The 72,089-nt window shown below is 45.3% G+C and overlaps 1 long non-coding RNA gene across 1 annotated transcript; it reads right to left on the minus strand.

Moving 5' to 3' along the window:
• Positions 1-18,783: 18,783 nt before the first annotated feature.
• LOC132521299 (uncharacterized) lies at positions 18,784-40,855 on the minus strand. The gene is made up of 3 exons (XR_009540805.1): positions 40,747-40,855; positions 21,467-21,519; positions 18,784-19,096 (listed from the first exon to the last, which is right to left on the minus strand). It is a non-coding gene; the product is annotated as an uncharacterized LOC132521299 (long non-coding RNA).
• Positions 40,856-72,089: the final 31,234 nt, after the last annotated feature.

A 72,089-nucleotide genomic window follows, 5' to 3' on the forward strand; every position in this document is an offset into this window, starting at 1 on the left:
TCTAAGGCCACAGAATGCCTTGTGGAGCAATGTAAACAAAATTGTAATTAACTCATGGAAAATGATCCGTCTAACTGTTGTATAAAAAAGGACCAGTGGGAAAAAAGCCCTGAGTCACACACTTCTGCCACCGGCAGCATTATAATGACTTTATTAAAAAGCATAATAATAACTTTCATTCACACAGCAATTTACAGATTATGGGACGGAACTGACCAGCAACTCCCATTCACAGTTCAGGAAGCAATTTTATGGTCTAAATGAATTTATGTACAAAACAGAAATGCAGTCACAGATGTAGAAAACAAACTTATGGTTTACCAGGGGGGAAGAGGGGGCAGTGAGAGATAAATTGTGAGTTTGGGATTAACATATACACACTACTATACATTAAAATAGATAACTAATAAGGACCTACTCTATAGCACAAGGAACTCTACTCAGTACTCTGTAATGACCTATATGGAAAAAGAATCTAAAAAAAGAGTGGATAGATGTATAACTGATTCACTTTGCTGTAGAGCAGGAACTAATACATTATAAATCAACTATACTCCAATAAAAAATTTTTAAAAAGGAAGCAATTTTAAAACTAGTCTGGTGTTTCTCAGCCCTTCTTTACCTCATAAACTCCTATGCTGCCATCAAGATCCTTCTTACATGCCACCTCTTCAGTGAAGCCTTCCTTCATATCTATTCTGACAGCTGTTGTGCCACAGAACTCTATTCCCACCCCTACATCAGAACTTATACTCCACCACGGTGGAAGGTAACAATTTACTGGCCTCTGATGTGTCTAGCACCATCTCTGGCAGATAGCTGCCACTTGATAAATGACCTTTGTCTCAAATGATGAATTCATTTCTTTTATTTTTTAAAAAATATTTATTTATTTGGTTGTGCCAGGTCTTAGTTGTGGCTCACCGGCTCCTTAGTTGCGGCACACAGGCTCCTTAGTTGTGGCATGCAAACTCTTAGTTGCGGCATGCATGTGGGATCCAGTTCCTTAACCAGGGATCAAACCCAGGCCCCCTGCACTGGGAGCACGGAGTCTTATCCACTGTGCCACCAGGGAAGTCCCCTTCATTTCTTTTAAACATAGAAACTTCATCACTCGTAGCTAACTCTAAAATATTTACATTTTTCTCATCTCAATAGAAATCTGTCTTCACTAAAGAAAATTTGGAAAATACATCAAAGTATAAAGAAAACATTCCTTCACTGTTGAAACTCTAAGCCTTCTAGTCAATTTTTAGTGTAAATATAGCCAAGTTAAGATCATACCATATATACAGTTATTTATCTAATTTATTTTACGTAACATGTCCTAAAAATGTCCTCATGTCATTTAAAAAATATTCAAATTATGTTACATGGATATGCCATCATTTAACCATGTCTTTGGTTTTAGCCAGGTAGATTGCTTCCAATAGCTTAGAATAGACATTATGTGGATAGATCTCTGTCCAAATCTCTGGTTGCTTTGTTAATAAAAATCAACCTTTTGAAAGTGAAGATGCAGACACTTATGAACAGATCAGCTACCCTCATCAGCTATTCTTTACTAACCCCCTTAAGCACCAGACAACAAAAGGGTCCAAGGAGTAACCATGTCACCAAACCACACATACATATTTTGTGTTCTTCTCCAGGAGTTGACATTCTTATGTTGTGTTTCTCAAACAGGGCACTGAAGGGAACTAATAGATCTTTGCACAGACCTACCTTAAGCTTATGTGTTAAGCTATAAATGCTTTCTCTCCTTTTCTTCCAGATATCCTATTCTCTCTCCCAAGTCCTCGTCTATGTGCTACTTCTTACTCCTGATTCACTGTTCAGAGACCCTCCAAAGATCCTTGGCACTATTGGCATTGAAGCTGGGTCATTCTTTGTCATGAGAGGTGGAGGGGTTTAGCAATTGTAAGATGTTTAGCAGTATCCCTTGCCTCCATCCACTAGATGCCAGCAGCAAACCCCAGAGTTGTGACAACTAAAAATAACACCAAAAATGCCAGGTGTCTTCTGGAAGACAACTTCATCTCCCGCTGAGAACTACTAACCTAAATTGATCATTTAGTTATTTCATAATAAAGGCAGGTTTATGGTCAACCAGAGTTGAGAATTAAGTTTCAACTAATATGCTAGCTATCATCAATTGGACGTCAATTCACCTGATGTCATATCCACAGAACAATACTACGGCAGTGAGTGATGTCTGCCATGGACTGGGAAAGGGCAGTTTGCCATTTCCATTAACTCAACAGAGGCAGCTGGACCGGAGGAAGGAGTTGGCACAGTGTTTAAGACTGGACTTGACTGCAAAGAGACCTAATACCATCTTCCCTTGACTCCATAAGAAGCGTAACAGAAACCTTAAGAGCATTCTATTCTTTCAAATGCATCTGACTGGTAACATTCTATGAAATGATCCCTAAAAGAATTTATAGTTGGCCAGTCATTAATATTTTTAAGCTTCCTATACTATCTGAGCACACTGTACACCATCAAAGGCTGGTAAGAAATAGAGCTAACATAAAGCTGGCAGTACTGAATGCTAACCCAGAAACCATAATTTTCATGAAAGGAAATGGAACCATTTGCTTCTATACCATGTAATCTATGTGTAAAAAGAAAGAGAGAGAGGGCTCTCTCCAAAATCCACTGGTTGCCCAAGAATATAATGGCTAATGCAGAACAAACCAGACTGAGAAGGAACAAAACCATGGATTACTTCTGCTTCTGATTATCAGCAAGGTCTTGATTACCCACAATGTAATCTCACACGCTTGCTGAAGCTCTGTGTACCTCAGCCTCAGTTTCCCGCATCTGGTAAAACAACCTCCTCATGTTAGGATGAGGAAACAAGATGATAACAAAGGCCATATACAGTAAGTATTCTACCCTGATATTGTTTGGTGTCAGTATTATATTCAATCTAGAAAGTATCCACTAGCCTCTGTCATATCTGCCCGTAGCTTAGCAACTGATGGTGTTGAGAAATTAGAAACCCAAAAAAAGCCTCATTCAAAGCCTCTGTATTCACAATCTAGTTTCTCTTTACAACTGCAATTTGCTCAAACCGTATCTCATGCAGATCTAAATGTTTCTTTTCACTCCACTAACTTGGTGGAGTTAAGGAAAATTGATCATTACGCTACCCCCGTGTCTGCTTTTAGCATAATTCCTGACATAAAATAAACCCAAATCTTTGGTCTTTGTAAAAATCACAGCACAAATGACCAAGTCAGTAGCAGAGGATGTCAGTTTTCGGGGTCCCAGATCAGTGATTCTAATCGGAAGAGGTTAGCAAAACCCTTATGCCTTCAGTGGGTTTAAAGAGACAAACCACCCAAGGTAGTTAATTGCTAAGGGAAACAAGCATATCCCCCGTGCTCTCCATTCTGGTCCTCAGCACCCCATTATGTAATGAGGCACCAGAAGGTAATATCCTGGTGTGTTCCTAAAGCAGAAGAGTTGCAGCAAGACGATCGTGGGGCCACTGGGAAGAAGAGATGGTAACACTGACCCTTTAATCAGCTGGTCTGAACAGACCAACATGTATTTCCAAACCTAGAATATGGGCAGAAAAATCTACTATGATTGTTCAACTTTCCTTTTCACTTTGGAAGGACTTGCTTGCATTTTTTCCACATAAAAAGTCCCAGCACAATAGAATCATGGAATATCAGGACTGGAAAATATTTGGCAATAATTATGTACAGCATTTCTTAAAGCATGGTCCAAGTATCCCCCTACATCAGAATTACATGTGATACTTGTTTAAAATGCAGATACATGGGTTGGTGTTCCATAAATTCATTCCCTTTTCCTCTGGCCTACATTGCCCAGCCTCCTTTGAAGAGAAATGTGACCATATGACTTGATTCTAGCCAATGGAATGTGAGTGGAAGAGATGTGCCCTCCCTCATACAAGCCTTCAGGCTCTTTCCCCTTCTATGACTTGACTCACAGGAATATGGTGACCGTGGAAGGCACATGCTGGAGAAGGCAGAGCCACGATATGGAAGGAGCCTGGGTCCTAGCTAATACACAGGATCTCACCTTAGACATAACAAGTAACAGTCTAGAATCTTGTTAAAGAAAAAAATGATTCTAACACCTGCTACAACAGTAAGGAAGACTTTCTTCAAGACTATTGTAATAAGAGTACTGCAATAGAGGAGAGAGATCGGTTCACTTCTGGTACAACAAGTTCAAGTGGGGATTTATAGCCAAGGAATAGGGTGAGAGGGTCACAGTGGATGTAAAAATCAGTAAAAGGAAATGTCAAGAGTAGTGGGATTCTTGCTAAACTTGCCTAACAGGATTCTTGCTAAAGACAGGCCAAGGATTTAGACACCAAAGGTAGGGGACGAGGAACTTGATCAGATATCAAGAGCGGTCAGATATCAAGGGTAGGGGATAATTGAGCCGGGTTCTTTGCTAAGACTGGGCTGGGCAGGCCAAAGACAGAACCAGAGGCCAAGGATGAGGCCTAGTTGAAAAGAGGGCCCAGAGAAGCCTGTCTAAACTTCGGTCAAGGAGAGAGACTTTTTCAAGGTAGGGCCTTGGAATTCTCCACTTTAACAACCTCATTAAGATTTAGGAAGGGAAATAAGCCAGAGAAGAGGTACCCTACACCAGACCATACAGCCAAATACTGAAAAGAGCCAGGACTAGAAGTCTCCAGGGACTGGTCAGGTTTGATCCAGTGTTTCAATGAACTAATAACTAAATACCAAGTTCAAACGTCTCTCCATACATATACGGTATCCAGGATTGAAAGCAACTTTTAAAGACCTTGGAGCAATTTAAGCAGAAAGCACCCCTGCCTTAAAAATAGAAAACATGGACTCTCATCTTTCATTTCACAGCTCTAGCTCTGAAAAACAAAGGAAAGGAAGGATGGGAAGGAATGGGTGACCAAAAAGCCCAATGTGGGGCATGGCCAAGCCTGTCAGATTCCCCAACTGCCTGCAGTCATTGGGAATAATTAGACCCTCTAGTTAGTAATGAGCAAGAAATAATGAACAGACATTTCAGGGCCAGCTCCCCAGACATTATAAAACTATGGGGAGAGAGGGAGGCAACTTTCTCCCACAAGACAATTACCTTAGAGATGCAAAGATGCCCCTACGGCCCAAAACACTTTTTAGAATTGGGTTCAGAGTCTATTGATCCTTAAACAAAGGACCTGGTTATTTGGGAAATGGTTTTAAAAAAATAATCATGCAAGGTGTGAGTGAAATTGCAGCTTGCCCTCCCGTCTCCTATAACTGACGATCCTTCAGCTCGACCATCTCCCACCTCCTCTCCCTCCTCCAGTCAGTAACCCCTCTTGCCTGTGCACTCGATGCCAGCCCCTGGATGCCAGCTGTTGGACTGGACTACTGCACTCTTCAAGGTACTGTACAGTAAGAGTACAGATGTTTTCTTTAAAAAATAATAATAATAATCATGCAGAGTTGACTTAATATTCCTTCAGTGCTCTCTCCTGCTTTTAGCCTTTCTTGCCTGGACTTACAAATCTACTTGTTGAAGCCCTACTTGATCATCAAGCCCTATTTAAATGCCCTCTTGTAAGCAAACTCACTCATCCCACCACCACCGGTGGAATAAAATTCCCAGATCTGGGACTTCCCTGGTGGTCCAGTGGCTAAGACTCCACACTCCCAATGCAGGGGGCCCAGGTTCGATCCCTGGTCAGGGCTATATCCCACATGCCGCAACGGCAACAAAGATCCCGCATGGTGCAACTAAAGATCCCACATGCCACAACTAAAGATCCCACATGCCACAACTAAAGATCCCACATGCCACAACGGCAACACAGATCCTGCATGCTGCAACTAAGACCCGGCACAGCCAAATGAATAAATAAACAATTTTTTTTTTTAAATCCCCAGACCTGAGACACCTGTGGTCCAAGTTGTGACTCTCTTTCAGCTTTTTAAGTACCATTTCTGACATGCTAATTTGGGACAAAAAGAATCATCTTTTATAGACATGGTTTCTATGACCCTTGAATTATTATGGCCTTCCAAGTCTTCAATCTCAAGCAGACTAACAGTATCCCTACCCCTCTTGCAAATCCCTAAAAACTGGGATTTGGAATTCACTGTAGGCAACACAAATCTGACCAGTTACGTAACATAGAACATCAGACAGAGGTGGCTCCCATGCAAGTCATGTAGAGCATATTTCATAAGAGCAGGATTTCAGAGTGCAGCCTCCCTACAGCCAAAGAGAAGCCACAGTCTGTAAACTGTTCATCCCTGGACCCTCCTCGGTCTCAAATTAAAATCACTGGGAGGATAGAAATTGATGAGATTTAATTAAGTGAAAAACTTCATGAAAATCAATTCTAACCTCTTTAGCTCCCAGCAGTAAGACCTGTGTTTATAAGGACAGCACTGAAGATAAGTTCTCCCAGGGAAATGACAACAGCAGTTATCAAACAACTTTCATACACTCTCGAAGTAGAGGCTACAATTTAGAATTTGCACTGGCTTTCCTGTCGCCGAAAAGCATGGCGCTGAGTCAGCCAGCTCAGAAAAACAGCGACTGAGGAATACAGCTTCCTGACTTACAAATAATAAATTAATAAAGGCAGGTTTCTGCTAAATTCCTTACTGCATTAAATTTCAAAGGAGGAGTAGAAGTATCTACAATGCCACGATGGTTTTAAAGCATAAGGGACTGGACTAATGAATTTCATGCTTATGCTCTGGGAATTTGCAAGGAAAAAATTCAGAATAGATGACTAATTGCTGCAATATTAATTTCATATTTACATTCCCCAAAAGCACTGAAGTGAAATTTATGAGCTTGAGGAAAAAGAGGCTGGACTATTTATCTATTTATCAGGACCTCGGATAAATAATGATCTAATATCTGAATTAACTGGAGTCTGCCATTAAATATGTAACAATAAAAAAAAATTATGTCAGCAACACTTTCTAAGAATAAGAGGATGCAAACGCAACTACTGCTTCTGCTATAGACAATTTTATCGTCAGTAAGTAGATAACGTTTCCGTGGGAAATGTCACCTGGCATATGGGACGCAACACCAAATGTCACAGGCTCATGTGAGAAATGGTCTATAGTGATGAGTGAATATTAACTTTGAGCAAAACACTTAATCTAGGGCCTCAGTTTCTTAATCTGTAACATGAAAGATTTAAATCAATCTTATCACTATGCCCCTGATGGCTTTAACATTCTGTAATGCCATGACAAGCTTTACTCTGCTTTAGTGCAAGTGTCTTCTAGAATGTTCTTTAACCATAGTTCTTTTATATTACATTTTGGTTTTGCTGAAGGAGGGGCAGTGCTCGCTTCAAAATACTCCACGTAAGATCAAATTTTGTGGAAAATAATCTGACAAGTCAAGGAGATGTTAAGCTTCCCCTTGCCATTCTGGAAGTTGTCTATATTTGCAATTAAAAGAAACTCAGACCCTTAGCAACTGCCTAGAATTCTGGCTATTGTCACAAACACTTCCCCACCACAGCCTACCTGGCAAAGATCTCAGACACTCAAACTCCTGGCAACATCCAAAAGCCTGTTCTCTTCATAGGAGACCTAGGATAGCCCAAATGCTTGTAAAATCCAAGAATTAACTTAAGACTACCATTCATTGCCTCCTTAGTTGGATTATATCCAATGAGTTTATCAGTTAGCCCTCCCTGACACAGGGAAATGAATACAGTCACAGGGAAGAGGGAAACGAAGGGGAGACTGGGGTTTTGGTAGCTGCCTTTCTGGTTTGGGTTTTGGGGAGGGTGGTTTGGGGGCATGGGTTGTTGTTTAAACTAACTCTGCCTTTAGCCGAAATTTCTGCAGCTGAAAATTATAAGCAACCTCTTATGCTGTTATCTACTGAAGATCAGTATGTGAATTCTGGCTATACCACGCCTCGTGACCCAGACCCCCATTTCAAGGGCAGAGGCAAGATGCACCATTCCTTCTGTCCTGTGCTACGATTCACTGATGCTCACTTTTGGAGAGCTCACTGGGCCTCCAATGGAAGCTTACACACTGGCTTTCAAGGTGCACAAGGACTGCACGATCAAGGGCAAGTTTCTGGGTATCACTGAGCGAAGACCAGGGAACGATGAGGTATGAATGAGAAAGATGCAGAGAAGGTAAAGGAAACAGAAAAGAAATACAGAGCATCCTCGACATACCAATGGGAGGTAGTCATTCACCACAATCAGGCCATGAGACACAGAAGACTTCCCATTACAATGATAGGCCCCAAGGCGGCAGCCCGGGCACCCTCAGCTAGTCCACAAGGCCTTTTCAATCCAAATGTAATCAGTGTGCTGCACATCTTCAATGAGAACAAATGCTAAAAACAGAAAACTTGCAAACCTTGCTGTAAAATTAAAGCAAAACAGTAAAGTTCAAAAGGAAGCAATTTATTCAGCATAAAAGCTCATGCTTAAAGAAAAGTAGATTTAGGGACTTCCCTGGTGGCGCAGTGGATAAGACTCCGCACTCCCAATGCAGGGAGCCCGGGTTCAATCCCTGGTCAGGGAACTAGATCCCACATGCATGCCATAACTAAGAGTTTACATGCCACAACTAAGGAGCCCACCTGCCGCAACTAAGGTGCCTGTGAGCCGCAACTAAGGGACCCGCCTGCCACAACTAAGACCCAGCACAACCAACCAAACAAATAAATAAATAAATCTTAAAAAAAAGAAAAAGAAAAGTAGATTTAATCAGAAGAAAATAGGGTGGCTGGAGACATTCTTGGAGTGGGCTTGAGACCAGTGGTCTTGCTTATTATTAAGAATTTCATGTTAAAACTAAAGATACCAATACTACCTTGAACCTTCCGAACCACAATTATTCGGGCTATTTTGGATTCTAAATAGGATAAGAGTAAGAAAGAAAAGCAAGGGGAGTAGAGGAAAGAAGAGAAAATGATTGAAAAAAGGCAGAGAAAATGGAAAAAGTAGTGAAAGGGGGAAGAATTTTTCCTTACTAAAGTCATTGAAAAATAATTGGAAAAGGAGGAAGAATGTAAGAAGGAGCTCTCTGCGTTCAAAACTGAGCTGTGAGTTCAGAGATAAAGATGAAGGAAACCAAATGGAAGTAAAAAGACTATGGCTCAGATGCTTCCCTGAAGCACCTATAGGAACAGTAGCTGGATGACTGCTGACCTGAGAAATATGGAGATGGGCGGTGACCCAGGATGCGTGCTTGTGCTAGTCAGGGTTTTCTAGAGACACAGGAAGGAAAAAAAAAAAAAAAATATATATATATATATATATATATATAGAGAGAGAGAGAGAGAGAGAGAGAGAGAGAGAGAGAGAGATTCTTTATGAGGAATTGGTTCACACAATTACAAAAGCTGACAAATGCAAGATCTGCAGTTGGCAAGCGGAAGACCCAAGAGAGCTGAGGGTATAGCTCCCGTCCAAGGCCAAAGGCAGGAGAAAAGACTAATGTCCCAGCTTGACGGTGAAGTCAGGCAGGAGGAATTCCTCCTTTGTGGGGAGAGGGTCAGATTTTTGGTCTATTTAGGTCTTTAACTGATTGGACCCATGTTACGTGGAGCAATCTGCTTTACTCAGTCGATTTAAAAACATCCTCAGAGAAACACTCAGAAAAATATTTGAACCAAATATCTGGGCACCAGGTAGCCCAGTCAAGTTGACATGTAAGATTAAGCAACACAACACTCAGGCATAACTGGCCCCAACACATAACCGGCCAACTATGGAGGTGTTTTGCAAACATTCACTCTCAACTCCACCTGTGACCTCAGGCTACAACTTCCCTATGGCTCAGGAACCCACATTCAGAACTGTGACGGCTATCAGACGGCACAGACAACCTCTACAAGACAGGCTGGCAGATACCCAAATTTTGGCATGAGTTTTTTGGGTCAGAGTCCAGCTGTACCCAGTTAAGTCTCCTGACTTTCACTCCTGAAGATCCCTGTGACCAAGGGACTTGATGTCTCCCAGCCTCAGTTTCCCCATCTACAAGAGCATATGCGTCAACAGCATCCACCTATTCAGACTGTTCCGAGTCAATGAAGCAATGGATGTTAAGGACTTAGTCCAATGCCAGACACAGTAGGTGCTTGAAAAAAATAGTAGCTGTTGTTTTGTTTTCCTTTTTAATAACTGCTAGTTCCCTCCACAAAGTTTCCACAGAAAAATACCAGCTACTTCCACAGAGAAAACTGCTTGGCAGGTGTCACAACAAAAGTCCCTTTTCTTTCTTGGGGAGGACTGGGTTTGGCATCAGGGCAATGTACTATATAAAGTACCAGGAGAGTTCCCTGCCAACTGACCAAGACTAAGCAAAAAATGCCCACACCTTGGCGTAATTGGATTAGGCAGAAAAGCAAATACCTGGCGGGCTGTAAAAAAAGAAGGAAAGTGCACGGGGCCTGGGGACTCTCGTTGGGCAACCAGTCTGGTATCAGGCAGCAACCACACACCCGGCCTCTTCCCTCCCTGAAGAATCTACGGGATGGTGGAAGGAGCTACCCGTGGAGGATACAGCTATAGAAGGCAGGACGCCCTGGCCCGTGGGGAGTATGGCTGCCCTTTCGCCCACTGGCTGTTATTAGACAGAGGCAGGACTCAACTCCCTCCCTCCCAGAATATAAAGCCAACTCTATATCCCACCAAAAGAACTGGAATCCTCCCAAACCAGCTCCTTTCAAAAGGGGCCCCTCCCACCTTCCCCATCACAAGCAACAGAGCCTCTCTCCTATTCCAGAGAAGCAAGTCCAAGATACTTCTCCAACATGCTTCCTTGGTCCTATATAACCACAGCTTCTTCCTCTAGTTCTGCTGTTAAGAAGGGCTGCTTTTTCTCATGGGTGCCCTGCTTCCCACCCATCTTGCTTCCCAGGATTTAGGAAAGTGCAGAGCACACGGCATGCAACCAACAGACCCAGCAAAGAACAGTGTTGACCCCCAGAGGGGCCAAGAGGGAGACGATCAGCTTTTCCCTCTTGAAGAGTCCATCAAAACAGTCCTTGTGGACCTCAGACATCGCTAAACAGCGCCTAATCCATCCAGAAGCCAATTAAGCTAAGAAGCCAAACTGAGAATTTAAGAGGGAAAAAAGTTCACACAAGATGGATAGGGCTGAGGCCCCACAAGCTAAGACAGGCCTTGTCATCTGTGTTATGCCATGGGGTGATCTGCAGCTCCGAGGTGAACATAAATCAGGCCTCCAGCAGCCGGCGCAGCCCGTCAGCTGGGCCACAGGCACGCTGGCGCTGCCCATCCGTCACGCCTGCTGATATCTGGGGTTCCCAACCCCAGGCAGAGCCGGCCAAAGGGCCAGGTGGGCTGGGTGGTTCAGGCTGCCAGACAGACCGCATGCTTGATTTAATAGATCATATTTTTCTCATGCATTTTTAAATTCAGATAATTCACCCGACATTACTTTAATAAAAAATATATATGTTCTGTGAAGAGGGAACTTGGCCAAGTCTATACATGGTTGAGTAATCCAACTGAAGTGACCTTGATGATTCCAACACGAAGCCAGGGTGGAAAGAACCAGGCGTTAAGTGGGGCTCAGAGAAAGGAGTGGTCAAGGGGGCTCGGGGCTGGGGGGGCAGGGAGTGAGGTGGAATCTGCTGGAAAAGAATGGAAGAGGGGTGCTGAGGACATTCCTGGAGGAACAGACATGCTCTGAACCAACAGGATGACAACAAAATAGCGAAGCAACCTGCTAACTGGGAAAAGGTTGGACAATTAGGCTAACATCAGACTCTAGGGGAGATGCAATACCAGTGTGTGTGTGTGTGTGTGTGTGTGTGTGTGTGTGTGTGTGTGTGTGTGAGAGAGAGAGAGAGAGAGAGAGAGAGACAGAGACAGAGAGAGATAGAGATGCAAGTCAGTGTTTAGGAAGACAGATTTCAAGGACACTTCAAAGAAAATTGGAGAGGACTTAAAAAGTGAAAGGTGAAACATGAAACAAGTGAAATGAAAATAACAAAGAAAAAGAGGTGTCAATGCTAACACTCACACTGAAAATCTGGTGGCTGGAAGACTAGTGATAACACTAACAGACACCAGGAAGTTGGAAGAGGGAAAATAGTGAATTCTGGTTTCAAGGTGTATTTCCCAGATCAGTAAGCCATGCTATGGAGGGCACATCCTCAGATGACTCAAGCATCCTCACCTTTGGACAAGCCCCTCTCCTTGATTGTGGGTGGGACCTGTGACTTGGCTTTGACCAATGGAATACAGCAAAGGTGATGGGATGTCACTCCGCTGATGACATTTCACTATGTAAGAGTCCACCTTAGCATGCTGGGCCTTTGAAAAGCAAACTGCCAGGTTGTGAACTGCCTGTGGACGGGGCCGTGTGGCAGGAACTACGGGTGGCCCCTGGGAGCTGAGTGACCTCCAGCTGACAGTCAGTAGAAATCCAGGCCTCTCCATCCCACAGCTGAAGGGAAATGAACTCTGGTACCACGTGAATGAGCTTGGAGGCAGTCCCCAGACCAGCCTCCAGATGAGAATGCAGCCTGGCCAACACCTTGATTATAGCCTTGTGAGACCCACTCAGGTGCACCCAGACTCCTGACTCACAGGACTGTGAGATCATAAGCATGTGGGGTTTTTTTGTTTTTAATAAATTTATTTTATTTATTTCTTTTTGGCTGCTTCGGGCCTTTGTTGCCGCACGCGGGCTTTTCTCTAGTTGCGGAGAGTGGGGGCTACTCTTTGTTGCGGTGTGTGGGCTTCTCACTGCGGTGGTGTCTCTTGTTGTGGAGCATGGGCTCTAGGCACGCGGGCACCAGTAGTTGTGCCTCGCGGGCTCTAGAGCGCAGGCTCAGTAGTTGCGGCACGTGGGCTTAGTTGCTCCGTGGCATGTGGAGCCGTCCTGGACCAGGGCTCGAACCTGTGTCCCCTGCATTGGGCAGGTGGATTCCTAACCACTGCGCCACCAGGGAAGTCCACGTGCGTTGTTGTAAGACCCTAAGTTTGTGGTTATTTGTTGTGAATCCCCCAGAAACTGGAGTGACCGGGCTGAAGCTCAGTAGAGAGGACACATGTGGACGTGTGTCCATCACACAGTGGATGAGAGCCCATGTGCTTGAAGTAAATGGCCTGGGACTGAGCCCCAGCACTTCCCAGCTGTGTTACCATAGCCAAATTACATATTCTCTCTGTACTTCAATTTCCTCATTCATAAAATTAAAAGAATAAAAAAATAGTACCTATCACCCAAGGTTGCTACTGATGATTAAATTAATTAACAACTGTTAAGCGCTTAGAACAACACCTGCTCCAGAGTAAGCACTATTGGGGGAGGGAGGGTGGGTTAAGTTCTCAAAGGCAAAAAGTGCTAAGAAAGGCGAAGAAAAAGGCAAAGCAACAGGCAACGGGGGAAAGAAGATGGGCCAGGGGCAACTTAAAGCAGAGTCAGACAGGAAGTGGCAAAGAGGATCAACAAAATCATAGTCCAAAATCTCACTCATGAGGACAAGAGAGAACTTCAATGGGGAATGTCAAGAAATATAAGAAAAGGTGGAACCTAGAAAAAGTCATCAGATGAAAGAGCAGGAGTAGAATGAAGACATTTCCATGAGTTAAAAAGGAATCAGGGGGCTTCCCTGGTGGCGCAGTGGTTGAGAGTCCGCCTGCCAATGCAGGGGACACGGGTTCGTGCCCCGGTCCGGGAAGATCCCACATGCTGCGGAGCAGCTGGGCCCGTGAGCCATGGCCGCTGGGCCTGCGCTTCCGAAGCCTGTGCTCCGCTACGGGAGAGGCCACAGCGGTGAGAGGCCTGTGTACCGCAAAAAAAAAAAAAAAAGGAATCAGCCCAAAGTGGGGGGTGGTGGAGAATTAACTGGCCTACAGAGACTGAAAGACCTGGCCCACTGGCCTCCTTGCTCACACACACCGGGATGCTCCCTCCTCAAAGCCTTGACACTGGCTTATTATCTCTTCCCGAGCATTCTTCCTTGATATCCACACTTCCTTTCAGTGTTCGTCCAAAAGCCCTTTCTCATCAGGCTGGTCCTGAGCAATGTATTTAAAATGGCACCCCAATGGCCCTGTGCCCTGCTATGCTTTTATCTACAGCAGCGGTCCCCAACCTTTTTGGCACCAGGGACCAGTTTTGTGGAAGACAATTTTTCCACAGACCAGGGAGGCTGGGGGGAGGATATGATTCAGGCGGTGATGCGAGCGATGGGGAGCGATGGGGAGCGGCAGATGAAGTTTCGCTCGCTGGCCCGCCGCTCACCCCCTGCCGTGTGGCCCGGTTCCTAACAGGCCCCAGTACCGGTCCATGGCCCGAGTGTCGGGGAGCCCTGATCTATAGCATTTATCTCATACCATGCTACAAGATTTAGTATTTGTTACATTTATTGTTTTTGTCTCCCCTACTAGAATGCAAGCTCCACAAAGACAGATTATCGTGTGTATTTTTTGCTGATACATTCCTAGGGTTTAGAACAAGGCATAGTTCATAACAGGTACTCAGAGACATGACAACTAAATGGAACATCTCATTCGAACCAGATCCTTTCACTTATAAGGACATGATGAGAAGAACAGGCAAAAGCTGATTGGGGGTTGGGGTGGAGGAAAGAAAATTCTTCGGGGCTATACTCCCAATTTTCTGTGACTGCTTAAAAAATATTTTTGCATCATTAAAAATTAAAGAAAGAAAATAAAACTCTGACATGCTGGTAATAACCAAAAAAGACCTAAAAACTTTATTATAAATATTTATGCATTTCTGGAAAAGGCAATGAAATCAATGGGAGGGGAAAGAGAGAAGGACAGGAAGTTTCATTTTTATTGTGCATAGTTTTTACAAAGAGCATATATTACTTACATAATATTTAAATAATAAAATATATGTGGAAAAAATAAGTTGGTCCCACAGACCATTTCTGGGAGGGGGCAGAAAAGCACAGGGACAGTCAGGGAGGAAGACCCTCATGTTTCTTTCCCAGGAGCACCACAACTGACCAGGGACACTGCAGGCTCTCTGCTGGCATGGGGATCAGGGGAGCGGGGGCAGGGGCCACTGGAAAGGCAGCCGCCCTGCCCACCTGGTGAGGACAAGCTTCCTCCAGCTCGAGTTCCACATGTGCCTGTACCCAGGGCAAAGGGACCTTGCCAGGAAAACTGGAGAGCATTGGCTAGGCTCGGAAGAGCCTCTTTAAGGTAAGACTTACAAATTAACAAATGTCTCACACTATTTATATTTTGTGTCATTGCAAAGAAGTTGATAATGTACTGAAATTGATCAGCTTTCCATTTCTTTTTAACTTTTTACTATGGCAAGTTGTATGAGGACATAATCCCCATGGACCCATAATCCAATTCAACTATTCAATCCTGTTTCAACACACACACACACACACACACACACACACACACACAGAGTTGGTCTGTTCAAATCAACATCTAAACAAGATCCACACACTGCATTTGGTTGATTGAATTCCTTGGTTCCTTTATCAGAGGTTCCCCTTTCCTCCTCTTCTTATTTCCTTTGCATTGTTTTTCTCACACAGTTTCCCCATTTTCATTAAATGTCTCCTCAGAGCACTCCTCTGTCCCTCCCTTTCTCCAACTCCCCTAATTTCTTCCCTGAGCATCTTTTTTGAAAACTTTTTGTTAGCAAGGCCTGTGGCAAGCCTAGGACAGGGACACTTAATGTTCAGGCTCCAGCAAGGAGCTCAAGGGACAGGTAAGAGCCCCCCGAGAACTCTGCCAATCACGGCATTAACCGCACAGAAAACAAAAGTGTAAGAAAATTCCCCAGAAACACCCATACAGACATGGCTCTGCCGGTAACCACAACTTAGGTGAATCCCCGTCCCTCCTTGGGCCTTAGTTTCTTCAGTGGGAATGGACAAGATGATAATGATGACGTTGACGTCATTGGACATTTATTGCCTAAAGATCCTTCAAGATTTCTTCCAGCCAAGACTGTGATCTTTGGTGTCAAACTCACACAATGCATTAGCAAAGGACGACATCCTCCTTGGTTGGGTGAGGGAAAACAGATCGGCAGTGGAGGAGAATATTTCATAAATGACAAAGGGAAAAACTGGGGACAATGGTGACAAAGAAACTGTAACCACAAATGTAGGTTACGAAACAAAACTTCAGTCATCAACATAATCCAAATTTGAACAACATGCTATTGTTTCAAAGTACTTTCTTACACATTAGCAAATTTGATCCACACTAACGGATAAATGATAAAGGGCGGTGTAAAAGGTTAACGGTAGAGTCTTGGGTATGACAGTGTATCACTAGACCAGTGGTTCTCAACCAGGGCAACTTTACTCCACTTCCCAAGGGCCATCTGGCAATGTCTGGAGACACTTCGGTTGTCACGGGTGGGGCAGGGTACTGGCATCTAGCGGGCATCCCACAAAGCTCAGGACAGCCTGCACCGCAGGGAAGTATCCAGCCCAAAGTGTCAGCAGCTCTGAGGGAGAGAGTCTCTCTGATCGGGGTGAATCTCCTGGTTACCCAAGTGAAACTGTGCTGGGGGCGCGGTGGAGAGAGGAGGGGCTGCTAAGGTCTGAAACCACAGTTAGATAGACACCCTGCACCCTGCCTGAGCCCCCACATTGCAGACCATGCCAACACATGAGATTTGATGAGGAGACTGTCTTGGTTTGGTTTGCTTTGGTCCCCAAGATAGATCAGAACACATATTTCCGAATCTCAGTTATTCCCTCAATGTAGTCACCTTGGAAAACTATTTTTAAGACACTATCCAACTGAAGAACTTACGCTGTGTGGCAGACTTGTCTCTGAGAGCCGTGGCAGCCCCTGATTGAGGTCACGGGCCATCGGTGACCTTGGGAAGGAAGGGCGACGAACACAGCGGGTGATGGGGGGGTGGGGAGTGTGTGTGTGGAGGGGCTGCTACTTCATATTCAGTTCTCAGGGAGGCTTGTCTGGGAAGGTGACATTTGAATTTTACCGAAAAAAAATTAAAACAAGAAAAGCAGGTTTTTCTAAAAGAATTTTACTGAAAGATCAAAGCCATCCAAAAAGAGAAAAATTGGCCATTGATGAAGATATTCCAAAGAATACGCCCCAGACTCTAGAAGCGATTTCCAGAAAAGAGGCCCCAAATTTCTGAACAGAAATGGTCTTCTTCAAATAAGTATACCGGGCAGTGCTGCCTCCCCAGCCTGCCACCCCCAGCACAACTCTTTCAAAAGATAAGCTCTGGTGTGACTGTCTTGACCTCAACCCCTTTACAGAGCTAACTTCCCCCAGCAGGCTGGGGCTCAGGAATCAGCACCAGCTGTGGTGAACGGCACTCCCCCCATCACCAGCACCACCAGCACCCGCATCACCATCACCACCACCACCAGCACCACCAGCACCCCCATCACCACCAGCACCCCCATCACCACCACCAGCACCACCAGCACCCCCATCACCACCCCCATCACCACCAGCACCCCCATCACCACCACCAGCACCACCAGCACCCCCATCACCACCACCACCAGCACCACCAGCACCCCCATCACCACCACCACCAGCACCACCACCACCATCACCCCCATCACCACCACCAGCACCACCACCACCATCACCCCCATCACCCCCATCACCACCACCAGCACCACCAGCACCACCACCACCAGCACCACCAGCACCACCACCACCAGCACCACCACCAGCACCCGCATCACCACCACCACCAGCACCATCAGCACCCCCATCACCACCAGCACCCCCAACACCCCCACCAGCACCACCAGCACCACCAGCACCACCACCACCAGCACCACCACTGCTCTGAGAAGGAGCCTGGATATGGTGGGTCCTGGGCAAGGAACGCTTGATCCAAAGGAGTAGCGATTAAAAGCTCAGGTCTGCCTGGAATGTTCTCTCCTTATTTGATTCCTTGTGTGTTCTTGTCTCCCAATGCTCGGGGAGACAAATGCCCGGGCCATAGGCAAACTGAGGCTCAGACTCCAAGCCTGGGAGTCCAATCCCTTTCCCTCTTTTTCCTGATGGTGCTTCTTCTTGGATTCATCAACTCTGGCCATCTCAGCAATAAGATCCTCAGGGCCAGATGAGGGGATGGGTCTAGGAAATAAGCCAAGGAGGCTTCTCAGCCTGTTTGAAGCATAAGCCCCAGGCTTACCTGACACCTGGGCAAAAAGGTCCTCTGCTTGGTCTATATCAACTGCCCAGGGAACTACCCTGTGGCCTGAGCTAACGCCACAGCCTATATTAAGCAGTTTCTCTTCTCCTCCCTTCCCTAATCAACAGGGCAGTAGGAGGTGTCTGGTAAAGCATTAGAGGACCCTCTGTCCTAGCCCTTCCTCTAGGAAGTACCTCTCTCTACCACAAAAAAACAAACAAACAAAAACACACAACAAGGCAGGTAGCAAGATGCTACAATCTGTGTACAGATTCAGAAGTGCTACTGAAGGAACTAATTCAGACATCACCACGTCCTAAGAGGTCCCCTGCCCACCCAAGCTTAAGCTTCATACTTCAAAGAAAGATTGTGAATTACACATTATGATACCAATTATTTCCGAATGCATTATGGAACAGGAGCTTTTCTAAGCAATTTTATTGTTTTAATTCTTTCCTTCTATCATTTTTAATAATTACACTCTAGTTTTTAGTACATTAAGATGCAATTAAGAAAAAAAAGTCATGTATATTTTAACTGTATTTCAATTTTTTTTTTACATGAAGAATTCCAAAGCCATCCATAATAATGTAGCATACAATATAGACAAAAGACAAAAGGAATAGTTTCGATAAAATTAGCTGAGTTCCATTTAGGAGAAAAAAATGCAAGTCTACTTATTTTGAAAACCCTTAGCATGAGACATTCATTGAAAGGATGGAGAATTCTTCATCATACAAAGGTGAAAACAAACCACACAGGAGCACACTGGTGGAAGAGAAAGCTTTATACTATCTAAGGAAGAGGGTATAGCAAGTCAGGACTCAAATGCTGAATCTGGAGATTACTAAGTCAGTTATCTGCCCAGTAAAATGTCACCATTATTAAATGTGAACCCACCCGTGTTGAATTGTATTTCCAGGCAAGTAGAAGGATGATGTCATCTAATGGGTAGAAAAATGAACAAAGAAAAACAAAATTATCTTAATGGTTTAAGGCACAATTTGTGAGCCACAGAATTTCACATTCACAGGTACTAAGGTTGAGTGGCATTTCAGTGATGAGAAAATATTTTTGTTTGCTCCATATGCTAAAGCCTTATTCATCCTCTGCTTACCTTCCAGCCCAGAGGTCAGCAAACTTTCTTTCTGTAAAGAGCTAAATAGTAAATATTTCAGGCTTTGTTCAGGCCATTACTCAACTCTGCTACTGTAGCATTAAAGCAACCATCGACAATACGTAAAAAAACAGGCGTGGCTGTGTTCCAATAAAAATTTATTTATAAAAACAGAACCGTGGGCTGTAATTCGCCTACCCCGGTTCTAGTCCACAGCGTCCTAGTTAGGAGGGGTGAGGCAGAGCACACTTAGGACACTCTTGTAAGAAATGGCAGGAATAAGCAAAGAGAGCTCGTAGATCTGAAACTACCCACCAAGACACGGAGCATAGCCCTTCATACCCAAGAGTATTCTTCCAAGACGAAAATCAAGTCCAGATATGTGAGGTAGGAATTAGCTCGCAGCAACCTTTGTTCTCAAGCTACAAGTGTTTCTCCCTCACAGAAACAGCTTCTACTTTACCATGTGGCTGGTCTTCTGAACTGGGTGACACTCAGAATATGTCACCTGACGGAAGTTACACTATCATGTATGAAATATTCTTGTCCCCAAATTTGAACCTAAATCTGATCAAGACTTTAGTTTATAGGACATTTTGGGGACAAAGAAACACATTAGGACTTCCCTGGTGGTGCAGTGGTTAAGAATCCCCCTGCCAATGCAAAGGACACGGGTTCGATCCCTGGTCCAGGAAGATCCCACATGCCGCAGAGCAGCTAAGCCCGTGCGCCACAACTACTGAGCCTGCGCACCACAACTACTAAGGTCACGCCCTGCAACTACTGAAGCCCGCATGCTCTAGGGCCCGCGTGCCACAACTACTGAGCCTGCGCACCTAGAGCCCGTGCTCCACAACAAGAGGAGCCACTGCAATGAGAAGCCCGCGCACAGCAACGAAGACCCAACGCAGCCAAAAATAAAAAAAATTTTTTTAAACCTTTATTATAAAAAAAAACCCCACATTAAATGACAACACCAGAATGTTGGCAACAAAATCTACATTGTGGGGAAACACACAGATCCCGATCCAAGAGATTCAAAATATCCAAAAGATCCAGCTTCTTGACCAAATATATCACAAGACAGAACAAGAGGACTTCCCTGGTGGTCTAGCAGTTAAGACTCCGTGCTCCCAATGCAGGGGGCACGGGTTCAATCCCTGGTCAGGGAAGATCCCGCATGCCCTGTGGCACAGCCAAAACTAAATTTAAGATTTTTTTAAGTAAATAAGTTTAAAAGTATGCCATTTTAAAAGATTTTTAGAATGTTTTTTAATTAAAAAAAAAAGACAGAACAAGAGAGGGACAGGAAACCTGCATATTAAAAGAGACTTAGGGGCTTCCCCGGTGGCTCAGTGGTTAAGAATCCACCTGCCAATGCAGGAGACATGGGTTCAAACCCTGGTCCGGGAAGATCCCACATGCCACGGAGCAACTAAGCCCGTGAGCCACAACTACTAAGCCTGAGCTCTAGAGCCTGTGAGCCACAACTACTGAGCCCACATGCCACAACTACTGAAGCCTGTGCGCCTAGAGCCCGTGCTCTGCAACAAGAGAAGCCACCACAATGAGAAGCCCGTGCACCACAACAAAGAGTAGCCCCTGCTCGCTGCAACTAGAGAAAGCCCACGTGCAGCAAAGAAGACTCAATGCAGCCAAAAATAGAGATAAAATAAAATAAAGTTATTAAATAAATAAATAAAGAGAATTAAGAGACATATTAACCAAATGCAATGTGTGGACTTTGTTTAAATCCTTTGATTACTCTGAGGTATTTTTAACTAACTGTGAAAAAATATTTCTTAGACAATCAAAGAAATCTGAACATGAATATTCAGTGATATTAAGAAATGAATTATTGTTCATTTCTTACGTGTGATAATAGTATTCTGTTGATGTTTTAACAAAATGAATCCCTATCTTTTCAGAGCCATATTGAAATATTTATAAGTAAATCTGATTTTCTTTTTAAATCCTCATCCTAAAATTCTTTCTTCAAGAAAATAACTTTGGTTGTTTTGATCCTGTAGAAGTCACTGCTTTTCAAATATACCCATGAATGAGGTGAAAGAATAGGGGGTGAAACTCAACAAACACCAAGGACAGATTTAGGGCTAAATGATAAACAAGTAAATTAAAAAGTTAATGTATTTATATACCCTTGATGGACCTAAAAGGTCCTTCAGAGCATACATACCATGTGAAGGTCAGGCTTCTGATAATGTTAACATCTGGAAAATAGCCATCAATCTGAAAATTAAAAAAAAAAAAAGACTTCTAAGTGGCAAACAGCTTTCACAAATCCCATGCACTTTACTTCATGAAAGGAAAAGAAGCACATCATTTATAAACTTGTATCAAACAAGGCATCAGCAAGAGCTAAAAGAGGAAAGAAACAAAGGACTTAGAATTAGAAGCAGAGGAACAGGGCAACCCAAGAGTTCAGGAAATAAAGACACGGTCCACAGAGAGAAGACCTCCGAGGCATCACCCTTATGCATCTTCCCAGAGTGGGAAACATAGGTTCAACCAGGCTCAGAGTCCTGTTGAAAGCAAGAAAGGCAATAAAGACACAGCTTAGGGGCTTCCCTGGTGGTGCAGTAGTTAAGAATCCGCCTGCCAATGCAGGGGACACGGGTTCGAGCCCTGGTCCGGGAAGATTCCACATGCCGTGGAACAACTAAGCCCATGTGCCACACAATTACTGAGCCCACATGCCACAACTACTGAAGCCCATGTGCCACAACCACTGAAGCCCGCGTGCCTAGAGCCTGTGCTCCACAACGAGAAGCCACTGCAATGAGAAGCCCACTCACCGCAACTAGAGAAAGCCTGCGTGCAGCAACGAAGACCCAACACAGCCAAAAATAAATATAAAATAAGTGAATAAATTTAAGAAAAAGAAAAGACACAGCTTAAAATTATCTTCATTAAGATGGCTACAATTTAAGAAGCTAAATTATTCACTTAAATAAAGGAAGAACAGGTTTTGAGGAAAGGCAGAATTGAGATCAGTGAGTATAAGTGGAGGCAGATTTTGAGCTTGAAACAGAGACAGAGCTTCTCTACAATGAGAACCAGCCCCCAAGGGAGTGAATGGGGTCCTCATTTGCTGCCCTGAGGTACTAGACACCTCACAGTGAGCTCCACATCACTCTCGACATTGGGCGGGGTTGGATCAGTGGTCCTTGAGGATCCTGAACAATTCCAAGGTTTTCTGGAGGGTAAAGTTAAAGAAAAAATTATTCTGATGCTTATTAAAACGGTAAGAAAGACTTTTTTTAGGGCTATTGCAAAATAGGAGAGAGATGGGGCTCAACTCTGAATACAGCAAAGACACCTGAGGATTTACAGCAATCAAGCGAAGTGAGGCAGTCAGTGGACAGAAAATTACTCAGAGGAGACAGCAGGGTAGGGGGCTTCTTATTAACAAACAAGCAACGGGATTTTTGCTGAAGGTAGCCTAGGGTGATCAGATATCGAGGGTGATCACATATCAAGAGCGGGTGATTCTCTCTGAACTGACTTAGCAGGATTCTTGCTAAAATTGGGCTAGGCAGGCCAAAGACAGGACAGGAGCCAAGGTCCAGATCTAGACAAAAACAGGACTCAGAGGAACCCGACTAAAGTCTGCTTAAGGAGAGAGTCTTTGTTTGTAGCGTTAACTCCACCTTACATAGAATGCCTAGAGGTGGTGCCCAAAGTCACAGAGCAAGTATGAGCTGGTGCCAGTAACAGATCCCCGACTCCCAGATCCAACCTCGGTGACGTCAGTTACCCCCGCTGCCTCGTAAAACCTTGCACTGCATAACACTTTTTAATTTCTCAAGTGCTTCCCGACATAATTTCTCTGTCTCCAAACTCCAGAAATGCTCATTTCTAAACATCAAGCTGTCATAAGATAGGGGGAAACTACCTTTGAACACAATGCCACATGAGAGATTTACATACAATCCCCTGTAATACTGAAGCAGACTGGTTCATCATCATGAGGTATAATGAAGCCTTTTAAAGTGACCTTATAATAACAGGCATACAAATAAAATAGAAAAAAAAAGTAAAAGGCTGGATTTAAAAGCATCCGAAAAGAACAGGAAGTTTCCAATCACTAACAGGATTACAAAACCTCCGTAGCACAAGCTAAGCAATTTCCCATGATGCCCAGTACCCAGGGAGAGCATTTACAGATGACAGAGCTGCTTCCTGCGCTCTTAAAAGTACCATCCACAGGATAAAAGTTATTTAAGAATCTAAAGGGCGATGTACTAAATATTCTCTGGTTGCCCTTTAGATTACTTCTCACCACTGGGACATGTGCCCTGGGAGGCTGACCTCTATGACCTGCATCAACCAGGCTCCCTTGCCCTCTGGCCCCTTAGGTACCAGTAGAAGCCAGGAGAGTAGGAGGAGGGGAAGGAAGGAAGGAGCATGCATGCCCCTGCTTCCTCCCTGCAGGGTCACCTGGGGGTCTCTCCATCACAGGTCAGTTTCTCTCAGGTGATCCTCTCCCTCTATCCTTACTTCTAGGGGTTGGAGGGTGCCATAGACTATATCCCCTCAAAATTCATACACTGAAACCTAATCCCCAATGTGATTGTAATAGGAGGAGAGGCCTTTGGGAGTTGATTAGGTCATGAGGGTGGAGCACTCATAAGTGGGATTAGCGCCCTTATGAAAGAGACCCCAGAGAGCTCCCTCCCCCCTTCTGTCATGTGACAGTCATCTATAAACCAAGAAGCAGACACCGAATCCTCCAGTGCCTTGATCTTGGACTTCCCAGCCTCCAGAACTATGAGAAATTTATAGCATTTATTCTGCTATAACAGTCTGAATGGACAAAGTCAGAGGGGTTTCCTCCTATCGCCCCAGTGTACCTCACTCCCCCTTTCTGTTTCTCAACCCCATGACACACCTTTATTGAACTTTCTTCTGTCACCTCTTTGACTGTGACTTATACTTTCCTGCCCAGCTTCTGACTGACAGCAATGGAAAAAGAAGAGGGGCAGAGAATCAAAACTTTAATTTTCCATATTTACCCTCAATTGGTGGTGGTTAGTAGGGGACCCAATTTTTTTTTTTTTTGGCGGTACGTGGGCCTCTCACTGTTGTGGCCTCTCCCGTTGCGGAGCACAGGCTCCAGACGCGCAGGCTCAGCGGCCATGGCTCACGGGCCCAGCCGCTCCATGGCATGTGGGATCTTCCCGGACCGGGGCACGATCCTGTGTCCCCTGCATCGGCAGGCGGACTCTCAACCACTGCGCCACCAGGGAAGCCCTAGGGACCCAATTTTTAAGCTAGATTTCCTGGTATGTGTATGGGGAAGGAGATGTGTTCAAGGAGGCCCTGAGGGTAAGGGTTCCCATGAAAATCCAGGATTGATATGCGGAACTTTGTATACATGTGCATTTTTCTGAAAAGAGAAATCCAGAAAGAAAAAGGTCAAAAATTTAACTGTATTCTCAAAAGTTAACCCATAAATGGAGAGCCAGCACTGTAAGAGAAACACAGCACAGGGGACTTCCCTGGTGGCGCCGTGGATAAGAATCTGCCTGCCAGTGTAGGGGACAGGGGTTCGAGCTTTGGTCCGGGAAGATCCCACATGCCACGGAGCAACTAAGCCCGTGCACCACAGCTACTGAGCCTGCGTTCTAGAGCACGTGAGCCACAACTACTGAGCCCATGTGCCACAACTACTGAAGCCTGCGACGCCTAGAGCCCGTGCTCCGCAACAAGAGAAGCCACCGCAGTGAGAAGCCCGCGCACCGCAACAAAGAATAGCCCCCGCTCGCCACAACTAGAGAAAGCCCGCGCGCAGCAACGGAGACCCAACGCGGCCAAAAATAAATGAATAAATTTTTTTAAAAAAAGAGAAACATAGCGCAGAAACAGTCACCGTGTGCCCAGGAGAAGAAAAACGACCAGGCTGACAGTGGGGACCACGTTCCAGCTGCAGGAGCAGGAACACAGCCTCCTGCCCTCTCTGAGGGGCCGGGCTGCAGGAGGAACCACGGCCTCCCCTCGGCCCACCACCACCCGCCCCAGGGAGGCAGCTGCGATGGTATGTTCCCGCAAAGCACTCACGGCTCATCACTCACGGCTGCCTCCCAACACTCAAGTGACATTTCGAAAGCTCATCAGCTCAGCAGGTGCTCGGATGCACAAGCAATAGCAAAAACAGTTCCGGGCTAAGGAGAATCTCATCCTGTTGTTCTGAAGAGCTTGGAGCATGGAGGCAAGGGAGAGTGTGGAAGGCAGCAAAGCAGGAGGAGGGAAAGCAGCAGACTAGCAGAGCTGACCCAACAGGAAATGCTCCAGAGCTGCTGGCAGGGGCCCCATCTGGAGGCAGGGGCGATCACCACTGTGGAGTCAGCCCTTACCTTACAGACACGTGTGTACGTGGCCTGAGCCCAGCTCCACCCCTCACCTGCTGTGTGACCGAGAATATGTGGCTCACCCTCTCTGGGCTACATACAGCTTCTCCCTTTACCATTCAGTACGAACTTCATAGGACTGTTGTGTGGGTCAATGAGAAAATGCCTCTAAGACCTAGTAAATGCCTTTCCAGATATGTTTTAGGATTCACGTCAGAGCTCTTCTCTAATTCCTTCGCTGTGAGGTGATCCCAGGTACAAACAGAAGCCTACAAAAGACTGATAAAATCAACCTTCCCTGGTGGCGCAGTGGTTAAGAATCCTCCTGCCAATGCAGGGGACACGGGTTCAAGCCCTGGTCCGGGAAGATCCCACATGCCATGGAGCAACTAAGCCCCTGCGCCACAACTCCTGAGCCTGAGCTCTAGAGCCCACGAGCCACAACTACTGAGCCCACGTGCTGCAACTACTGAAGCCCACGTGCATACAGCCTGTGCTCTGCAACAAGAGAAGCCACCGCAATGAGAAGCCCACGCACCGCAAAGAAGATCCAATGCAGCCAAAAATAAATAAATAAAACAAATAAATTAAAAAAAAAAAATCCACCTCCAGTTCCACACCAGGATGGATGCCAAAAGGGAGTGATGAGCCACCGGGGCAAGGGCACCTGAGAGGAACCGGAACATCCATCCCATACGGAGCCTGTATATGTCCGTACCCTGTGCCACTGTCCCTTTCCCGGCTATACCAGGGGCCTTAGCTCAGAGGCAGAGCCCGGAGCCAGATGGCCTTAGCTGACACTTGGCCCCGCCACGTACTGCCTGGGTGGCCTTGGGCAAGTTAGATACCCCACTGACTCAGTTTCCTCATCTATAAATCAGGTACAATCATAATCATAGCACCTATCCTTCTGTGAGGATTTTAAAAATTCGTGTCAACTTCTTAGACTAGTGTCTGGCATACAGTAGTAACTCAATAAATGCCGGCCGTGGTATTGCCCTGCACGTCTCAGCTAGTCGCCAGGGCCCATCTCATAAGGAGGCAGCTGTGCTCTGAAGAGCAGCCACACGCTGGCACCACCAGCCCACAAGCCACACACCACCTACGTCCTTGATTCTGAGACGCGTTTTGTATTTTCGCTTTCCTAAAATTACAATATACGTGCACATGTCACAGAGCAGATTTTCTCATCTGTAAAATGGGGATAATAACAGCATCCAGCTCATGATTCATATATGCAAAATGCTTTGAACAGGGCGTGGCATCAGAAATTGTCCCCTGTGGGTATTACCCTCAACATTATATGAAGTGACCTGACCTGCTGTAGGCCTTCCCACCCCAAGGGAATGTGAAAATTCTCCCTTGTTCCTCACTTGGTCTGAGGATCACTTGATCCCTGGTACCCGAAGGTGCTGAGAGTGGGGCCCTAGTAAATTCCCAAAGAATGTGCTAGGGAATTTCAGGTAGTTGCTAGATTTTTACCATCCCAAGAGCTTCCTAGAACTGGTTACTTACAGGGCGTTGTTTAGAAGCTGCTGAGTTTGGTTCTGGGTTTATTGAGGTTCCTTTTTTTTGCACCTTGAGTAATGTGCAGGTCACACTGTGGGTTTCCTGGTGACCCCTGGAAAACAACTGGCCTCCCATTAACCTGAGAGGGCCCCGTGGAAGACGGAGCTTTCGCAGAGGCACGAGAACCAATGGGAAATGGAGAGATGGCAGCAGGAAGGGCATCCCAGTACAGCTGAAGATCAATGAATGAGCCCAAAATTGAGGCAAGTAAATCAGTGGCCTCCACCGTCCATAAAACTGTACTATTTTCCCTTCCTCTTGCTTCATCATCTTCCCCGCTGCTTTGGAGGCAAGGGGAAGGACAAACAAACAAGGGTACATGCCATGGAAGGTAAACCCCTAAGATCACAGATGCTGGGGCAGATTACCTGGACTCAAATGGTCCCCAACCATTAGCCATGTGACCTTGGACCAGTCCACCAACTACTCCGTGCCTCAGAGGAGAATGAAGTTTACACGAATTAAGGGTGCACATGAAGCTCTTGGAAACATGCCAGGCACACAGCAAGAGCCCACAGAGCGTCAGCCACCATCACGCTATGGTACCTGTCCCCCAGGAGCCCTGCGAGGGGAAGCATGTTTCAGTGAAACTGGGGTATTGGAGAGGGGGGCTCTTTGCTACTTCCCAGCACCAGTGAAATGGGAAGATGACCGGAGACAAATGGAACAGGATGCCAACGGCAGCCACTCCACGTACAGACTGTTACTGATGTTCTCTGAACCTCAGCTTCCTCACCAGATACATGGGGTTTAGCTCCCTCACCTCTCAGGGCTGTCATGAGAAATGAGAACACACTGTGTAGGCATCAAATAAATGGTACTTCTTGTCATCTCTCCCCCCTCCCTGGAGTGCAAGGAAGGCAGAAAAAGCCAAAACGCTACGGTCGGCATGGCTAGTGAGGTTTTCCTACCGAAAAAGCAAGACAGCAGCCCACTTTTCCCAGGCCCGCTCAGGATGCCCATCTTCCAGCACTAAGATGCCAGCCATTTTCCACCAAAGGCCCAGAGATCAGGATTCGGGGTCAGTAAAACCCTGCAGAAAAGGGGAAAAAGCCTAGGTTTTGGAAGTCCTCCTCAGCGAAAACCTCTCACCAAAGGTTACAGGGGCTAATTGACAGCTGCATCAGGACATGGAGCCTGAATCATTAGCAAGAAGGGCTAGGAAAGGTCGCTTTTCTATAAACATCTGAAGGATAGAGTGTAGATAAATGTCAGAAACAATGCCAAAAACGATTGCATACTACTTGCTTACGCAGCTTTTTCCTTCTTCAGACAAATGATAAAACGCTTCTGAATATAAATCATCTTCAATTAAGACATTGCTGTTGGAAAGCACTTTTGGCAGGACGAACAAAATATTTGCCACTGTTCTCCGACTTGGAGCTTTCAAGGTTGGCACGGCGATTTATTTTTGTTGATTAAACAAAATACAAATGGAAAGGGCCTAAAAATTGATTTGCCAATTAAACTCAATGATTCTTAACAATGAAATGTGCTCTATTAGCTTTGCCAGCGTTATAAAAATGCCTCCTAGCTTTCCTGCTGCTTTCAGGATGTACACCATTGATACTGGTGCTGACAGAAAGATTAAGTAAGGACGGGATGATGCAAAATGTGTCTTCTGTTTTGCTGGAACGGAAGGAGGAGAAACGATTCAGGGCTTGGGCCATTTCAGAGAGAATGTCTGCCCAGCATTCGTGATTCTTGAAAAAATGATTTGGGTTGAGTAAGGGGACCGTTGTCCCTCATTTTGTGTGTACTTGTTCTTTGGCAAATTACAGATTCACTAAGAGAGGCCAATTTGCTGAGATGAAAACAATCACAATTAAGCAAATTCTTCATTTTCTCTTTTCACTTTTCAAAGGGATGAGTGTCCAGATAGGCAGCCAACCAAATGATGGATGTCAGATGCTTCTGCAAAATGGACCAATGTACAGAGGGGCACCAGAAGCCTACTTTGGTCCAGCGCAAAATTTTTCTGAATTGCAACCATGAGATCCAGACCACAACTGCAATAACTTCACATACAACAGCCATAAACCCAAGCCAACAGAATGCTGATGCTTCCTGGTGGGCAGAGCATGGATATAGCAGGCTGCTATGCATTTTTAAACTTGATTGTACATAATTGCTCATCACTGACCCATTCTCCAACCCTCCTGGGCTGGAACATGTTGCTAGGCAACCAATGTTGCTCTATATACTTTCTGAAAGCTAGTGAGGCAACAACAAAGTGTCAACTAAGTGAATACTAACCATTAGAGACAGGTTCAAATAAAAAAAGGATGCCCAGTTTCCTTAAAGCACGTCCATCTCATGTTCTTTCCTTATGCAGACACATATTTCCCATGTCTTACAACTCAGCAAATAAGCTCTCTCAGGTTGAATTGGATGAAACTGCCCTTTTGGTAGCTCAATTTGGCAATTCATACAGTTCAACCTAATAACTTGAAAGGAATTCACACAGACTGTAAAACAGAGGAAACATAATCTTCTGCTAGTATAATCACGGTTGTGCTTTGTATCAGTAACATATCATTTACCTAGTCCACACATTTCCGGAAATTGTTTTTATAAAAGACAGTTGGGAGAGGCAGCCTGCATCATTTTGCAAATGCCTGAATAAGCAGTCACGTTTCTTTTTCCATTTTAGGCTATTACACACTGATCTATTTCTTGTACAATAATCCACACATTCCCTGCCTTTTCAAATGCTTGGAGCCACAGGGAGTGGGACTCAATTTATTTTTCCTAATTTGAGATCAGGAACACCAGAGGATGCCCTAAAGATGAAGACAGAGGACACGAACTGCCAAGTACAGGAAAGAAGTTCATTTAAGGGGAAAGAGGTGGGAAGGCAGGATGGCTGGTATCAGAGAACACGATGCTGGTCTGGGAAAGCCAGTGAAATCGAGTGACTCTCCATGTCCAAGGCAGCTGAGAGCACCACAGTCAAGGAGAACTGGGAAAACATAATGGCCCCAAGTCAGCTCGCAGAATACCTCCAGGAAGTTTTAGAATCTCTGTCGGAAGTCCTGAAAAATGACCAGCTTGGGCCATGCATACAAGTAGATGATCAACCTCATTAAGAAACAATTGGTAGGGACTTCCCTGGCGGTCCAGTGGGTTAAGACTCTGCTCTAATGCAGGGAACATGGGTTCAGCCCCTGGTCAGGGAAATAAGATCCCACGTGCCATGTGGTGCAGCAAAGAACAAAAAAAATTGGTAAAAATAATAATAAGGTGAAGGGAGAATTCACAGTGAAGTTTAAGTTTAAATTTCTGCCCATACTGAGCAAGTTTGACTATGTCTGCCATTATGATTTTCTAGCAACCAACATTAATTGTATATAAAATTACTAAGTTACAATTTATAAACTAGACACATGTAAACTTTACATTGGGTAAATGGCAAACTATCTTAAGAAGACAATAGAAAGGTTATTGCCCATACACGGGTGAGTCCTATTAAAATATAGCCAGGCTTTCTGTTTAGTCTGGGTTTGCTTTTTTACGTGCTTATAATCAAAAAGAGAAAAATAAACAATACAGAAACATATAAAGTTAAAAGGTGGAAAGTTTTCTCTTCAAGTCATTACTACCCTCATTTTCACTCCCCAGAGGTAAGCGCCAATTTGTCTACTTACTTTTAACGAAAATGGCATCCTAGGCATATCCCAGCATCTTGCTTTTTTCACTCAACATTACAACATAGAAGCTAGTTTTAAATAGAGTCCTCTGGAATATTCAATTCACCAGACCATTTGTCCACAGTTTCAAAATAAAGCTTCTCATATAGTAAGAGTCACCCTTCCTCTCTGAGTTGACAACAATTTAAAGACCAACAAGGAACAGAGCCAACATTTTATAATAACTATAAATGGAATATAACCTTTAAAAATTGGGAATCATTATGTTATATACCTGAAACTTACATAATACTGTACATCAACTACACCTCAGTAAAAAAGAAATAAATAACAATAAAGACCGTCAAAAGCAGTATCAATCATTCAATTATTCATCTCCCAAAAGCTCCAAGACATACTTCTAGAAGCCCAGGAATAAGGAAAGAAATTTTTTTCAAATCAGTAGATATTTCCCAGGAAATTCAGCCCAACACAAACAGGGCTCCCAAGAAGCAGCTGGTTCACACCATAAATGGGTACCTTGAGTTGGAGTCTCAAAGGAGAGACATCTATATCACAAAAAAAGAGAAAGAGAGAGAAATGAAATCCAGAAACATCGAAGACTGATATCAAGAGTCAACTGCTAAATTAAATTCTGAAGCCCAGTGCTACAAAGCGGGAGAAGAATGTTATTTCAACAGGGACATTTTGAACCCCCTGCGAAGGAAATTTGGAGCCTGCTGGGAGCCAGCGACTATTAAGGAACAACAAAAACACTTTCATGAGCGTTAGGACTGTCGCAGAAAAGCAGAGACTGACAGAACTGTGGTGTGTGCTACGTGAATTCCACATTGCCCCAACTGGGCAATTACCAAGTCATATTTCAGGTTGTATTTTCTTTACTTAAGGGAGACAGCTGCGGACTTAAATTCTGAAGCCGACCGTCTTAACCTCAGCTCTACAAACAGACTTGAAGAATGTCAGTTCCTCTCTCTAGATGTCAGTTTTCTTATCTATAAAATGAGAAGACTTAACGAACAGAACTCTAAAATCTTTAATATGACTTATTCCTATGATTCTGTTTGGTTAAACTATGTTTGTGGACAGACGGATGAATGGATGGATGGATGGATAGATGGAAGAAAGACGGAGGGACAGATGGATGGATGGATAGGTGGGTGGATGGATGGATGGATGTTAGATGGATAGATGGATGGATGGATTGTTGGATGGATAACAGATGGATGGATGGATGAATAGGTGGATGGATAATGGATAGATGGATGGATGGATAGTTGGATGGATAACAGATGGATAGATGGATAGGTGGATAGGTGGGTGGATGGATGGATGGATGTTAGATGGATAGATGGACGGATAATGGATAGATGGATGGATGGATAGGTGGGTGGATAATAGATTGATAGATGGATGGATGCATAGGTGGATGGACGGATAATAGATGGATGATGAATGGATGGATGGATAAGGGAAGACGGATGGATGAATAAATGAATAGATGGATGGATGGACAGGTGGATGGATGATCGATGGATGATGAATGGATGGATGGATAATGGAAGACGGATGGATGAATGAATGGACGGATGGGTGGATGATAGATGGATGAATGAATGGACAGATGACAGATGGATGGATGAATGATAGATGAATGATGGATGATGAATGGACAGATGATGGATGGATGGGAAGCAGTGGTCTACTGAGTGGGATTGTACAGGCTTATGACCAATTGTTAAAAAGTTTTAAAATATTGTGGGCCAATCGACATCATGTTGGTAGCTTGGAATCAGACGTGGTGGGAATATTTACATCATGGAAATCGACAAACACTACAAATCAGGCCCTCTTATTCACCCCTGAAGTCACTTTACCAAAAAAAAACATCACTGATGGAATAGAAGGAAGAAGGAAAAGAAGGGGAGAATGGAGACGAAGCGGCAGTATCTATGTGTAAACAGTCCTCCAAGTGGGCTATCCCCCCATTATCTCCATGCGGACACACTTACTTTATTCTCTGCCTGAAACACCATTACTCAGCTTTGCCTGAATAACCGGAATTTGCCCAAAACTCAGCTCAAGTATCACCTCTTTTAGGAAAGCCATCCCTGAGGTCTGCCCTTAGTCTGCGTGCGATAACCCCCGCACCCAGCATGCTCCCACCGCATGCTGTAATGACCTCCCTCTGCCCTCGCAGGCAACACCTACAATGCAGAGTGGCCACTGTCCAGGTAGCCAGCCCCACTAAGCTCTCAGCTGATTCAGCACCTATGCATCCTAGCTCCTGGTGCCCAAAGCTCAGCACAAACCCAGGCACACAATCACCCCCCCAATAAGTACATTTTGAAATAAAGCAACAGTTTTAACCGCAAGGCGGAGCAAACGTGTTTACTGGTGAAAGGTTTTAGCCTCAAAGAGCTGCACTTATTCTATCCCGGTCATAACTGCATCATTGGAGATTTTTCAAGAGTTTAAGCTTTTCAAGTCCACTTTCCCCTAGATTGTGGTTTTCCATTAAAGCAGTTAACCTATATTTACCACAAAACAGTGCAGTGTGTCACTGACCCACTTTGTTTCATTTCTTTGCTACTCAATGACAGCCACATGTCACTATGAATTGCATTTTTAAATAAAGAATTAAATATATTTGCCCTGGATTTACCCAAGCGAGCTCTGAGTGCATTGGGATTCACCCTGGGGTTCCATTGCCTAATCTATTCAAGTGGCTTCAAGCAACTACTTAAGCTTTCTCATCCTTAGCTATCCAATCCATTAAGTGAAGCCAGAAGACTAAAAATAACACAGACCAGAAGCTACCACACTGCCCAGTACCAGAGTAAGGCAGGCTCACCGACGCTGACCTCAACAATGGCCAGTATTACTGTGAGCGGAGCTACACACAGCTGTCACCACTGGAAACAGAGGAAACGTCTTCGTCTGCTTGGGCTGCCATAACAAAACACCACAGGCTGGGTGACCTAAACAACAGAAATGTATTGTCTCACAGTTCTGGAGGCTGAAAGTCCAAGATCAAGGTGCCCGTAGGGTTGGCTTCTGGGGAGATCTTTCTTCCTCGGCTTATAGCTGGCCACCTTCTCACTGTGTCCTCACATGGCGTTTCCTCTGTGTACACACAGAGAGAGAAGGAGCTCTGGTGTCTCTTCCCCTCCTTATAAGGACGTTATCCCTATTGGATTATGGACCCACACTTTTGATCTCATTTAACCTTAATTATCTTCTTAAAGGCCCTATGTCCAAATGCAGTCACGGGCGGATGGGGGGATAGAGTTTCAACATATGAATTTGGTGAGGGGAACCACAATTCAGTCCATAACGGAAAACTACTGAGCACCTACTGGGTACTAATACCTACTATGCTTCACAAGGGAAAGAATCTTTCTCCACTCTCTTGGAAGGAAAAAACTAGACCTCTGTTCTGGGTTGAATTATGTCCCCCACCCAACTTCCTACGTCAAAGTCCTAACCCCCAAGAACGTCATAATGTGATCTTATTTGGAAATAGGGTCACTGCAGATGTTATTAGTTAATATAAGGTCATACTGGAGTAGGGTGGCCCCCAATCCAATATGACTAGTGTCTTCATAAAAAAGGGGAAATTTGGACATAGACGGGCACACTGGGAGAACACCATGTGAAGATGAAGGAAGAGATCAGGGTGACAATGCCACAAGCCAAGGAACTCCAATGACTGCTAGCAAACTGCCAAAAGCTGGGGGAAAAAGCATGTAACAGATTCTCCCTCACAGCATTCAGGGGGAAACGTGACCTTGGACTTTCAGCCTCCAGAACTGTGAGACAATAAGTTTCTGTTGTTTAAGTGGCCCAGTTTGAGATACTTTGCTGTGGCAGCCCTAGGAAACTAATACAAGCTCTCTTTCAACATCCCCTAACTCACTCCTCCCAGGAAAGAAGAGGACTTCCCTAGTTGGCAGATTGGGAGAAGATACTGAGCACATGATGCCTGGTGTCTTCTGGATTCTCTCTTTTGGAGCCAATCACCTTCCAGACTTACTTTTTCCTTCTCTGCCCTGTTCCTGGGGTTGACCAGCCCTACAAGTGGGGAAGGGAGGTGCGCAAGCCCATTTATCCCTCACCTCTAAGCCTGTTTTCCAACCAGCTTTTTCTGTAATAATGCTGATCTTCTGATCCCCGTCTGTCTGAATTCTCTGTTAGCTTCGTCAACTGGCTCTAAACTCTGGGGTGAGAAGGGGGGCAATAATTATCACCCTTCAAACCTTGGCAGTGCCCTTCACATAGCTCCATCACTGAATTCTCATGACACTCCCACACTCTCAGGTACAAGGGAAGCAGCTGAGACTCACGAAAATTTTGTATCTTGACCATAGTCCCAGGACTACTGGGTGGGGAGCCAGGAGTCCAACCCACATCTTCTGACAGCAAATCCTACATTCTTTCAATGAGAATCACTGTTCTGACTTATTATAGCAAGTCAAGTATTCAACAAGAAGACGAAAAAAGGTAAAACTCTTTGTTAAAGATCTTAAGAAGAGTAGAAGAGAAAAGTCCAGTTAGTTACCATTGAGAGCTAATAACGGTGATTAGGCCTGGGCTCTTCCAAGCCAGATAGTACCTAGTCACCTACTAAACTACCCAAGAGGAACAGCTTTTCCATGCTGGGGGAAAACTCTGAAAATTTTAAGCTTATTAGTAAGACTGGTTCAAGTACAGTCCTACTTAAGTATCAAGCCAGAACTACTTGGACACAGGTAATGTCCGTTGGCCTGTAGACTCGAATAAGCTGCCACTATTAAAAAAAATAATAATAACACATTTAGAAAAGAGTTAACACCTATCCTTCTGAAACTATTCCAAAAAATTGCAGGGCAAGGAATACTCCCAAACTCATTCTTTGAAGGCACCATCACCCTGATACCAAAACCAGACAAAGATACCACAAAAAAAGAAAATTACAGATCAATATCACAGATGAACATAGATGCAAGAATCCTCAACAAAATACTAGCAAATGAAATCCAACAATACATTAAAAGGATCATATACCATGAGCAAGTGGGATTTATCCCAGGGACGCAAGGATTTTTCAATACCCGCAAATCAATCAGTGTAATACACCACATTAACAAACTGAAGAACAAATACCATATGATCATCTCAGTAGACGCAGAAAAAGCTTTTGACAAAATTCAACACCAATTTATGATAAAAAAGAAACAACTCTCCAGAAAGTGGGCATAAAGGGAACATACCTCAACATAATAAAGGCCATATATGACAAACCTACAGCTAACACCATACTTAATGGTGAAAAGCTGAAAGCATTTCCTCTAAGATCAGAAACAAGACAAGGATGTCCACTCTCACCACTTTTATTCAACATAGTTTTGGAAGTCCTAGCAATCAATTAGAGAAGAAAAAGAAATAAAAGGAATACAAATTGGAAAAGAAGAAGTAAAACTGCTACTACTTGCAGATGACATGAAACTATACGTAGATAATCCTAAAGATGCTACCAGAAAACTACTAGAGCTCATCAACGAATTCAGTAAAGTTGCAGGATACAAAATTAATGCACAGAAATCTCTTGCAATTCTATAACTAACAATGAAAGATCAGACAGAGAAATTAAGAAAACAATCCCATTTACCAACCCATCAAAAAGAATAAAATGCCTAGGAATAAACCTACCTAAGGTGACAAAAGACGTGTACTCTGAAAACTATAAGACGCTGATGAAAGAAACCAAAGATGACACAAATAGATGGAAAGATATTCCACATTCTTGGACTGGAAGAATCAATATTGTCAAAATGACTATACTACCCAAGGCAATCAACAGATTCAATGCAATCTCTATTAAATTACCAATGACATTTTTCACAGAACTAGAACAAAAAATATTTTAATTTGTATGCAAACACAAAAGACCCCAAATAGCCAAAGCAATCTTGAGAAAGAAAAATGGAGCTGGAGGAATCAGGCTCCCTGACTTCAGACTATATACCACAAAGCTACAGTAACCAAAACAGCATGGTACTGGCACAAAAACAGACTTATAGATAAATGCAACAGGATAGAAAGCCCAGAAATAAACTCACATACCTATGGTCAATTAATCTACGACAAAGGAGGCAAGAATATACAATGGAGAAAAGACAGCCTCTTCAATAACTGGTGCTGGGAAAACTGGACAGCTACATATAAAAGAATGAAGTTAGAACATTCTCTAACACCGTACACAAAAGAAACTCAAAGTGGATTAAAGACCTAAATGTAAGACTGGACACTTTAAAACTCTTAGAGGAAAACATAGGCAGAATACTCTCTGACATAAATCACAGGAATATCTTTCTGCAACCACCTCCTAGAGCAATGAAAATAAAAATAAACAAATGGGACCTAATTAAACTTAAAAGTTTTTGCAGAGCAAAGGAAACCATCAACAAAACAAAAAGACAACCCTCAGAATGGGAGAAAATATTTGCAAATGAAATGACTGACAAGGGGTCCATCTCCAAAATATACAAACAGCTCATGCAACTCAATATCAAAAAAACAAACAACCCAATCAAAAACAATGGGCAGAAGATCTAAATACACATTTCTCCAAAGAAGACATACAGATAGCTAAAAAGCACATGAAAAGATGCTCAACATCACTAATTATTAGAGAAATGCAAATCAAAACTACAATGAGGTATCACCTCACACCAGTCAGAATGGCCATCATCAAAAAGTCTACAAACAGGGCTTCCCTGGTGGCGCAGTGGTTGAGAGTCCGCCTGCCAATGCAGGCGACATGGGTTCATGCCTCGGTCTGGGAAGATCCCACATGCTGCGGAGCGGCTGGGCCCGTGAGCTATGGCCGCTGAGCCTGCGCGTCCGGAGCCTGTGCTCCGCAACCGGAGAGGCCACAATAGTGAGGGGCCCGCGTACCGCAAAAAAAAAAAAAAAAAAAAAAAGTCTACAAACAATAAATGCTGGAGAGGGTGTGAAGAAAAGGGAACCTTCCTACCCTATTGGTGGGAATGTAAATTGGTGCAACCACTATGGAGAACACCTTAAATAACTAGAAAAAGAACTACCATATGATCCGGCAATCCCACTCCTGGGCATATATCTAGAGAAAATCATAATTCAAAAAGAGACATGTACCCCAATGTTCACTGCAGCACTATTTACAATAGCCAAGGCATGGAAGCAACCTAACTGTCCATCGACAGATGAATGGATAGATAAAGAAGGTGTGGTACATATATAGAATGGAATATTACTCAGCCATAAATAAGAATGAAATAATGCCATCTGTAGCAATATGGATGGACCTAAAGATTATCATACTAAGTGAAGTAAGTCAGACAGAGAAGACAAATATCATATGATATCACTTATATGTGGAATGTAAAAAAATGATACAAATGAACTTATTTACAAAGCAGAAATAGACTCACAGACACAGAAAACAAACTTATGGTTACCAAATGGGAAAGGAGGGTGAGGGATTAATTAGGAGTTTGGGATTAACATATACACACTACTATATAACAAACAGATAATCAACAAGGACCTACTGTATAACAAAGGGAACTCTACTCAATATCCTGTAACAACTTAATGGGAAAAGGATCTCAGAAATAATGGATATATGTATATGTATAACTGAGTCACTTTGCTGTACCCCTGAAACTAACACAACATTGTAAATCAACTATACTCCTAAAATAAATAATTTAATTTAATAGTGGGAACTCACAACTTTCCACTATAGACCCATTTTTTTTTAATTCTTTGAGTTTTTATTTCTAGTGCCATCTGCCACATTCCCCTTAATAGTTTTTTTTAAAATTTTGATTGGTGCATATTTAGGTATACATAAAACTTTTTCAGATTCTTTTCCATTTTAGGTTATTACAATATATTGAATACAGTTCCCTATACTACACAGTAGGTCCCTGTTGTTTATCTATTTTATATATAGTAGCATGTATCTGATAATCCCAAACTCCTAATTTACCCCTCCCCCTCCTTTCCCCTTTGGGAACCATAAGTTTGTTTTCTATGTCTGTGACTCTATTTCTGCTTTGTAAATAAGTTCTGTATCATTTTTTTAGATTCTACGTAAGTGATACCATATGATATGTCTTTCTCTGTCTTACTTACTTCACTTAGTATGATAATCTCTAGGTCCACCCATCTTGCTGCAAATGGCATTATTTCACTCTTTTTCATGGCTGAGTAATATTCCTCTCTCTCTCTCTCTCTCTCTCTCTCTCTCTCTATATATATATATATATATATATATACATACCACATTTTCTTTATACATTCATCTGTCAGTGGACATTTAAGTTGCTTCCATGCACTACAGAGCCATTTTTTTCTCTTCATCTCTTCTTTCCTCATACCTGCCAATTGTTTAGACTGCTGGTGGTGGCTAGTATCATTGAACATCAGGGTTAAAGAGGTGGGAGTACTCTGAAATGAATATCTTCTTAAGAAACCATCCTATGTCCAAACTATAGAACAGAAGTACACTTTTGCTTGTAACTCACTAACTGACGTGATAGAGGCAATGGAATGATCTAGACACACTAAAAATAAAATTCAATCTAGATCTGTACAAACTTCTATTAGAAACATACATTAAAATACTATCAACAACACAAGAACAGGTGGGAAAGACAGGAACAAATGTGATTCCATGTCATCTAGAAAACGGAAAGCTCAAGGAGACGACTGTGTCATGTGGCTATGAAAGAAAAAAGAAAAAACGACATGCCATAAAAGCTAGGAAGGGATCTACAAAAATTAAGGATCGTGATCAAAGCACAGCTGGAATAATGGGATCAGCTACAGGAAACCCAACTCATTTCAAAGAGGTCTTTGACAGTTTGGAGAACAACCCAGAAAAGGAAGCAGCAAGAATCCTGTGTGGGGCTTCCCTGGTGGCACAGTGGTTAAGAATCCACCTGCCAAGGCAGGAGACACGGGTTCGAACCCTGGTCCAGGAAGACCCCACATGCCGCGGAGCAACTAAGCCCGTGTGCCAAAACTACTGAGCCTGCACTCTAGAGCCCGCGAGCCACAACTACTGAACCCACGTGCCACAACTACTGAAGCCCATGCACCTATAGCCCGTGCTCCACAACAAGAGAAGCCACTGCAATAAGAAGCCCACGTACCTCAATGAAGAGTAGCCCCCGCTCGCCGCAACTAGAGAAAGCCTGCTTGTAGCAACGAAGACCCAACGCAGCCATAAATAAATAAATAAATTTATTTAAAAAAGAATCCTGTGTGGTCTAAAAACAAAGCCCAAGGTATGAGAGCTATAGGAAATGGCGAAGTTTAACCTGGAAAGAGAGATAAAGGGAAGACACAGCCACAGTCTTCAGATACTTGAGGGCTCTCGGGCCAACTGGTGAAGGCACCAGAAGAGGGGATTTCAGCTCAATATAAATTAAAATTAGAGATGCCCCCCCAAAATGGAAAGAGGCTGCTTTGTGATAGAATTTTTTTTTTTTTGCGGCACACGGGCCTCTCACTGTTGTGGCCTCTCCCGTTGCAGAGCACAGGCTCCGGACGCGTAGGCTCAGCGGCCATGGCTCACGGGCCCAGCTGCTCCACGGCATGTGGGATCTTCCCGGACCTGGGCACGAACCTGTGTCCCCTGCATTGGCAGGCGGACTCTCAACCACTGCGCCATCAGGGAAGCCCTGTGATAGAATTTTGATCTCCAGTAGTATTCAGGGGAACAGATAGAGGCCCATAGGTCACAGATGTTATAAAAGGGGTTCCTGTATTAAGACAAAAGTGAGTCTGGATGACCACCAATGTTCTTCGCAGCTCAACAATAAAATCCAACCCAGACCCCAAGGTGATGTTGATACCTCTAACCTGAGCCCTAAGCTCCTTGTTGGGGGGACTTCTTGCTAATCACGCAACTTGACTTGCACGCACACCTAAAGATCCAAACTTCTAGTCACCTGGGATGCACCTGGCATGAGAAAATCAAGAAAGGGATTCTTTTTTAGTTCCCTAGGCTGTAGCAATATGCTTTGTTTCTGTCTGGTAATGGCTTTGCTGGCAGGTGGGAGGAAAGAGCACAGGGCGGGAGCACATAAGCGCAGCAGAAGGGTGAAGCGATGTGCAAGCTGACAGTCGGGGACACACCCACCTGCCAGCCTGTGTGCATCTGGCCAAGTTCATTTCAGGCTTGCCAGTCCTTAACCAAACCAGAAGCAGCCCCAGACAAGGCCACCCTAATGCGGAAAACATCGTGGGAGACCTTGGCAGTGACCCAGATCAAGGTAAAGACTGTACCAACCATTAAATTATCATAATAATGGATACCATTTATCTAGCCTCCTACTGTGTCAGGTTCTGTGCGTATATAATCTATAATCATCACTGTCAAACCGGTAGAGAAGCTGTCGTACCAATGTTAAAATGACGGTACAAAAGCACAGAGGCTAAGAGGCCTGCCCAAAGCCATGCCGATAGTTAATAAAGAAAGATACGGGGCTTCCCTGGTGGCGCAGTGGTTGAGAGTCCGCCTGCCGATGCAGGGGACGCGGGTTTGTGCCCCAGTCCGGGAGGATCCCACATGCCGCGGAGCGGCTGGGCCCGTGAGCCATGGCCGCTGAGCCTGCGCGTCTGGAGCCTGTGCTCCGCAACAGGAGAGGCCACGGCAGTGAGAGGCCCGCGTACTGCAAAAAAAAAAAAGATACGAACCCAGATGTATCTGGCCGCGAGGCCATGGTCCTGGCCTCACACCACATCATGCTGCCTCTCTCATGCTGACTCCTGCCATTAAGTCCTCAGACTCACATTTAGAAAGGAGGCATCTTCTAAACATAAATGAAGATAAAGAGCGGGACTTCCCTGGCGGCCCAGTGGTTAGGACTCCACACTTTCACTGCCACGGCCTGGGTTCAATCCCTGGCCAGGGAACTAAGAGCCCATGCACCGCGCGGCACAGTCAAAACATAAAAAGAAGATAAGTAGACCACAGTCAGTAAAGCAAATGGTGCCTCGGACCCCACCACTCTGGGGGCAAACAGCACCCCTCTCCTCTGTTTAATGAAGTCCGAGGTCTTGAAAAGGCACACACACACAACTACACCACATGCTTCCGCCCGAAAGAGTCAGTGTGTAAATGGCAGAGTGGGTGTCGTGCCAAGGAGTGGGGGCTGGTTTATTTCAGTCTCAGTGTTAAGACAGCCAGCACCAGGTTGAGGCTGAGAAATGCTCCTTCTAATTAAAACTTTATTTTCAAACACATGTCACACTTGCAACATGGTGAGACTCATTTCTTGCTTTGTGGATGTCTCCGAGTAGAAGCAGCTGCTCTGTGACAGCCTCTTCCATTCATTCTAGGATAACCAGAGGATCCCCAGCGGCAAAGATTCGTGGTGACACCCAGGACAGTGGCACCGTGTGCCCTTGCAGCACTCAAGAGGGCAGCAAAATCAAGCATGGAGAGAGGCAACTGTAAATCTAGTCAATACTGCAAGAGCCTGCCCACCGTGTCGAGGAGCAGCCCGACAAATCTGCATGGAGATCCAGAAACAATGTCCCTTGTCCCCAGCAGGTTGGAAAGTGGAGTCCAGCCCAGGCACTCCCAAGCAGAACCGGGGCAGCCTTGGAAAACGGGAGGGAAGCAGGGTGTCACAGACCCCTGATTATTGTTGAAAAAGGAGTCGGAAAATCCATTAAGCACACTGTATCCCAATCGCCTATCACTCTCCACGGCCCCGTGGACTCCAGCAGGACGCTGCTGCAGTGGGGACTGCATCTGCTTTAGGTCCTGCTGCACCTAAGGGCACATACCCAACAGGTATGAACCCGCTACATCAAGACTTCAATACCCGCTTATTGAATTAACACCGTAGAGCAGACATTTTTTTTTTTTTTTTGCAGTACGCGGGCCTCTCACTGTTGTGGCCTCTCCCGCTGCGGAGCACAGGCTCCAGACGCGCAGGCTCAGCGGCCATGGCTCATGGGCCCAGCCGCTCCGCGGCACGTGGGATCTTCCCGGTCCGGGGCACGAACCCGCGTCCCCTACATCAGCAGGCGGACTCTCAACCACTGCGCCACCAGGGAAGCCCTGGAGCAGACATTTTGGGTGGCCTCCAAACCCAGCTGCCTCTGAACAAGGACCTTCCTTGAAGAGCAGCTCTTCTTAACCAATGTGAAAATCAGGGAGACGAACAGAAAGAAAGAATTGATGGAAATCTGGAGGAGCGGAATTCTGTGAGTTTCAAATCCTTCATTCACCACGTCCTACATGGGTAAACCCACTCAGGGCTCAGCTATCAATCAGGCCCCAAAGCCCCACAGCACTGTGTGTCCTGAAATTTCATCTTCCCACTCACCCCTGTAGGATGGGGACCCTACAGGCCGTGGAGGACCCCGACCCCAGCCATGTCATCCTCATGATCTGGGGTCTTCCCAGGTACAGCCAGGTCAAGAGCTAGAAAATGACACTCCATTCTTTTACCACGTATGGCGGCCCAGGAACAGAGCCTGCAGGTAACACCATTTCCACAAGACAGAGGAAAGACCACAAGTGGTCAGGTGGGTTGTGTGCCATGAAGGTCTCCCTTGGGATAATAAAGCCACAAAGGAACAGTGAGTTAAGAGCAAGTCTAGGGCATCAACCTCCTTCCCACTCCTCCCTCTGTAGCCCACGCATCCTCCCACTGGTCCCAGGAAAGCAGCCCCAGGTGTTTCTCAGGCCGGGCCATTCTTATCCTCACATCACTTACGGTAGCGACCATGCAGGGATTCAGACACCAAGAGGCTGGTTGTTGCGTGAACATTTTATAAGTCATTGAGGCGTCTTCTAGGAGCCTGTAAAATTCAGACGGCAATCTCAAGACAAAGAAGTGGAAGCGTTTAATACCACTATTGCCTGAGAGTGTGGAAACAGGAGGCAGAGAGAGGCCAAAAGGCTAACTCTGGAACGATAAGTCAAACGTTAGAGATGTGAAGAAAAGGGAACGCTTGTGCACTGTACGTGGGAATGTAAATTGGTGCAGCCACTATGGAGAACGGTATGGAGGTTTCTCAAAAAACTAAAAACAGAACTACCATATGACCCAGCAATTCCACTCCTGGACGTATATCCGAAAAAAACAAAACACTAATTCAAAAAGATATATGCACCCCAACGTTCATAGCAGCATTATTTACAATTGCCAAGATACGGAAGCAACCTAAGTGTCCATCAACAAATGAATGGATGAAGAAGAGGTGTATATATACAATGGAATACTACTTGTCATAAAAAAGAACAAAATTTTGCCATTTGCAGCGACAGGGATGGACTTGGAGGGCATTATGCTAAGTGAAATAAGTCAGACGGAGAAAGAGAAATACTCTGTATCTCTTACATGTGGAATTTAAAAAATACAACAAACTAGTGAACGAAACAAAAAAGAAACAGACTCACAGATACAGAGAACAAACTACTGGTTACCAGTGGGGAGTGGGGGGCAATACAGGGGTGGGGAAGAAGGAGGTACAAACGATTGAGTGTAAGATAGGCTGAAGAATGTAATATGCAACACAAGGAATATAGCCAACATTTTGTGATAACTGTAAATGGAAAGTAACCTTTAAAAATTGTAATAAAACTCCTCACTGCTCCCTGGAGGCCAGCTGCGCCACCATCATCCTGCCACTAAGTCAAAGGAGAACCACAGGGCTTTCCTGGTGCACAGTGGTTGAGAGTCCGCCTGCCGACGCAGGGGACGCGGGGTTTGTGCCCCGGTCCGGGAGGATCCCACATGCCGCGGAGCGGCTGGGCCCGTGAGCCATGGCCGCTGAGCCTGCGCGTCCGGAGCCTGAGCTCCGCAACGGGAGAGGCCACAACAGTGAGAGGCCCACGTACGGCAAAAAAAAAAAAAAAAAAAAAAAAAGGAGAACCACAGGTGGGTGAAATGACATCCTTCAGGGTCAGGATAACAGGGGCCAAGGGAGCATCCACAGCGAGATTTATTGAGCACTCCATTTACGTATGACAAATACTCTGTGTCCTGACTGCTGCTCTGGGCTCAGGGGTGTGTTTGAACCATGCAGCGCTCCGTTCGACCGCTCCTCATGACTGAGCTCAGCAGTCTTGCCAGGCTCTCAGTGGAGAAGGGAATGGGCTGGGCCGCCCTTCCTCGTGGGGAGCCCCAAGACCATTAGAGCCCAGTGGTGTGCGTGTGTTTTTAATTGAACTATAGTTGATTTACAATGTTGTACCAGTCTCCGCTGCAGCCCCGTGGTCTTTGATTTGGAGGAGTCTCGGAGAAGCAGCACCTTGTGCGAAGCTGCCTTGCCCACAGCCCACAGGGACAGAATGGGAGTCACATCACTACTCGGAGACCTCCCTGTTGTGCAGCCCCTTGGCCCGCTGATTCACTGGGGCCACAGCATCTCAATCTGGGGGCAAGAAAGGACAGGAAGCGGCCCTGGCTGTGACACGGTGACCCAGCCAGGGGCGGGTCTTTCCTGCGATTCTAGGACAGCTGGATCCTGAAGCTTCAAACCAAATGCATGACAGGTTCTCAGAGACTGGGAAAGGAGGTGGGCGAAGCTTGCGCCCAACCTTCATGGGTGCACACGCTGGCGGCCCATCAGTTTTGTTCCAGGAGGCCATGCACAGCCCCAGGCGATAAATCCTGAGTAGTCAGCCCAGTGGATCTCAACCCAAGGTGACTTTGACAATGTGTGGAGCTGGGGGAGGGGTGCTAGAGCCTCTAGTGGGCAGAGCCTTGCAAGGCATGGGACAGCCCCTCACAACAAAGATGCATGGAGCCTGAAGGTCAATAGTGCCAAGGTTAAGAAACCCTGCTCTGGGCTTCCCTCGTGGCGCAGTGGTTGAGAGTCCGCCTGCCGAGGCAGGGGACACGGGTTCGTATCCCGGTCCGGGAAGATCCCACGTGCCGCGCAGCGGCTGGGCCCGTGAGCCATGGCCGCTGAGCCTGCGCGTCCGGAGCCTGTGCTCCGCAACGGGAGAGGCCACAACGGTGAGGCCCGCGTACCGGAAAAAAAAAAAAAAAAAAGAAAAGAAACCCTGCTCTAAGCTACCCAGGACATCCTGTTTTCCTTTGCCAGAAGCTAGGGTTTTCAGCCCTGCTTCACAGTCCCAGGGGTCGGGGGTTGCGGGTTTGGTCACCGAGACATAAGAGAACATTAATGCTGGCACCAGCCTGAGCGCTGCACGGAGATCTTTACAATGAGTCCTCAAACAACCCTCATCCCCTTTCACAGATTAGGAAACTGAGGAACACAGAGGTCACACACTGCTTAGAGGAGGACTTGGGTCCAATCGGCCCGACCCCAGACACTGTATTAACTGGGGGAAAGTATAAAATTGTATCTATATTCTGTGTGATCCTCTTTACGTGCTGACTAAAAAAAAAAAGCCAAAGGGAAGGAAAGAAACAAAGGGAGGAAAGAGGGAGGCAGGACATAGAGATGTATGAGGAATAAGATCAAAACGTTAACAGCAGCTGTTTACAAGTGATGGGATTTGGTCCACTTTTGTTTTCTTCTCTGTACCTTCCTGTATTTCTACATTCTCTCCAACAAAAATGCCTTTTATGGGCAGAAAAGAAACAATAAACAAAACAAAAATTCCTGCCAAGACAGTCAACACAGGCATATCCACCTGTAAGGTAATAATAACTGTGCTGACGGAAGAGGTGCAGACGCCACTTGGCAGACGTGAGGGGACACCCTGGGTCACTCGGGCCCATCGCAGCCTCCATGGTAACCGGCACTGGGAAGTCATCCCCCAGAGGCTGTGCCCACAGCACACCTGCAAGGCATCCGCTCCTGAGTAAAGACAACCCCCTGAGTCCGAGATAGCTTGTCAGCAGCTCATGCATCTCACAGCGGAAAGCGCCCAGAGGGGGTGAGCCGTGGGCGGCCACGTCAAACCCCTCACCACGCCTGACTGTCTCCGTGCTCGAAATACTCAAAGACAGCTTCTAGAAAAATAAGGTTTCCAGACCATTAAAATTTCCTTTCAACAGTTTAATTAACCGGTAGGAGTGAGAAAAAAAGCAGACTTTTTGTACCCAGAGCCTAATGTGAAAGTTTGTTTTAGGAAAAAAAAGGGAAAGAATTCTAAGGGATACGGAAAAGTTTGCTTTTCCTATTGTTTCCCATAGAATTTGTATCTATTGTATCTAAGTCTCTTTCCACCATAAAAAAAAACCCTACACAATGTACGGATGCTCATTATCTACTGCATCTTTTTTGTTATCCTTCCTGTTAAATAAAAAATGGCTTCTAAAAAAAAAACCACTGGTGGCCCAGTGGTTAAGAATCTGCCTGCCAATGCAGGGGACACAGGGTTCGAGCCCTGGTCCAGGAAGATCCCACATGCCGTGGAGCAACTAAGCCTGTGCACCGCAACTACTGAGCCTGCGCTCTAGAGCCTGTGAGCCACAACTACTGAGCCTGCTTGCTGCAACTGCTGAAGCCCGTGTGCCTAGAGCTTGTGCTCTGCAACAAGAGAAGCCACCACAATGAGAAGACCACGCATTGCAACAAAGAGTAGCCCCTGCTCACCACAACTAGAGAAAGCCCACGCGCAGCAACGAAGACCCAACGCAGCCAAAAATTAATTAATTAATTTAAAAATAATAATAATAATCAATCTGTAGTTGCGATCCTAAGAGTCACAGCTGGGTGCCTCCCTCCTTACCAACAGAACAGTGACTGTTCAAGGTCACCATTCTCAGACCACAGTGGACTGGAGAATGACCTCCCCCAGTCTGAATTAGGTCTGACATGAACCAATCAGAAACATCCTACTCCTCCGTGCCTGTGATTGGGTTAGAGCCTGACACGTGACCAGGTTCTAGCCAACAGAACAAGAGGAGATGTCGGCTGTGCAGCTCTGGGAAGAGTTTGCATCCCCTATGGAAAAAAAAGCAAGCTGGAGGAAGTGCCTATCACTTTTTACCAAGTACTCTTACAGGTACTTGCAGTGTTGCAACTCCAGATGCCATCCTCGCCACTGTATAGGAATAAGCCAAGGATCAAGCAAATACCCTGAGGATAGTGGAGCGGGAAAATGGAACCAAAGAACTCAATTGTGATGGCATCACCGAATTGTTGAATTAACCCTGGAATCATCATGTGAGATAGTAACCCCCATGTTGTTTTAAGATACTTTTAGTTGGGTCTTTTGTTTCTAGCAGTCAAAACATCCTCACTGATAGAACCCTATACCAAGGCTCACAACTAAGACTTTGAGATCCCACCGCCTCAGTGCTGAACGAGAATGTGTCAGATGGTAGGGACCAGATCCCCAGCAAGGCAGTGAGAGGACAGGTGCCTAGAACCTTTATAATGACTTCCTGTCAGTTACCAATCTGTTTCCCAACTCTGCCTCCTCTGCACCCTGACTGTAGCTCACTCTAACAGAAGGTTACACAGATGATATCCTTTAAAACATATTCAAGAGGTAGAAGATGGGGGCTCTAGGGCCACATGAGAAGAGCAATGAAAGCGAGGATGTGAAAGAACGTACGCATTTATCTCTTCTGCTTTAGCAATTCATAGACTACCAGCTGTTAAAAGGCGTCTCCAAATTTAGACTTTAAATAAACTGACTCATGAATCTATAAGACTTGGGGAAAGGAAAACTTACAAGGCAATTTTTTAGGAATGGAGGTTGGTGACAGGCATAAGCAGTATATAATAGTCAGTTCTTTAATCATCTTGTTAAAGATATGAATTTCACATAAGGCTTTCTATCCTCAGAAAACAGACATATAACAAATGATAACACCATCTGACTAGACAGAAGATGTCTCTTCTATCTGCCTACAGTTTATTCTTTAAGAACTATTTTCCTGAGACTACCTGGGCATTAAAAATAATTGCTTTTAAATGTATATATATGAAATGTTAAGTGAAAAAAATCCATGTATCACATTACATATATACTGATTCCAAAAAAAGTGCACATGTGTTCAGTGGGAAGACAAAAAGTGAATTGGGGGAGATAAAGATCCTTAAAGTGTATTTTAATGAAATTGCCTTTTTAATGAAGTTACGTAGATAGCTAATATGTGTACATTTTTGAAATGAAGTTGTTTACGTTTTTAATGAATATGTGAACATCCCCAGACATCCGCGACTGTAATTTACCAAAACCACTCAGTGACCTCCTTCCTTTCATTAAGCTCAATCCTGCAAATATCTGAGAGCCAACTACACGCCAGGTGCAGTGTAGGTCTATGGAGAATTCAACCAGGTTTCAGAGATAGTTCTTTCTCGAACATGGGAAGTGAGGGAGAGTGGGAAGGAGGATGAATTTAAACTTTTAAGAATGTGTAATCTGCGCTTCCCTGGTGGCGCAGTGGTTGAGAGTCCGCCTGCCGATGCAGGGGACACGGGTTCGTGCCCAGGTCCGGGAAGATCCCACATGCCGCAGAGCGGCTGGGCCCGTGAGCCATGGCCGCTGAGCCTGTGCGTCCAGAGCCTGTGCTCCGCAACGGGAGAGGCCACAGCAGTGAGAGGCCTGCAAAAAAAAGTGTAATCCGATCAGGAGAGAGGAGTATGAGAGGGGTAAATGCACAAACACAGGGCACACAAACAACCAATGATTAAAAAGAGATATGAAATAATAGAAAGCTTTAAAAGAGGAAGAGATCTTGAGTTGAGAATTTTAAGAAAGGCTTCATGAGAGAGGTGTCACTGGAAATGGCTCTCTAAGGATGAAGAACTTGGTAGACAGGCATTTTCAGAGAGTTGGAGCAGCTTAAGCAAAAGCAAAGAAAGAAAACTCCAAGAATTCTGGGAACAGTGCTTAGTATCAAGTTGGGCTGGAATGCATGGTAGGTACAGGCAAACCATGAGTTAACAAACAAAAAACAGACAGAGAGACCTGGTGGGACTTGAGGCCAGGCTGAGGCACCTGCCTTGGCCTGAAGGGCAAGGGAAGGTTAGGTGAAGTGTGATTTGGCAGTGACACTCTGGAGCTGCGCTTTAGAAAAACGAATCCAGCAGCCGTGGGTGATAAGGTGTGGTGCTGGAGAAGCATCGAGTGGAGACCTCTGCAGTAACTCGGGGCACAGCACGGTGTATAGCCCCAGGGCTGGCAGCGTGGCTGGCACGGTGTGGACAGCTCCACAAATACCTGCTAAACTGAATTAGACTCCTTGTCTAAAGGGATCGGATGGATCTCATTTTTTCTGTACTTTTGACAGGCTCCTAATGCACATTATGCACTAGATAATGATGCAAAGTGTCCCTAGGACACGCCTCCTGCCTCCGTCTTCTACTACAAATGATCCAGTCCAAGAAGCAGAGAGACGAAGCCCCAAGAATCAAGAGGAACACTCTGCCTTCTCGTTCGCAATAAAGAATACTCTTTGTCCTAGAGCAAACATGAGGAAGGTACAGTTGTTCCTCGGCATCCACGGGAGGACTGGTTCTAGGACCCGCTACAGATATCAAATTCCGCAATGCTCAAGTACCTTGTGTAAAATGGCGTGGTACAGTTAGCCCCCCGTATCCGCTGTTCCATGTCCGCGGATTCAACCAACTGCAGATCGAATTGGTTGAATCAGCACATTCAACCTCCATAACCTGTGGATACGGAGGGCTGACTGTATAGAAGATCAGCTAAAACTACAGGAGAGGCCAGAGTGGGGAAGAGCTTCAGGCCCAAGAAAGAACACCTCATGGGCTCAATATGAAATAGCATGCGTTATCCTTATACACCCCTACAAATGAAAAGTCACACTAGATTGGTCCTAAAAATTAACAAAAACATATACCCACATAATCAACATAAAATCAGACTTGGAGAAAAGTGCACTTATAATGTGATTAAAGGTTATCTGAGTATATGAAAAGATGTCTGTCTGTGTTCTTAGGGAGGACACAGTAAAGTACTTCTAAAGCAAAGAGACATGATGCTTCCAATGTACTCTCAAATGGATCGGGAGAAAGAAAAGTATGTGTGTGTGTGTGTGTGTGTGTGTGTGTGTATAAATGTGTGTTTAAGTGTACATATGTATATATGGATAAATGTGTGCAGGTGTAAATGTGTGTAGATATATATTTATATACATGGAGAGAATTATAAAAGCAAATGGGGCAGATAACTGGTAAATTTGGGTGAAGGGTCTATGAAAGTTTCTTACACGATTCTTGCAACTTTTCTGTAAGTTTGAAGAAATATCAAAACAAACAGTTGTAAGAATGAGGAAGCTATATATTGATAAGATCTTTAAAATCCACTGTTAAGTGATAAAATGAACAGATCCAGAATAGGATGCATGGAATGCTACCATTTGTGTAAAAGGCAGAGAGGAAAAGAGGGAGGGAGGAGATAAATATATAGATATATAGACACAGATAGATATAGATATACACACATACGTGTAGTTATCGCTATATACTGGTAATGACACATAAGAAACTGGAAACATTCGTAGCTTCTCTGTAGGGGGAATAGGGTAGTTGAGGAAGAGAGGTAGAAGGGAAGTTTTCATTATAAACTCTCTTACATATTTTTAATTTTGAACTATGTGACTATATTATTACCTATTCAAATATGTAAATAAACAAAATACAATTGCCTTGAAAAAGACGTTAAAGGAAAATAACAGTAAAAGCATATGGTTTGGGGTAGCTCAGACCAGAGAAACATAGAAAATGGAATTAAAGCCACCTGGCAGGGTCCTGCCCAGATGTGACCCCATGGGTCGCTGTGCTTGGAGAGCTGCCTGTTTAGAAAGGACTTGTTCCAGACCAGCAGAGCTGGGGGCTTGGAAAATATGTGCTATCAAGTTGCAGCCTAAATTGGATAGAAATTTCCCCTGAAATAAACTATGTAATTTACTTCCAACAGACAATTCCCCATAGCCGTGTTCTCCACACTGATATTGTTCATTCTAAGAAGTAATCATCTGGTACACGGTCCATCTGTCCTGCATGTGACGGCCACAGCCTGCAAAGTCCTGGTGAACAGCTCCGGGAGCTGGTGCTGGCGGAAACCCATTCCTCAGCAGGATATGACCAAATAGAAACAACATCCAACTGCCTTGGAGCCGCCACGCACCCTTGGAGAGAACGCCTACAAGCCATTCATAGGTTGTGTCACCGAAGGAAAGACATGCTTGAACCTATGCAATATTTTTAAGACTTTCCAAGATGCTCATAGAGGATTTCAGTATCCAGCAATTCCGAATGGGGAAATGGAGCTTCTCACCTGTCTAGACTCACCCTCTGTTAAACTTCATGGGGACTGGGCAAGTTCTCAGACAACAATAGGAAGATAAGAAGATACCATGTCTGGGGAAGCCAGAGTGAGAAGGTAGCTTCCAGAACTCATCGGACTTTCTGGCTGTCAGAACACCAGGCAGGGGACCCCGAGGCACCTCTTTGTCCCTTAAGGAAACCCATGGCTGCTCTCAGATCTCAGCTCCATCACTCGGTCTCTAGTGCTTTGGGGGAGTACTTGGCTGGGCACATCTGTGTGTGTGTTTGTGCCTGAAACTGCCACATGAACTGTAATGAGAAATTTAATTGATATTAGCATCTGAACAGGCGAAGGGGGAGAGTAAGAAAGCAGGACATGAGTTGAGTAAAAGAGGATCCTTCTTCCCCCCCAGAACTTAAAGATAATGGACTGAGGAACTCCCAGTCTAGCAGAGGGACACAAACGTCAATTACAAACATCGTAAGGATGCACTCATCCCATCAGCCTGGAGTGCTAGCTACTCCATTGTCCTAAGAAGGCACGATGGGCACGTTGTTAATCAACTATGCTCCAATATAAAATTAAAATTAAAAAAAAAAAAAAGACAGGCAGCGGCAGAAAGGAAGGGCACACAGCACATGAAAAGAGCACCTAGTTGTTAGAAACCTGGATTCCAACCCAGCTCTCCCTGAAGGGCCGTATGTGATTGGGCCAGTTACTTATCTTCTGAGACTCAGTTTCCTCATCTATAAAATGGAAAAAACAACGCCTACTTTCAGAACTGTCCTAATAATGAAATTTAATTAGCAGTTAAAGTTGAAAGTGCCTAACACAGAGCCTGCCATGTAGCAGACCCTTGGCTAACGAAGCTTTTCTCCCTCATCTGCTTACATCAGACTCAATAAATAAAGCCTCGGTTATGGGTTGAACATGCCGAAAAGGTATGTTGCAGGCTGAGGCCGGATGATACGCCTACAAGCCAAGAACACCAAGGACTGTCGGCAACCACCAGAAGCTGAGAAGAGGCATGGAACAGACTGTCCCAAAGAGCCTCCAGGGAGAACCAACCCTGCTGACACCTCGACTTTTTTTGGAATTCTAGCCTCCAGACCAGGAGAGAATAAATGTTGCCTTAAGTCACCTAGTTTTGGTACTTTGTTGCGGCAGCCCTAGGAAACTAATACATCCACCTCCCGCTCTCCCTCTTTAAAGGAAAAATGAAATTCCTGACATGCCTGAGGAAATAGGATATTTTCACAAATATAAATAACATTCCAGGAAAGGCGATCTTCAGTAACAAGCCTTTGCAGAAGAAGGAGAGATATGAGAAATACACGGGTGTCTTATTGGTCTTTTTTCTCTTTTGCCTCCTCTTCCTCCCTGCCCCCTTCCTACTGGGAGCATCCACTATTTGGGGTTCTTCATTCTTCCCAGAGGGATGAAGACAAAGCTAAAAAATGACCTTCTAATATAGTGCAGAAGGTCAGGACCATGAACCCCACCACTGCAGAGGCAGGTTCACACCCCACACACTTTCCACCTTCCCAGAGACGCTGAAACATGCCCCACCCAGTAAGACTGCTGACCACTTCTTCTAGCAAGGAGGAGAGGTGCCTGGATTTTTTTTGATGTTACAACCTGCTGGCAGCCAACCATAGGTCAACTGGGATGGAAAGAAGACAAAGAAGGGTCAAACCAAAGCAGAAAATCACTTTCTAGATGTCTATGTAGCTAGAAGGAATAGAAGTGATGCTTGGGTCTCACTTTACCCAACCAAAGTTAGCCAAGTCCAACCCCTTCCTTTGGTCTTCCATATCTACCTGTGCCATGGTCTGAATCTTTGTGTTCCCTCAAACTTCATATGTTGAAATCCTAATGCCTAAGGTGATGGCATTAGGACGTGGGCCTCTGAGAGTGCTTAGATCAGAAGGGTGGAGTCCTCATGAATGGGATTAGTGCCCTTATAAAAGAGATCCCACAGAGCTCCCTCGGCCCTTCCACCATGAGAGGACACAGCAAGACGTTGGCAGTCTGCTACCCAGAAGAGGGCCCTCACAGGAACCCGACCATGCTGGCACCCTGAACCTAGACTTCCAAGCTCCAAAACTATGAGAAATAAATGTCTGTTTTTGTTTTTGTTTAATTTTTTTTTAATTTATTTATTTTTATTTTTTGGCTGTGTTGGGTCTTTGTTGCTGTGCACAGGCTTTTTCTCTACTTGTGGCAAGTGGGGGCTACTCTTCATTGCGGTGCACGGACTTCTCATTGCGGTGGCTTCTCTTCTTGCGGAGCATGGGCTCTAGAGCGTGCAGGCTTCAGTAGTCGTGGCACGGGGGCTCAGTAGTTGTGGCTCGTGGGCTCTAGAACGCAGGCTCGATAGTTGTGGCGCATGGGCTTAGTTGCTCTGCAGCATGTGGGATCTTCCTGGACCAGGGCTCGAATCTGTGTCCCGTGCATTGGCAGGCGGATTCTCAACCACTGCGCCATCATGGAGGTCCCAAATTTCTGTTGTTTTGAAGCCACACAGTCTCTGGTTATTTCATTATAGCAGCCCAAATGGACTAAGACAACCTGCTATTCCATCAACACCAATGGTATCCTCGCTGGAATCCACAAAATCTATTAAATGGTTTGAACCAGTAACAAAGAAGCCGTTTGTTTGGATATGTGGGTCCAACAGGCTGCATGTACGGTTATCAGCTATCTGATTAGACTCAACCGGAGTGAGACAAGAGTGGTCATGGCTTTGGCCATTGTTTTTATTCTCCTCCCTTCCCGGTTCCACCAGATTTTCCAGCTTTCACCTAGCTATTTTGGGGGCTTGGGGAAATTTCCAGTGTCAAGGAATGTAATTACAGAATTAATGACTCAGTAGAGCTGGTTCTAATAAGGTCACCAAACCAGTCCACCAGGTGACATGTCTTAGAGAACAGTGAAGAGAGAAATACCAGACAGGACACTCTGGGACCCACAACCCCTGCCAGGAAGCAATGAGAAGGCATTGATTTCTTCCTCGGCCACCATCACCAGCAACACCTGAATCCGGGGCAGCACCAAGAACTAGGGCAGAAGACAGAACTAGGGGTAGGATTCTCGCTGGAGAAAAGAGGAAACTATGATGCTGAGATAATGGATCAGGTGAGAGGAGTTTCTGCTCAATTCAGGAAGCTGCCTTAAGATGGTTTTCGCCCAGATCATTTGTCTTGGGTTTCCTGGTTCACCCTGGAGTGCACCCTCTGATGCATTTCATAGTTTCCCTTTACGCTCAGCTCTTAATTATTCAAGAATTGCTAATCCAGGTGACAGAAATCTCCAACTTTGGCTGCCTGCCATTTCTCTGCTAAGGAGCATCTCCATTTGAGGGAGGGCAAAGGAAATTTAAGGAAAGGCAATCAGTCAAGCAAGGAATCCTCACAAGCAAACCTCATAGCGGAGTTAGGATGATGAATATGCCTTGGCAGGAACGAATTCAAAATGGAAAAAAAAAAAAAACAAAAAAAAAAGGAAAAGAAGAGGCAAAGAAAGATCTCAGAGAGGAAGTCCCATGAATCTTACAGTCAGAATATTTCATTGCTGGAGATCACCTGGGCTCTCTACTTGCTTTTATAGATAAGAAGACTGGCACTGAGAATGACCCCAAATCGCAAAAATGGTTGCTGTTAATAGACCGGTCAGGCCTTCTGTCTCCATCAGGGCACTCCGTACACTGCTCCACCCGCAACATGAACACGCAGGTACAGTAGGAGGCCAAACCCATGCAAGGTGAGTCTTTAAAAGACAAAATGAACATCACAAGAGGCTTTGCTAGCTGTGGTCCACTGTGAGTGCAAGAGTTGGGTCCTGATTATGTGCCTTCAGGGAGGGAAGCAATGAGATCAATTACACTGCAAAGTCTAACACTCAGCTTTGAAAGATGGGACACACCCAATTCCCACCTTCCACCCAGAGAGACAGCCCCTGTTTCCAGTGTTCACACCGTAAAGGCCTGCCCTCACCCCACTGGCCAGCACCAAGTCTGTTCTGCTGAGTCTGAGTAGAGTGAACATACCCTGTGGATGAGCAACTCCACACATCACCCTAAAAGGACCAATCCCAGGCTCTGTGCAAGACAGCAAGATTCACTGAGCATGAAGCAAATGTGAACGGTGACCCAGGGGTCTCTGTGTGGGAGGACTTCTAGCTTAGTCCTTGCTGTATTATTTGAATCTTAAGTATAAGCCTCTTCCTTGATCCCCACCCCAAGTTTCTAGAAGGCTGTCTTTCCACCTCAGTGGCCTCAGGGCTGAGGACATTGCCAGTACAGACTGGGACATTCTAGCCCAGGTGGTGTACAACTTTGGGGAGAGCTTACGACAGCCCACTCCATGATAGAACTTATCTGGGCCAAATTGCTAAAGAGCTGATGTTTTCTCAACCATCAAATGTGAGGGCCAAACTATGGCCCCTTCCAACTCTAAAATTCTCAGGATGATTCAATACACTAAATACTCTAGGTATTCCAACGGAGGAGTTGGGATCAGCCCATCCACTTTCCCAGAGCAGATCTCTAATTAATGCCTATCAGGTATCATTTGCAAATGGATAAAAGATTCACTGTCTCCCCTCTTGACCTGGGCCCAATCCAACAGTAAACAAGAGCCTGAATCTTCCAAAGGAAGCGTGACTTCTTTCCAGGTGAGGTATGAGCAAGGTGATGTTGTTGGTCTGTTGCCTGTCTTGACTTGCATGGGAGTTACAGGTCCCTGCTTGCCTACAGAGGCACTACAGGGCAACCTGGAACTTCAGTGAACAGCCCTGTTAGGGGAACTGATCAGCCTGAGATTAGTTGTGTTTGCAGGCAAAAGAGCGGCTTGATTTAATCTTCACGGAGATGCAAGGGCACGTCCAGAAGAGTGAGCATGTCAGCTGACAGCAAAGAATCCACTCCTTTGGGGTAACTCACTCTCCTTTTATACTTTCCAAGGATGGGTTGCCACTTTATCAAAGAGAAAGTGTATCTGATGGTGCAAGTTCTCTACCAGAAGCCACCCTGAGAACAAGTCCCATCCCTCCAAGTTCAAAAATGCTGGTTTAAGAAATGAAAGCAATACGGGTGGCTAGGACCTACAGTGTTCCTTCCTCTGTTAGTTTTGAGAAGACGGCAACATGAATACTTCCAAAGTGAGGAAACATCCTACTTCCTAGTTAGCTCAAAGCAGTGGACCTAAGGCTAGTTCTCTGTGTGAGGGTCTCTGGGTGCAAAAAGGGACTGATGAGTCCTGCAGCGGAGGGGAAATGCAGGAGCCCAGTTTGGCTTTCCTATGCTCAGATCCTGAGTCATCCTTTCTGATGTTAAATTAGCCTGCCTTTGTCACAGGATACTACACTTGCTAATAACTGCTCTTTATTCTATAAAGGAAATTTTTAGAGGAACCTAACTCTTCTCCCCAGAAGCTCAGAACTTGACTACTGTGGTCTGCTCAGCACAAGAGATATTCCTTTCCCTTTCCCGACAAAGCGTGACAAGAATGATTCCTCTCTTTTTTTTTTTTTTTCCTTGACCATGCTGCACAGCTTGTGGGATCCTAGTTCCTCGACCCTAATCCTAACCCTAACCCTAACCCTAGTTCCCCGACCAGGGATCAAACCCAGGCCCCCCAGCAGTGAAAGCACTGCCTTTCCAGTGAGAGTCCTAACCACTGGACCACCAGGGAATGCCCAGGAATTATTCCTCTTAAAGAAACTATCAAGTACCTTCGAAAAAATTGCATTCGTCTCTGACAGGCCTGTACTGGAGACCTCAGAGGGACCAAAAATACAAAGATATTGTCCCTGCCATAAAGGGACCTAGGACACAGAGGACTGCATTAGCCTAGAGCAGTATCCATGGTACGTGCGTAGCTCAGAAGAAACCAGGTTCAATCACAACTCACCCACTGCCCAGCTGGGTGACCTCAAGGCCAAGCAAGCTACTTAACCACTCAGATCCCTTGTCCATAAAATAGAGATCATGAATCCACCTCACAGGGTTGACATAAGGATTCGATGATATAATTCACGCAAAAAGCTTAGCTATATACAGGAGTTACTATTATCAGTAATGAATAATTAGAATCCAAGAAGACCAAAAAGTATAAATGTTAAAGTAAAGGGCCAGGGCCAAGGAAAATATTTTAGGGTGCCAAATGTTTCATTTATTTCTTTAATTTTTATTGCAGTATAGTTGATTTACAAACGTTTTATTAGTTTCAGCTGTACGGCAAAGTGACTCAGTTATACATATACATATATATCCACTCTTTTTTAGCTTCTTTTCCCATATAGGCCATTACAGAGTATTGAGTAGAGTTCCCTGTGCTATACAGTAGGTCCTTACTAGTTATCTATTTTATATATAACACTGTGTATACGTCAATCCCAATCTCCCAATTTATCCTTCCCCCCTCTTCACCCCTGGTAACCATAAGTTTGTTTTCTACATCTGTGAAGAAAATTTTAAAGCCAGGAGATGTGGCAACTAGATGAGAGCGAAGGAAGACTGCGAAAAATTTAAATGTGTTCTTAGCCCGAATTAACTGGTACCATTAAAAAGACTGGAAATTCTTGACCGAAAGATGACTCCTTCCAACTTGCGCTCTGGAGCCAGCAAGATGAGGAGAGCACCCGCTGAGTGTAGGCATTGCAGAGAATTGTGAAGAAAAAAAAAATCAGTGCATCAGTGTTACCTTGTTAGATGCTCCAAACCTCTGAAGTCTTTCGAGCTAGAAAGATCTTTAGAGGTTCCTATGCCAGCTTCCTTCCAAAGCCAATGCCCACAATAGGAAACAATTGATTTGTTCAAGATCCCACAGCTAGCTGAAGACAGAGCTCTGCTTACGACCACAAGCACCGATAACTACACAGATGCTTTTCCCCCCAGTCCAGCTTTCCCTCACAACAGGCATTCGCCACTCCTCTGGCTGTCTCCCCATTCATTTCTCCCTTCCTCTCCTCTGTAACACTCTCCAACCCCACTCAGTCTCTTTCACACACACAGCAGATGCACAGAAACGTGGGGTGGGTTTTTTTTGTATCCTTCCGTATCAGTGTGTGGGGGGGGGGGTAAACTACACAGAACATTAAATATATCATCTGAACCATTTTTAAGTGTACAGCTCAGTGGTATTATGTTTACCTTGCTGTGTGACCATCACCACCATCTATCTCCACAACTCTTTGCATCTTGTGAAACTGAAACTCTGTACCCATTAAACAATAACTCCCCATGCCCTCCTCCCAGCCCCTGGCCACCAGCCCTCTACTTTCTGTCTCCACGGATGTGAGTCCTCTCAGTACCTCATGCAAGCAGGATCATACAGTATTCCTCTTTTTGTGGTTGACTTACCTCACTTAGCGTAATGTCCTCAAGGTTCATCCATGTGTCAGAATTTCCTTCCTTCTTAAAGCTGAGTAATGTGCCATTGCACATATATACCACCATTTGTTTATCCATTCATCCATCAGTGGACACAAGTTGCTTTGACTTTTTTGGCCATTGTGATGATGCTGCTGTGAACATGGGTGTACAAATACCTCTTCAAGTCCCTGCTTTCAATTCTTTTGGATATATACCCAGAAGGGGAACTGCTGGATCATACAGTAATTCTATTTTTAATTTTGGGGGGAGACGTGTATCTTTTTAAAATCATTTCACACTTCTCCCTAACTATAATTAATAGAAAAGCAAGTTTTCCTTTTTATTCAACTAATGTTTAAAAACACCAGCTCTACGCTAGGTCTTGGGCTAGATAGGAAGGTACAATCAATCACGAGCTAAAGTCACGGTCCCTCATCTTGTCGGGGTTTACAATCTAGTGGGACAGACAGACAGGAATCAGATCACGGACAAATATCTGTTTCATCTGCATAGCGAGTACCATGAAGGATCTTAGGAGAGTGTGTACCTCCCCCAGAAAGGCACAAAACAGAAATGTCCAGATAGAAGTGTGTTGTCATCAGCGACTTGACAGAGCAGAGGATAATGACTGAAAAGATTTAGCAGGGAAGGGCAGGACAGGGGAGTTGGGGGAGAGACAATCAAAAGAATGACTCCGAGGGACTTCCCTGGTGGTCCAGTGGTTAAGACTCCACGCTTCTACTGCAGGGGCACAGGTTTGATCCCTGGTCGGAAAACTAAGATTTCACATGCCACGTGGTGTGGCCAAATTAAAAAAAAAAAAAAAAAAAGACTGATCTCAAACGAAGAGGGAAGAAACAGACAATAATAAAATTGATGCAGGAAGCAGTGCCTCTAACATCAATCATAACATAAAGCATTTTAGAGTGGCAACACGATGGCAGTAGTGGGGGTGTACTGTGGGTTCAATTGTGTCCCCCAAATCTGTCCCTCAGATATATGCTGAAGTCCTAACCCCGGAACCTGTGAATGTGACCTTATTTGGAAATAGAGTCTTGCAGATGAGTAAATTAAGATGAGGTCACACTGGATTGGGGCGGGCCCTATTCCGATGGCTGGTATCTTGATAAGAAGAGAGAAATTTGGGCAAAGAGACAGACCCAGGGGAAGGACAGGTGAGGATGGAGGCAGAGTCTGGAATGATGCAGCTACAAGCAGAGGAACTCTAAGAACTGCTGGGAGCAACCAGGAGCTAAGAAGAAGCAAGGATGGATTCTTCCCTAGGACCTCCAGAGGGACCGTGCCTCGGCTAACACCTTGATCTCAGACTTCTAGCCTCCTGAACTGCTAGAATAAGTCTACATGCTGTTTTAAGCCACCCAGTTTGAAGGATTTTGTTACTGCAGCCCCAGGAAACTAATACAGGGTGGAATGCGGAAAAAGCCCCAGACTGGGATTCTTGTGTATCTTTTCTTGGGGTGTGGAGGGGAGAGAAAGAAAAATAAAGAACTAGACTTTCGGGACTTCCCTGTTGGTCCAGTGGTTAAGCATCCACCTTCCAATGCAGGGGACGAGGGTTCGATCCCTAGTCTGGGAACTAAGATCCCACATGCCGTGGGACAACTAAGCCTGCGCACCGCAACTAGAGAGAAGCCCCAATGCCACAACGAAGATCCCGTATGCTGAACATCCCGCGTGCCCCAACTAAAACTCCCGACGCAGCCAAATAAATAAATAAGAACTAGACTTTCATCTCGAAATTCCTAATCAAATAGCCATTTCTGATCCAGGCCTGTTGACCTGAATCTCAATTTCCGAATCTGTTGGGTGCCTGCATTTCAATATCCCCAGGTGGGCTTTTCCAACTGCCCCAGCAGGGGCAGTTCCAGATTGTTCCTACAGGAGGGCAACAGGGACACTACTGGCATTTGGGGTATGACACACTGCAGAATGGTTAGCAAACTGGGCTAAAGGCTAGTAACTCCCCATCCCCTCCAACGTAATGAACACACATACTTCTAGTGGAATCAGAGGCTGAGTTGAGACCCAACCCCAAGGGGTGTCAGAGAGAACACACTGATCTACCCAAGATTTATGTTTGAATACACTGCGCTGAGATTTGATGGAGACTGGGGCGGGGGGGGGGGGGGGGGGGCCGGGGAATGGAGAGCACCCCGCACAACGATTCCTCAGGACCGCCACCAAAGCTTGCCCGCTGAGACAGGGGTCCCCACAAGGAGACTCCCCCACTTGCACATGAGGCAGCCCCCTCCCCCGCATGTGCCATGAAGGACGGAATGGGACCCCCAGCCCAGAGGAGCAAATCCGGTTCTCCCAGAGTCCTGCAAAGCCCCCAGGGCCACGTGAGCGCCCAGTCATCGGCCTAGCACAGGCACCACCTCCGACGCGCCCCACCGGCACCCGAGCGTTCCAGCGCCGTCACCGAGCCTCCTCCGCCGCTGTCAACACAAACACCCACACCCAGGAAGGAAGCGAAAATAACCAGCGCCTCATAGCAATGCCTCATCGCCTTCCCCAGGGAAGCTGTGCCTCTCCCATTCCCCTGGAGGACCTGAGAGGGGAAGGGAGGGGAAGGGAGGGGAGGAGAGGGGAGGGGAGGGGAGGGGACGGGGAAGGGAGGAGGAGGGGAGAGGGAGGGGATGGGGCAGAGGTGAGGATGGAGGCAGAGTCTGGAATGATGCAGCTACAAGCAGAGGAACTCTAAGAATTGCTGGGAGCAACCAGGAGCTAGGAAGAAGCAAGGACGGATTCTTTCCTAGGTCCCTCCAGAGGGACCAAGCCTCGGCTAACACCTTGATCTCAGACTTGGGAGAATAAGTCTACATCTGTTTCAAGCCTCCCAGGGGGAGGGGGAGGGGAGGGGGAGGGGAGGGGGGAGGGGAGGGGGAGGGGAGGGGGGAGGGGAGGGGGAGGGGAGGGGGGAGGGGAGGGGGAGGGGAGGGGGAGGGGAGGGGGGAGGGGAGGGGGAGGGGAGGGGGAGGGGAGGGGGAGGGGAGGGGGAGGGGAGGGGGGAGGGGAGGGGAGGGGAGGGGGGAGGGGAGGGGAGGGGAGGGGGGAGGGGAGGGAGGGGAGGGGAGGGAGGGGGAGGGGAGGGGAGGGGGGGAGGGGGAGGGGAGGGGAGGGGGGGGAGGGGAGGGGAGGGGAGGGAGGGGAGGGGAGGGAGGGGAGGGGAGGGGAGGGGAGGGGGAGGGGAGGGGGAGGGGAGGGGAGGGGAGGGGGAGGGGGAGGGGGAGGGGAGGGGGGAGGGGAGGGGGAGGGGCCGGGTGCGGAGTGAGCGCCAGACCCACCCTAGTGCTTGGCACTGTCAGAGGAAGATCATCTTTAAAAGGGATAAACGTCAGATGCTCTTCCCTTGAGGTGAAGGCGGCACTGCGTGTCCCTCTCCCTTAGGCGGCCGCACTACCTAGGCTGACAGCTCTTGCTACCAGCAAGCAAGTTCCCATGTGCTTCTAAAGCCCGCAAACTTGGAGGATGAGTCAGCGCTGAATTCGGCCTCCAGGGCCCTCCCCAGGCCACAGGAGGCATGTTTCTTTCTTTCAGGCAGGTATATTAGTGCCCAGGCTGGAAAGAAGTGAAAAGTTGCCCTTCTATATAACCTCAGACCAGAACCAACATCTTACCAGGATGGTCATTAAAGGACCTCCTAATCTGAAAGGTGAAATCCTGGTGCTCTGGGTTCAACTGTGTCCCTCCAAAAGATATGCTGAAGTCCTAAGCCTAGTCCCTGTGAATGTGACTGTAAGCTAGGTCTGTCATAACAAAGTACCAGAGACTTGGTGGCTTAAATAACAGAAATTTGTTTTCTCACCATTCTGGAAGTGGAAGTCTGAGATCAAGGTGTCAGCAGGGTTGGTTTTTCCTGAGTTCTCTCTCCTCGGCTTGTAGATGGCCACCTTCTCACTGTGTCCTCACGTGGTCTCCCTCTGTGCTCATACATCCCTGATGTGTGTGTGTCCAAATTTCATTTTCTCATAAGGACACTAGTCAGATCAGATAAGGGCCCACCGTAAGGGCTCATTTTAACTGAATTACCTCTTCAAAGGCCCCCATCTCTAAATACGGTCACATTCTCACATTCTGTATCACTGCGTGTTAAGGTTTCAATATGTGAAGGTGAGGGACACACACATCCCGTTCAGCCCATAACAGTGACCTTATCTGGAAATCATTTACATTCTACAGTTGGGTCATTGCAGCTGTAGTCCTTTAAGATGAGGATACACTGGAGTAGACTGGGCCACTAATCTAATATGACTGGTGTCCTTCCAACAGAGGCAAAGATTGGAGTGATGGGCCAACAGGCCAAGGGACACCAAGGACTGTCGGCAGCCTTGAATCTAGGAGAGAAGAATGTAACGGATCATCCCCTAGAGCCTTCAGAAGGAACGAGGCCCTGCCAACACCTGGGCTTTCGACTTGTAGCCTCCAGAACTGTGACAGAATAAACCTGAGTTAAGTCACCCCATTTGTGGTACTTTGTTAGGGCAACCCTAGGTGCTAAGCTTAGGAACCCCAGCTTGAGCAGGTTGCTGGCACTGAAGGTTTGGACCTCTGAAGCCTCTTAGCAATAAATAGAAAGCCTCAGGGAATTTCCTGGAGGTCTGATGGTTAGGACTCCGCTCTTTCATTGCTGAGGGCATGGGTTCAATCCCTGGTTGGGGAACTAAGATCCTGCAAGCCGCGCAGAATGTCCCCCCCCCCACAAAATAGAAAGCTTCAGTCAAAATTATTAGCTTTATAAATCAACTATACTTCAATTTTAAAAATTATTACCTTTAAATAAAATTCAAAAATGTATTTACAATGCAGCAGAGTGATTGTCAGCACTGTCTCTATAGCCAGAATGCCTACACTTAGATCCCTGCTCTGTCACCAGCCACTCGACCTTGGCCAAGTCATGCCCTTGGAGCCTCAGTTTTCCTCATCTGTAAAAAGGGGATGATGATGATGATGATAATGATAATAATAATATCATCTAGTTCATACTATTATGAAGATCAAATGAAGTAGTATTTATAAAGCACTATATGCCTGGTACAGAGTTGAAGCTATTAAAAGGTTTGGTCAATCCTAACAAAGAGTTATGTCACCAAAGCATGCTTCTCTCAGTTGCGTGTGACATCCCGAAAACTCTTGGATCAGGCTTCCCTGACCCTGGACTGATCACGTGCAACGTCAAAATTCACCAAAGTTCCAGGAAAGAGAAGAGCAAAAAGGAACAATTTTTTTAAATATTTCAAAAACAATATTTCAAGTCTGAAAACCCCAAGCTTACACCTGGTTGCTAAGGCAAGGAGAAAATATTTTTAAGAAAATCTAATTTGAAAATCCATGTGGAATTGACGGGCAGCTGGAACTGACTGGTAGAAATAGACAAGAGACACCATCTTGGCAGGTGGAGACAAAGGAGGGCTGCGAGTTAGGGTCCCATGGTAAACCTAGCCCACAGGTACATAACACAAAAAATGTCTTACACAACACCTACCTTTATCAGGCGGAATGCACCAAAACTTTTTATTCTACTGCAATTTTTTAATGTTATCACAACAGCCTTGAATAAACCAACAAATGCCTTATAACCCACAGTTGGGAAACCAAAGAAACGACCCTCTGGAAGACTCTTCCTGCTCTTCTTTTCCCAAAATATGTAACGTCAGGGACTAAATTCTGAGGAAAAGTCCCAGCGCCTCTTTTCTTTTCAGAGTCTAGGATAATCACAGAGAAAACATGAGTGTTCTAGAACAAACTACATAAAATTGGACATTAAAGACTATGCAGGGTTTCGAGAGGGCTAACAGCTCTGTGCAAAAAGTCAGTAAAGTTAACATTTACACTATTTCAACACTAATCTTATCTTCCTGGAAAGCAATTTATTTTAATAAACATTTATACATATGTGCCATATATATGTTCCATACATACACATGCCCCGTGCACCAGGCACTGTTGTAAGCTCTTCACACATACTAGCTCATTTAATCTTCACAATGACCCTGTGAGATAGCTGTATTATTATTATGCCCATTTTACAGATGAGGAAACTAAGATCCTGAAAAGTCACTTAACTTTGGGCAAGTAGCTTCTCAGGCTCTTGGAGCTGGGATTCAAGCCCAAGCAACCGAGTTCCGTGCTCTTCCCCACTAGAACATGCAGCTTAGGTTGATCTCTTAGTCAATTTTCTCAATATTTCAGATGCCCATGTTCATCATTAAGCAGATTTCCTTTTGAATTTCAATGCTATCATCTTGTAAAATGCAAACTTGTTTTAATCATTTTTAACTGAGACATAACTGAACATAACAGCATTATATTAGTTTCAGGTGTGCAACATATTCATTCAATACATGTATATACTGCAAATGATCCCCACAGTAAGTCTAGTTAACATCCATCACCACAGTGCAAACTCTGAGTCACTACCACACAGCCGCCAAGCGGGTAGGTAACCCACAAACTCTTACCCTCTCAGTACTAGTCATGCCTTCTACGTTCTTTAGTAGTGGAATCAGACTGTCAAAATAAGCCCCTCAGAAACTAGAACACACCTTTATTGAAAAAGTGACATTCTGAATTTGTTTTAAAGGAGTCTCCTCATCAGGAATCACGCCTGTCAGTTGCTATCTTTACATCATACCAGATCTGCCTGTAAAAACAATGTTCCACGAAATTGAATTATTTGTAGTGAGGTGGATGGACCTAGAGTCTGTCATACAGAGTAGAGTAAGTCAGAAAGAGCAAAACAAATACCATATGCTAACACATATGTATGGAATCTAAATTAAAAAAAAAAAAAAGGTCATGAAGAACCTAGGGGCAAGAAGGGAATAAAGACACAGACCTACTAGAGCATGGACCTGAGGACACGGGGAGGAGGAAGGGTAAGCTGGGACGAAGTGAGAGAGTGGCATGGACATATATACACTACCAAATGTAAAATAGATAGCTAGTGGGAAGCAGCCGCACAGCACAGGGAGATCAGCTCAGTGCTTTGTGACCACCTAGAAGGGTGGGATAGGGAGGTAGGAGGGAGGGAGATGCAAGAAGGCAGAGATATGGGGATATATGTATATGTATAGCTGATACACTTTGTTATAAAGCAGAAACTAACACACCACTGTAAAGCAATTATACTCCAATAAAAATGTTAAAAAAATAAAAAAATAGTCACTCATCCCTTAAAAAAAAAAAAATGTTCCAGCACATTCCCCCAAAGAATTACAACAGAGGGACATTACTGGGGTGGGGTGCAGGGCAGGGGGAAATGCCCTTGTATCTCAAAAGCTGCTCTGACGGCCCCCTTCTCCCACCCCATCCCCAATTCCTTCCACCTCATGATCTAAGAGTTGAACAGACTTACCACTGTAGAATCAAAGATGTTTGCCCCAAAACATAATGCAAATCCAGGACTAAAGAAAGTAAAAACTGTTTTCAACTGAAAAGGCAATTATCCAACCAAACTGGCTGAACAAGAGAATTTGCAAATTCCAGGTTCTTGCTTCTAGGGTTCTAAAGGTGACCTACCAATGTACAGGGTCAGGAATGCAGCGGCCAAAAATGTTAAGTTACAAGGTAGGAAGCAAGTAAAAAATTCAATCTTGATACGACCACAGTCCTCAAATCCTCCAGGATTTGAACTGCAGAGCCCATGCCTGTAGGTCTCCGTGTGGCCCCCGACCGTGTAGCTGAACTGCCCTCTCTCTGCAAAAAACAGGTCTCCTGGAGCCTGAAGCTGGGGGGGACCACAGGACAAAGCCAACTTTGTTCAAGTGGAAAGCCTGTGATCCAAGTCGGAAGAGATGGAAAGCAAGATACAGCCACATTATTTCTTGCTTCCAACCCTCAGTATTTCTATCACATATGCACATGCAGCTTCCCAAGCCATCCCGAGATTCTGTCACAGGAGTGCGTGGAAGGGCCTCACCTGGTTTGGCAACTCTTTGCCAATGGGCACTCTTAGCTTTCCGTAGACGTGACAGCACTTTTACAGAAACCCAAGATTCCTGTGCCCTTGACCAAATGACCCTCCAAGGGGTCTACACCGGCTCTACAGACACAGTAGAGTTTGTCCTCTGCCTCTGCCCCTTTCTTTGCTCTCCACCCACAGGCCGCCCCTCCAAAATCATGACCTGCCATTCCATTCGCTACCCCGCCACAGACACCTCATTTCCCTGGAATGCCTCCAGCTTCTTCCGTCCATCTGTGAAAATCCAATCCATCCTTTGCAGTCTAGCTGGAACCCCCCCACCCCACCTCTGTGAAGCCTTTCTGACCCGCAGGTTGGGTTAGATACTCTGTCCTGCCTGACCCCAGTGCACAGCGGTTCTCAAAGTGTGGTCCCAGCAGCATCACTGTCAAAATTCTTGCCCTCCACCCCAGACCCGCTAAGTCAGAAACTCTGGGCCAGCAATTCGTGCTTTAACAAGACCTCTTGTTAAATCAGGTTCTGATGCCCACTCAAGCTTGGCGCCCAGTGCTATAGCCATAATCAATACTTTATTCCACCTCTACCCACTTAGATTAGGAACTCCATCCGGTAAGCCCCTCAGAGCCTGGCACCCAATAAACACATGCTTGGTGAATTAACCTAAGAAACCTCTTCTAGAACCAGAAAAGGCAGCGTGAAATCCGCTACTTTACAGGCTACGACCACACCTCCACCCACCACATACATTCAGGCACATAATGATCGCAACACCCGTCCCCTACAGAATGAAACTGGAATTGGTCAGTATTTCTGGGCAGCAGGTGATTTAAGAAAAATAAATGCAAAGCTCCCAGTCACGGCCATGGTCCAACGTGAGATTCCTTGCGCAGGTGAAAACATACTCAGGAATGTTGGAAAAGACACGGGTTTGTGTCTCACAAGAGGTCTTCACCGGCTCCCCTGGAACCATCCCCATGGGCTCCCAAAGGAAGGGAATTACCTATGTGTGATTAACCCTCAATAATTGGCATAACGTCCTCTTGCCTCATCAGAGCTATTGATCCCCAGTCCCAACCCTGCAAAATTCAACATGTTATTGGTGCCCACACAACTAAGTCCATCCAGGATTAAAAAAAAGAAGAAAAGACGGACAAAACGATATTAGAATAAAGCAATGAGAATCAGGACAGTGTAGCAAAAACTTCTTAGAAATATAATAAACTAGTAGGTACTGGTGTCTTTCGCCAGGCACTGTGCCAGGGGCTTAAATACTCACAGTGTGTGGGTGAAAGCCATAACTACTCCCTGCTCCACCACGTATCTCAGGAGATCTGTGTAAGGAACTTTAAGACAATCCCAATCACATAAACCCACTGGTGGAGAATACTATATTTTTGCTCATTGTGGAAGGCTAAAAAATGTCCCCCAAGATATTCCCAAACCCTAATCCCCAAAACCTGTGAATATTACCTTACATGGTAAAAGATATAATTAAGTTGAGGATCTTAACCAAAATGCAGTCATGGGTATCCTACTAAAATGGAGGCAGAGGGAGATTTCATAGATATAAGAGGAGAAGATACACAGAGGCAAACATGGGAGTGATGTGGCCACAAACCAAGGAATGCAGGCAGTCACCTGAAGCTGGAACAGGCAGGGTACAGATTCTCCCCTACAGTCTTGGAGGAAGTGTGCCCCTGTCGACAATCTTGATTTCAAGCCAGTGAGACTTATTTTGGACTTCTGGCTTCCAGAAATGGGAGGGAAACTAGCGCTCTTTTAAACCACCAAACTTGTGGCTTAGGAAACTAATACATTCATTAATCAGTTCACTTCTTTTTCCCAACAACAATGCATGCTGGCCAGTATTATCCCCATGTTATGGATGAGGAAACTCTGGCTCGGTGGTGTGGGACAGTCACAGGGATGGGACAAAGCCAAGTGCAAACTCCATCAGTCTGATCTTCCCAGCATGCCTTGCAGTGAATCGACATGCGGGTTCCCTGGTCCTCAGGGACAGCCTGGGAAAGTCACCCTCAGAACACTGTCTCTATGAAAAACTCTCTCCAGATTCCAAATAAAAGACAAAAGGAAGTTTAGAACACCACCACGGGAGAGAAGGATGTGCTGATCCCATAAACACTATTTTCTATTTAGAAATCAAAGCAATGCCATTAACCCATTCATGGAAGGGTCCAAGTTATGAGGTCATACATGTCACAGACAGGCTGTCCCCAACTCTCCGGGCATCAGGATCTAAAAAAAAGTTATAACTGGTCCTAAGACTCCTTTCACTCCAAAATAAACCCCAGAGCCTTCTATTTGGAATCCAGAAGAGTATTCACGATGTGCATGGCTCTGGAGCATTACTGACAGATAGCTGCTAACACCCCAATGATCTTGGGTTTCCTAAGAAGAAGAGTTTGGGGTGGTGAAAATTATCACTAAATACAGCACCAACCAGATGGGTCTGCACTTTGCTGCAACTCTAATCTAAACCTGCTGATGAAGACAGTTGGTGGTAAACACAGAATATTTCAAACATAGTTTTGTGTAGGCCATGATTACATTCTGAAAAGAAAAAAGAGAAACAAGTACCAAGGTAGACACTTGGAAGGATAAGCACTAACAATAATACTCTTAAATAATAACAATAATATTGTAAAATACTAACAATAAGCACATGAAAAGATGTTCAACATCACTAATCAGTAGGAAAATGCACATCAAAACTACAATGAGGGGCTTCCCTGATGGCGCAGTGGTTGAGAGTCCGCCTGCCGATGCAGGGGACGCGGGTTCGTGCCCCGGTCCGGGAAGATTCCCACATGCCGCAGAGCGGCTGGGCCCGTAAGCCATGGCCGCTGAGCCTGCACGTCCGGAGCCTGTGCTCCGCAACGGGAGAGGCCACAACAGTAAGAGGCCCGCGTACCGCAAAAAAACCCACAAAACTACAATGAGGACGAAGTGAGAGAGTGGCATGGACATATATACACTACCAAACGTAAAACAGATAGCTAGTGGGAAGCAGCCGCATAGCACAGGGAGATCAGCTCGGTGCTTTGTGTCCACCTAGAGGGGTGGGATAGGGAAGGTGGGAGGGAGATGCAAGAGGGAGGAGATATGGGGATACATGTATATGTATAGCTGATTCACTTTGTTACAAAGCAGAAACTAACACACCATTGTAAAGCAATTATACTCTAATAAAGATGTTAAAAAAGATAAAATAAAATAAAAGGATATACGTGGGATCTAACAAACAAACAAAAAAAACAAAAACTACAATGAGATATCACTACATATGCATTAGGATGGCCATTATCAAAAAAGAAAATAACACATAATGGTGAGGAACGGTGGAGAAATCAGAAGCCTTGTGAACTGCTGGTGGGAATGCAAATTAGTGCAGCTGCTGTGGAAAATAGTGTGGCATTTCCTCAAAAATTTAGACGTAGAGGGCTTCCCTGGTGGCGCAGTGGTTAAGAGTCCACCTGCCGATGCAGGGGACACGGGTTCGAGCCCTGGTCCGGGAGGATCCCACATGCCTCAGAGTAAGTGAGCCCGTGAGCCACAACTACGGAGCCCACGTGCCACAACTGCTGAGGCCCGCGCGCCTAGAGCCGGTGCTCCACAACGAGAGAAGCCACCACAATGAGAAGCCCACACACCGCTACGAAGAGTAGCCCCTGCTCACTGCAACTACAGAAAGCCCGTGTGCAGCAACGAAGACCCAATGCAGCCAAAAATAAATAAATAAATAAATTTATTTAAAAAAAAATTAAACAGAATTATCATGAATGATCCAGCAATTCACTTATGGGTATCCACTCAAAAGAACTGAAAGCAGGGACTTAGACAGATATTTGTACACTCATGTTTATACCAGCGTTATTCACGTTAGTCAAGATGTGGAAAAAATCAAAGTATCTTATCCGATAAACAGATACAAAATGTGCTGTGCACATACAATGGAATATTATTTAGCCTTGAAGGAAGGAAATGATGACACATCTACGATCCAGATGAAAACTTGAGGACATTATGCTAAGTGAAATCAGCCAATCACAAAAGGACAAATACTATATGACTCCACTTACATGAAGTATCTAGAACAGTCAAGCTCGTAGACACAGCGAGTAAAATGGTAGCTGCCAGGGGAGGGAGGAATGTGGAGTTATAGTTTAATGGGTATGGAGCTTCAGTTTGGAGGGGGCTTCCCTGGTGGTGCAGTGGTTGAGAATCTGCCTGCTAATGCAGGGGACACGGGTTCGAGCCCTGGTCTGGAAAGATCCCACATGCCACGGAGCAACTAAGCCCGTGAGCCACAGCTACTGAGCCTGCGCGTCTGGAGCCTGTGCTCCGCAACAAGAGAGGCTGCGACAGTGAGAGGCCCACGCACCGCGATGAAGAGTGGCCCCCGCTCGTCTCAACTAGAGAAAGCCCTCACACAGAAACGGGGACCCAACGCAGCCAAAAATTAAATAAATAAATAAATAAATAAATTTATTTTAAAAAAAAAGTTCTGGAGATGGATGGTGGTAATGGTTGTACTACAATGTGAATGTATTTAATGTCACTGAAAACACTTGAAAATGGTTAAAATGGTAAATTTTATGTTTTATATAATACCACAGTAAAAAAAAAACCAAAACAAACAAACGCTAGCAATAGCTGTTTAAGAACT

Source organism: Lagenorhynchus albirostris, chromosome 5 (genome assembly GCF_949774975.1).
Source record: "Lagenorhynchus albirostris chromosome 5, mLagAlb1.1, whole genome shotgun sequence".
In the NCBI taxonomy this organism is placed as follows: Eukaryota; Metazoa; Chordata; class Mammalia; order Artiodactyla; family Delphinidae; genus Lagenorhynchus; species Lagenorhynchus albirostris.